The sequence below is a fragment of the Primulina eburnea genome, unplaced genomic scaffold, assembly GCF_022965805.1.
Source record: "Primulina eburnea isolate SZY01 unplaced genomic scaffold, ASM2296580v1 ctg842, whole genome shotgun sequence".
Lineage (NCBI taxonomy): Eukaryota > Viridiplantae > Streptophyta > Magnoliopsida > Lamiales > Gesneriaceae > Primulina > Primulina eburnea.
In genome coordinates this window covers 1-50,539 of record NW_027331609.1, presented here as the reverse complement: position 1 = coordinate 50,539, position 50,539 = coordinate 1, and the positions used below count along the sequence as shown (strand labels likewise).

Genomic DNA, 50,539 nt, shown 5'->3' with positions numbered 1-50,539 from the left:
AACAGTAACCTAAAGCCATAATAGAACCAATATCCCAAGTCACACCAAAATACCATAACACACTAATAATTCCCAAATAAAAATTCCACAATGCGGAGGTAAAATAATTGAGCTTGAGGTTAGAAACGTTACCTGTCAGTAAAGTCGTGTTCTGGATTTCACCTACCTGCGCATGCATGGCGAATACTTTGCCTGTTTGTATGTTGGAGATATAAGCTTTGTGTTGTGCTAACGCATCACAGGAAATATTTTTATTAAGAGATTATCCACAACCGCACTGATAGATTCAGGAGCCACTCACTCCTTCATATCAGAGACTTTTGCTAATCATTTGGACCTCAAATCCATTGACCTAGACGTGAACTTTTCAGTGACAGTCCCATCAGGGGAAGAGCTGTTAGCTACCAGTGTGCTTAGATATATCGATTTAGAACTGCATGGCCACCTGGTATATGCAGATTTAATCCTATTGCCGATGCCAAAATTCAAAATCATATTGGGAATAGACTAGCTGACTAAGAACAGAGTTCTTATCGACTTTCAGAAGAGATCAGTGCTAGTCAGACCATTGGGCATGGAGCAGTTTCTTTTTGAGCCAGCCCGATGGAGGAGTTTCTCACGAGTGATCTCTTGCATGCAGGCACAGAGACTCATTTCGAAGGGGTGTCAGGCCTTCTTGGCCAGTGTCATCTCAGCACCGGACATGCCCACTCCTTCTATATCAGGAGTGAAAGTAGTCAGATATTTCCCAGACGTCTTTCCAGACGACGTCGCAGGCCTTCCACCAGATAGAGGTGGAGTTTGCGATCGATCTCGTGCCAGGCACAGTGCCAATCTCTAAGGCACCGTATAGATTAGCTCCAACAGAAATGTTAGAACTCAAGCAGTAGATTCAGGAGTTCTTAGACAAAGATTTTATCCGCCCGAGTTTCTCACCGTGGGGTGCACCAGTGCTCTTTGTGAAAAAGAAAGACGGAAGCATGAGACTGCGCATCGATTATCGTGAGCTGAACAAGGTAACGATCAAGAATAAGTACCCGTTGCCTAGAATCGAAGACTTGTTTGATCAGTTGCAGGGAGCTACCGTGTTCTCTAAGATAGATCTTCGATCAGGGTATCATCAGCTGAAAGTGAAGGATGCAGATGTCCACAAGACAGCTTTCAGGACCCGATATGGGCATTACGAGTTCTTGGTGATGCCATTTGGATTGACAAATGCTCCAGCAATTTTCATGGATCTCATGAACCGAGTATTTCAGCCGTTTCTCGATCAATTCGTCATAGTATTCATTGACGACATCCTTATATACTCGAAGAGCCATGAGGAGCACAACCAGCACTTGAGGAAAAATTTAAAATTTTTGCAGAGTCGCAAGTTATTTGCGAAGTTCAGTAAGTGCGAGTTTTGGTTGCAGAAGGTAGAGTTTTTGGGGCATATAGTATCTAGCAGTGGCATCGAAGTGGATCCAGCAAAGGTAGCAGCCGTTAAGGAATGGGTTGAACCGAAGAATGCATCAGAGATCCGCAGTTTTCTGGGTTTAGCCGGTTACTACCGTAAGTTGATTAAGGGATTTTCGTCCATAGCAGTGCCACTCACTTAACTGAACAAGAAAAATACTAAGTTTTTGTGGAGTGAAGAATGCCAGAAGAGCTTCGATACCTTGAAGCAAGCTCTTATTTCAGCGCCGGTGCAAGCCATGCCATCAGGGCAAGGAGACTTTGTGTTATATACCGATGCATCTAAGCTCGAGTTAGGCGCAGTATTGATGCAGCAGGGTCGGGTCATAGCTTATGCTTCCAGGCAGTTGAAGGTGCACGAGAAGAACTACCCGACGCATGACCTTGAGTTAGCCGCCGTTGTCTTCGCACTGAAAATTTGGAGACACTACCTATACGACGAGAAATGTCAGATTTTCACCGACCACAAGAGTCTCAAATATTTATTCAGGCAGAAGGAGATGAATATGAGACAGAGACGGTGGTTAGAACTTGTGAAAGATTACGACTGTGAGATTAGCTACCATCCGGGAAAGGCTAATGTTGTTGCAGATGCTTTGAGCAGAAAGGTGGAAGTTGTAGCTCAGTTGTCAGTGCAGAGACCTCTTCAATCTGAGATTCAGAAGTTTGGTCTAGAGATTTATCGTGAGGGCAGAGCTCCTAGGCTGTCTAATCTGACAGTCAAATCTGATTTGCTAGACCGTATCCGGGCAGGTCAGTCTTCAGATGAGCAGCTACAGAAATGGAGACTGAAAGATGAGGCCAAGGGCAGTGTTCTTTATACAGTGTCAGATGGGATTGTGAGATACAGAGGTAGAATGTGGGTGCCTAGGGGTGAATCGATCAGACATGATATTTTGACAGAGGCACACGCATCTCCGTATTCTATCCATCCAGGAGGTACCAAGATGTATAAGGATCTCCAGATTTTGTATTGGTGGCCAGGGATGAATAGAGACATCCGCCAATTTGTGTCAGAATGCCTCATTTGCCAGCAAGTAAAAGCTGAACATCAGAGGCCAGAAGGATTGGTTAAGCCACTCCCCATTCCCGAGTGGAAGTGGGAGAACATTACTATGGATTTTGTGGTTGGGTTGCCGAGGTCAGTCCGAGGATCGAATTCTATTTGGGTTATAGTTGACCGACTCACTAAATCAGCTCATTTTCTACCAGTGAAGATGACTTTCTCCATGACGCAGTATGCAGAGCTCTATATCAAGGAGATAGTCCGATTGCATGGGTTCCCAGTTTCGATTGTGTCCGACAGGGACCCGAGGTTTACGTCGTCCTTCTGGAAGAGCTTACATGCAGCCATGGGGACAAAGTTACTGTTCAGTACAGCTTTTCACCCGCAGACGGATGGCCAGTCTGAGCGGGTGATTCAGATTTTAGAGGATTTGCTGAGAGCCTGTATGATTGATTTTCAGGGGACTTGGGAGTCTAAGATGTCACTAGTGGAGTTTACCTACAACAACAGCTTCCAATCATCTATAGGTATGGCTCCCTATGAGGCGTTGTATGGACGGAAGTGCAGATCACCAGTCCATTGGGATGAAGTTGGTGAAACGGCAGAACTTGGCCCAGAGATAGTTCAACAGACTGCAGATGTGGTGGTCAAAATTCGAGACAGAATGAAGACCGCCCAGAGTCACCAAAAGAGCTATGCCGATAAGAGAAGGAGAGATCTCGAGTTTGCTGTAGGCGATCACATATTCGTCAAGATTGCACCTATGAAGGGTGTAATGAGATTTGGGAAGAGAGGCAAGCTGAGTCCGAGATTTATTGTACCATTCTAGATTCTCGACAGAGTTGGGACACTAGCCTATCGTGTTGCCCTTCCGTCGAACCTGGCCGGGGTACACAATGTGTTCCACGTCTCGATGCTAAGGAAGTATCTAACTAATCCTTCGCATGTTCTGAGTTATGAGCCGTTGCAACTTGCTCCAGATCTGTCCTATGAGGAAAGACCCGTCCAAATTCTAGACAGATAGGAGCGTAGACTTCGGAACAAGGTGACTAAGATAATCAAAGTCCGGTGGCTAAACCAATCAGTGGAAGAAGCCACTTGAGAGTCGGAAGCAGATATGAGACTTCGTTACCCGGAGTTATTCGGTAAGATTTAATTTCGAGGACGAAATTTTTATAAGTGGGGGAGGAACTGTAGTGCCCAAATTCAGTACACGTATAACCCATGCATTTATTTAATTATTGAGGCATGTATTTAATTTTAAAGCGAGTCCTAGTAGTGCATGATTTATGAAAATGCATTATTTTAAATTATTCATGTTTATGTGATGCACGTTAAAATATTTTTTTCGAGTTTCATATTTCAGGCGATTATTCGAGGCGGGATTGAGGAAAAGACTGGTGACGATTTTGACAATTTAGAATGTGGTATTTTATTTTTAAGATTTAGGATGGGACATTTTAAATAAATTATAGAGTTTTAGAATTTTAAAGCCTTATTTATGTATCGAGTTATTTAAGAGTTTAAAACTTTTAAAATTGGTGTGTAATTATTTTATTTGTAAAGTTTGATTAAATTAGTGTGGGTTATCCTTTAATTAGTATCTTTAATGAATTAATTTAGCATTAATTTTTCCTAATTAAAAAAAAAACACACACACACGTTTTCTACCTCACACACACTTACACACTTTTACACACACCTGTACACGACTAAACACACACACTCACTTCACGTTTCAGATTTTTATTATTTTGAAAGAGAGAAAAACTAGGGTTCTCCTTCCCAGCAGCAGCCGCTCCATCCCCTTCACCATTCCATCAATTTTCGAGAGTTTTTATTGCAAGATTTTAGCGCCACGTTCGTCCCGGATCGAGCCTCGCACCGTCTCCGCTTCGGTATCGTCGTATCGGTATTTTTAAATATCAAAAGGCACGTATATTCTGTTCTTGATGCATCGATCATGTCATATTATGTGTGCGTTGTTATTTATGCGTAAAACCATGGGTATGTTGGGTAGAAGTTTGAGCAATCATGTTTAAATCGCTTTTTAAACCCTTTTTAGATCTGAAAATCACGTTTTTACTGTTCTGGTTGAAACTGCGAATTTTCAGTCGAGATTTTGGGAATACTTTCAACTATAAAATTGTTGAACTTTTCGATGCCTTCGATTTGATATAAAATTCGAGATTTTTGTATGAAAATTGAGTGAGTTATGACATTTTTCATGGTCCGTACAATCGAGTCTAGACTGTTAAGCAAAAACCTGGACAGAATTTCCGAAGGTTGACTTGTCCCGCAGGTACACGGACCCACGCACGGACCCTAACACGGTTTCCGTGCCTTTGTTTCCTCCGTAGTGTCAAGAAACCGAGAGTACACGGAACCTTACCCGGACCTCGACACGGGGTCCGTGCCTTTGTTCTTCCGGAGTGCCTTTTTCCAGAGTCTACACGGACCTAAGCACGGGGTCCGTGTCTCCCCTTTTCTGCACATACATTTTACAATACCTACATGGACCCGGAGCCGGACCTGGGCACGGGGTCCGTGTCTTGCATATTTTGGGAAAAATATTTTAGCATGCTTTGAGGTTTGATGTCATGGTTTAGTGCAAGGATTATCAAGGTCGTGTCATGGGGAATTTTAGAATGTCCTAAGTAATGGTTGAACTCTAGAGTAAGTATGATTTCTACGTTAAGTTATGCGAGTTAAGTATGCAAATTCATGTTAGTATGTGCAGCAACGGCCCCAATCGAAGTCCAACGAATCCTCAATGCCAAGTAAGTATGTTGACGTACAAAAAGAAAATATTTTAAGTTTTTGAGGTATGCTAAATGTCTTGTGACCAAATTATGTTTAGGATTGGAAAGCGTTAAATTATGAACGGGGACCAATCCGCCCGTTAAATTATGAACGGGTTAGATCGAGGTTGGAAAGCGTTAAATTATGAACGGGGACCAACCAGCCCGTTAAATTATGAACGGGGATCTCATGTATGTGGCAGTGGATACGTCCCTGTCAGCCCAGTACTGTGGTGTGTCTGATCAGGCGTTCATTATGTATGGGTCACTTGCTTTGAAACATGCCTCTATGCAAAATGATGAAGTTATGTATGTTCAAGTATGCAGTATGTTTATGAAAGTTTATGTTGATGGCACGTCTAGTTATGTATGTACGTATGTTCAAGTTTATTATGCAAGTTCAAGTTTCAAGTTACGTATGTCCTATTTTAAAGTTGTATGCGATTTTATTACGTAGTACTCGTTGTTCCAGTTTATACGTGTTGAGTCTTTAGACTCACTAGGCTTGATCGATGCAGGTGAGTATGCTGATGAGGAGACAGGAGGTGGCGACCCAGGGGCAGGCTTGGACTGAATGGGAGGCTAAACCCGAGGACCGCCATGTTTAATTTTTTTTTTATGCAAATGTTAACTTACTCTGATTTCATGTTTCGAGAGAAACACTTTGAGCAAACCTTTGTGAGCAAATTTTATTGTAGTTATTTTGAACAACCATGTCTTATGGGGGACTTGGTTGAGATATTTTATGGCAAACTTTGAAGGTTATTTTATGTTTAAGAAAATTTTAATTTTTTCCCCAAATTTTGAGTATGAAAAATATGGTACGTTACATGATATCATATTTTAAAAGATTAATTTTGTTTATAAACATAAATAAATATTTATTAGCATATGATAATTATAGACGAACCACAAATTTTATAAAAATAGGCTTTGACGATATTTTTTATTAAACAAAATAAAATATTTTATCATTTGTTTGAGGTGATTTTTGTTACATAAAAATTAGATAATGACATTAAATTTAATTACTTCAGGTCTTTTAATGTTTAATAATACTAATATCATTGTGCATGCAATTATTTGATTAGAGTTTCATTAATTTTTAGATTAAACTATGAAGATTGATATTGAAAATATTAATAATTCTTTTAGTATAGTTTGGAATTATTATTTAGAAAATGAAAAGGGTAAGGCGACGGTTTTAACGACGGTTTCGCGATCCGTCACTGGAGGCTGCGTCGCATTCTAGAAGCGACGGTATTTCAACTCCCGTCGCTTATAGCGACGGTTCTTTGGAAGAAGACCGTCGCTATTTTTGCGATGGTTTTAAGAAAACGTTGTTAATATTAAGCGACGGTTTATACAAAACCGTCGTTAATATTAGCGACGGGTTTTAAAAACCCGTCGCTATATTTTGCGACGATTTCGTAAAATCCGTCGCTATATTTATCGTCGGTTTTTTAAAAAAACCGACGTTTAAGAAGCGACGATGTTTATCAATAAAATCCATAAAAAATAACTACTATGCAAAAATTAAAATTATGTATTAAATTTTCTGAAAAAAAAACTTTAAAACCTGATTTGCGCGAAGATATGCAGCTTCACGTAACATTGGAAGATCGCACCGACGAGGAAATCTACGAAATAAATAAGAAAAAATTTTAGTACAAAATAAAAAAAATCGATACTTCGAAAAATTTGATAGAGTTTCTCTACTACCTGAGATAGATGAAAAATCGTTCAAGGAAATGTTCTGTAGAACCCGAAAATCAGATTACGTATAAGCCATGCATAATTTCTATTATTTAAATTAAAAATGAATTTTTAAGAAAATATGAAGTGTTTTATTTATTTTAAAAGAAGATGTTTGGTTTTATCTTTTCAGGGTAAATACGCGAGGTCGGACCAGAGTTTGGAGATTAGAAATAAGATTAATAATAAGAAAAATATTCCTAAATTTAATTTAAGCTAAGGAATAATTTATTTTAATGAAAAAGAATGTTTTAGGATTTAATAAATTAACTAAGTTATTAAATAAATTCTTTTAGGTTAATATTTAATTAAAGATTAAATTAAAATATGTAAATAAATGGGGATGAATTAATCTAGGTATAATATATATTCAAGAAATTAAACATAGTATTTAAATACTTAAAGTTGAATCCATGCAAAGTCATGCAAGAGTTTAATCTAAATTAATGAGTTAATTCACTAATATGTATAATGAGTATTTAAAATCTTAAGAATTTAAAATACAAGGTTTAAATAATAATATACCATGCAAATGAGTAATAAATTTGGTTAAGACAATTCAAAAGAGTAGTAAATTCATTCTAGTCACCTCATTGGTCTTTAAAATGAATACCATTACTCACCTTTAATTCAATAACTTATTGGTAAATTCAATACTATAATCCACATCATTTTTCCTCGAACCATTACCTAAGCAAATTATCGTGAACATGCAGTAGAGATAATAAGAAACAAACGGCAGCTAGGGAATGGAAGCAATTCAAAATCCATTCAAATTCTTGACTTGTAACCTCCAACTAAATGCACTTCAAGACTCCTTTATCACCCCTTGAACCTTCATCTTCATTACCTACATTTCCTACACACCCTTACCTTCGAAATTAGCAGAAACACAACAGCAAGAATGAGAGAAAATCGGCAGCAAGGAGAGAAGTAGAAACGATTCAAATCCCTTCAACTCCTTCACTTGTAACTCCCAACTTAATGTATATTATGGAACCTTAAACACCTACAATAACACTCATCTTCATTGGCTAGCAAACCTATACTCTTACCTTCGAAAAATAGCAGAAAACCAGCAGATAATAATAGTGAAAATAGCAGCAAAATAGTAGGAGAAAAAGAGGAGAAATCCAACTTGGTTCCGTCGCTCGTACTCGTCGTATTGATTTGTTTTTGTCAAAACAAATTCCAGGCATGTATATATTGTTCCTTTGCTCTGCAATCAAGTTATATTAGCTATTTTAAATCAGTATATGTTCATAAATCAAGTGACAAAATGCATTTTGACAGAAAAACTCTTAAAAAAAATCTGTACAGCTTATCGGCAAATGATATGTGCTTCACGGTTCAGTGTATTGTGTTGTTGACAGGGGGTTGCTCGAATCCAGGCATACATGGCTGCTTCTAGGAATGTTTTAGAGTGTGTTAGGGTGTTATTGGTCCATTGGTTTACATCCATACACGCACAAACAAAGATATGACAGCAACATTTTTATGAGCACAGAATTTTGGGTTCACAGTTTCTGTCATTGGATTGTTCAAAGGGGTGTTCGAATCTTGGTTGTCCTAGGGACTGTAGCCATGGTTAGAGCCCGTCCTTATCATGTCTAGAATGTGTCCAAATCAGTTTTTATAAGCTTGAGTCACAGATCCATTCGAATTTCACAACCACAAACAAGTTACTTTCAGTTTCTTCAAATTCTGGGTGTATGCATTTCGGGTTTTCAGTGTGGTTTGGATTATGGTTGGCTCCTAGCCCATAGCCATGGTTCATACAACACTACATCATGTCTAGATCAAGCCATGGTTGATGAAATGGCCACTGGAACGACACAAGACAATAAAACAATTCAATACATATAACTACACAGAAATTGAGTTCTCGGTTGGGATGTTTCAGTGTCTTAGGTAATGGCTTGGTTTATGTTTGGCTTTTAGCCCTTAGCCATGGTCCAAGCCATGCCTTAGAATGTTGGTAAGAGTCCTTGGGTGGTGGTTCAAGCCCATAGTCAATTATTTTCAGAGTTTACTACAAATACACAAGCTGCCACTGCTGCACTTTTGACAGCAGCTATGAGATTATGTTTTTGGGATTGTTTGAGTTCTTGGTTGGCTTTTAGCCCATGGCCTTGGACATGACAGTACCTCAATGAGTTAGAAAATTTTTGTTTTTGGCCGTTTGTGATTTGGTCGAGTTTAGAGGTCGTACGAGAATTTACGGTGAAAGGTGCCAAAATGACTCTCGAAAGAGTGTTTTATGTTTTTGGATTCCTTTCACCTATTTTCGTGTTTTGCAGTTCTTATGCATATTTTTCAGTATGTTTGGGTATTTTTAATCATGGTTAAACGTCGGTTTAATGTTGGTTCGGGTTGGTATAATACCATGATTGAAAATCAAGGGGTTGGTCCTAATAGTTTCATTGTTGGTCTTATTGTTAGGTTATTTTTTGGTTCTATTGTCGAGTTTAGGTCAAGATAATATTATTTGCATGAGTTTAAGTCACAGCGAGCCTGGGAGCGATCCAAATCATCTGGTAAAATAAGGTTATAATTATATTACGTGCATAAAAATATAAAATGTTTATTTTTGCGATATATGCTATATGTCTTGTGGCCACGTTATGTTTATGGGTTTGGAAGTCGGTAGGCGCAACCGAGGACCTCTCCACCCGGTGACATACGACCGGTTTACGATTATGTATGGGTACGGACATCCAGTCCAAGGGCTGTGATTGATCTCTACCACCTAGTATACTGTGGTTTAGTCTGATCAGGCGCTCACGTTATGTTATGGGCCACTAGCTTAGAAACATTATCTCTACCAGAAAATTATGATACGCTATGACAGAGCTCTACTAAGCAAAGCTTTTACGTTTGATTTTCAGATATGCACGTAGTTATAATTATTCATGATACGATTTTCACCGTACGCTTTACGATACTTTATTTTTACGTTGCATGCGATTTTATGATATATTTACTTGTTATTCACGATATATACATGTTGAGTCTTTAGACTCACTAGACTTGATTGTTGTAGGTATTGATGAGGTCGAGACCGCGGGCGGAGACCAGTGAGCGATCTTGGGATAGCAGTAGTAAACCCGAGGACATCATGTTTTAGCTTATGCATCTTTTATCATTCAAACACTATTTTAATATGTTGGATTATTTTTAAGTTGTTTTTGAAACACAACGTTGACTTCCGCTGTTATCTTTAAAGTTTAAATTATTTACATGTTTATTTTATAAATGAGGCAAGTTAATTATTTAATTAGAAAATTTTTAATAATTCCGCAAAAATACAAATACGAAATACGGGCCTTTACATGTTCGCGAACCTCGGTATATATAGAATCATAGCGACGGTTTGGCATATATCGTCGCCGATCTAGATCGGCGACGGTTTGTTCATAACCGTCGTGGATCTAGATGGGCGACGGTTGATGCATAACCGTCGCTATTATTGCGGCGGTTAGCTTGAACCGTCGCTATATAGCGACGGTTTTATGAAAACCGTAGCTTATCAATTTAAGCGACGGTTTATTTAAAATGTCGCTCTATAGCGACTGTTTTGATAAAACCCGTCGTCTTTAAAATTAAGCGACAGTTGATTGAAAATGCTCGCTAACATAGCGACGGTAGAATACAAGACCGTCGCACATGGGCGACGGTTTGTGGAATTGTCGCAATATTAGCGATGGTTGATGAAAAACCGTCGCTAATATAGCGACGGTTTTAATAAACCCGTCGCTATTATAGCGACGGGTGTTAGTAAATTGTCGCTAAATTCAATAGGCGACGGTTTTAATAAAAACCGCCGTGGTTTAGGAAAAACCGTCGCTATAATAGCGACGGTTTTATTAAAACCGTCGCTACGCCTTCCGTTTTTTTGTAGTGAACCGTGCTATGAATGACAATTGTAATTTTATCCACTCTCAAATCCAAATCACGTCCTAATAACTTCACTACTCTATTCTTCAATTCTAAAGCCATCAATCTTTGTTCCTGAAGTAACAATCAATATCTTATCCAATAATCGGACAGCATAAATCTTCAATGGCTTATAAAAAAACATGGTCCGAATCTCTTTCAGCCGATACAAGATCATTTTCCACGAACTTAGGAATCTCTTTATTCGTGTTTAATAGTAATTCTTGAACTTCCTTATCAAACCCATTAAAGTAAACATTGATCAACATCGAACTCAAGGCAGATTCTTGAGGCAGACCCCTGCCTAAACAAACCCTACCCAATTCAATGTTGATTATCTTATATTCAAACAACCTTTTTATCAAATCTAGAAATGCCTTATCTTCAATTTTCTCACCCAGTATCAAAAACAACTTATCAATATGGCCAGAACTAAATAATTCACGATCAAATTTAACAATAAATCACCAACTTGGGTTCACCACCAAATTCTTTAAATACCAAATCGATGTGTGGCGGCCCAAGTTTGCTCGCTTGTCATAGCAAAAGGTAGCAAACCTAAAAAATTATGCATAAACCATAAAAATTATTTGAACTCTCTCCAAAGTAACTCTTTTATTACACATATATCTAAATAGAACATATTTTTAAATGATAGTTTTCTAAATATATATAAAAAAAACAGTCAAAACAACACTCTATTTTCTCACTTTTTTCTATTATATTTTTATGGAAAAGAATTTCGACAATGAAAATATAAGCTATAAACTTTACACACATTATTGTAGTTCTTCGCAGTGAAATTTGATGGATCTGACTGCTCTAATGGCAGAGTATTTTTTGGAACTTAAAAGCATGAAATATCACTATATCGGTAACTATATCTTTTTCATTATTTATAATATTATATTATTATTTTATATAATATAACAATTTTAAGTCACACCGTAAATTTAACATGTGTTTTTCGATTCGATCACCGGTCCGGTTATGAAGGTGATCCGGTTATGAAAACATTGAAGTATACTTTTGTTTCCAACATCAGTCAAAGAAAAATTATGTTTCAACGTTTACGGTTGTTCCGATTAAAAAATCACGCAGTTTCCACACAGTTACGAAAATTGTGCTTCCCAGATGACTACATGATATTGTTGCACGTCCCCTCCTCAGGTTCTCATTCAAGAAATCTTCGTTATATAAGTATTCTATTCAACGTTTCCTTTCCTGTCGCCATTTATACACGGGTCTTGAAGTGGGACTAACCATTTCATCTTCACGCAGTTTGCGTTTCTTACCCCTTTTCTGCACCAATGATGCATTAAAATGATTACCCTACAGCGAAACAAGGAAAAAATGAAGCGTATAACGTACTCTCTGAAATATTGATACCTGTAACTCTTTTTGCATAGACATATCCGTGTATATTTTCTCTAGATCTTTTAACCGTTTTTTTCTAGCCTCTAGCTCTCGATATGAAGACTCTGTCTTCCTGCATGTTGACCGTGTTTCTATACACGATTAAACTAAACTCCTCAACCACAAATTCTAGTCTAACTTCCTCGATGTAGAAGAGAAACAAAAGTAATATGAAGGCCTAATGCCAAGAAGAGACCGAAAAGAAATTTGGAAATCAACCAAAGCAAAACTCATCAAAAGGAAAAGGATTTGTGCATGGCGGACATATAACCAACCATTTGATTCGATAAAGTTATGTTCTACAAGAAACAGAAAAGTCATTTGGAATAAAACTAAATACCCAAAATCAAAGTAGAAAGATACAACATAGAAAAATGATTAAATTTTAGGAAAATGCAGCAACGATTGCCAACAAGCAAGACCCTTTAGGGAATATGATAGATAGTAGTTCATGATACAAGAAACGTCAGTTGGGTTTAAATGCTCTAGCACTTGTGCATCAATTCGATTTCTTGAACCAAAGTTCGTCAAGTGGCAAGGATAAATGATGGAGAAAAGTATCATCCCCTACTTCCCATAAAATTTATACAAAGATACAGCACTCACAATGACGGGATAGTATTGATCTCTGGGAAGAAATAGAAGCCCAGTAGAAAGTCCAAACAAGACAAAAAAGACACACTGGCCATAAATATTTATCATGCACTGCATAAATGGAATTATAATTAACTCACATAGCATGCGATTGATATTCTCAATTGGTATATATTTGTGACCAACAAATCCAAAAAAATTTTGAAGAGAAAACTCGAACAATAGCAGGGAATACCAAAGAATTAGAAATTGAAAACTAAATTCCATAAGAAAAATAAGATATTATGACAAGGCGCCAAATATCACCATATTCAATCAACAAGTGAGGTATTGATAACTTAAAGAGGGAAAAGTATGGGTAGTGAAGTGACAAATGAAAGAGCTGTGAGGACAGGCAGACTAAAGCAAATTATTTCTGATTTTCAAGGAAATGTGTAGTCCACTTCGTTTTTGCAATATAGCTTATGTGTTGACGGTAATGATATCATTCGGTACTCGGTAGGGATCTTAATTGTGGGGAGGCAAGTAGAAACAGGTTATCAACCTTGCAATCCAATTTCGTAGGAGGCAATTGACTAAAAAAAATAGCTTTCAGTACCTCAAAATAACATTAGGCAAGTCTTTAAAAGCTGATGGGTTCCTTTGTTCTGAAACCTTTTTGGGTACTTCTCTTGCCTCCTCCCTAGAAAGAGAATCAACAGCCAGCCAACATACTTCATGAAACGCAAAAATATCTACTAAGCTCAAAATGCTATACTACTGAGCAATATTTGCCCTGCACCATTTTATGGATTAATACTTTGTGTGACCTGTACATTACCACCAAATCACTGTCTTGGATGAAAAAAAAAATCTGTCATTTGCAGACACACAAGTGTAAACATGGAATTCAAGTGATTCAAACAGAAGTTCCAGAGAAGACAGTCTCATTGCCCATTGGTCATTGAACTTTTGAAATTGTCCTTCGGATAGTTTTATCTTAATTGCCTAGATTACATATTAGACGTTCTTTCTAAAGCAGAAGGGAATAAAATGACTTTGAAGAAATAAATTAATTGAGCTATCAGAAGCGACCATATCTAATAATGAGAAAGGAATAAACTTTGGTGGTGACATAACTGTTATAACATGAAATTTACTACTCTAAAAAATGAGTATGAAAACTATCAAGAATCAGCAGGAAAATGGCTTGATCTCTCACCTGTTGTCGGCATAATAAACATGTTTGGATGATGACTGATTGTCAAGAGAATGCATCATACCATTAAGTCTTTCAATTTTCTGCATCCAAAAAGTTAAATTTCAGAATAAAGAACCTGCATGACAGCTATCTCGAGAATCCGAGACCCTAAAAACCAGTGTTAGGATCGGTTATCGTAATCGTTGAGCTACAATAGCTCGGTTCTTGAAATATTGAACACCCATGAATTAAATCGAGTTTGGTTTTAAACCAAGCGAAAGACACACGAAATAATCCTTCGTAGAAACCGATTCAAGATTTTGTAAAGCATTTAAAATTTGTGCAAGTTGAATGAGTAAAACTATTTTGGTTGAAGCATTTTATCAAACACTTGATATGCAATATTTTGGTATTTGAAGAATACATAAAATGCTTCAACAATGTATCTTTAAAAACAGTGGAAATGATAAGTAAATACAATAAATAAATAGACACGAATTTGTTTATGGATGTTCGGAGATTAACAACTCCTACGTCACCCCTTCTTCCCCTTGGGAAGGATTCACTAGAAGACTTTGATTTATACAACTCATTGTACAAACCCATTCAGCTAGGACTTACCCACTGCCTAAAACTGAACTCTTAGCACTCAAGATTGTAGGCAGCACCTCACAATCAGCATATTTTTTAATGTCTCATATGCAAAGACTACAACACAATCTTTTACGTCTTTGTGTGAAGACTCACTCAACTAAACTTTGATGCTCAACTCTCTTGTATATGTGTGAGTGATTGTGTGTGAGGAATTTATTATTTACAGTGTACATCTCAAATGTATCCTCACGCAAAGGCTTGTGCTCTCAACTAGCTGATATATTCATGCTAACTGCCCATGCTTTGAATCCCCTTGGAAAGCTCTTGTTTGATCTTCAATATGTTGTATTTATAAGCCCCAATAATGATATATACGTTAGACACAAGAATATGACCGTTTGAAAAGTTTCTGTACTGTTTCGGGAAATGCAACGGTCAAATTCGTCTTGCTGAAAAATTTCCCGACTGGTCAACTCAACTGGTCATTCAGTTCAACTAGTCAGCAGCTGGTTCAGTTCAGGTTGTCAACTGCTGGTTCAGTTCAGCTGGTCAGCAGCTGGTTCAGTTCAGTTCAGTTGGTCAGCTGCTGGTTCGGTTCAGTTGGTCTGGTTCAGTTCAACTGGTCTGGTTCAACTGGTTTTCAGCTGGACTGGTTCAACTGGTCTGGTTCAGCTCAACTGGTTCGGTTTAGTTTGTGCAGAATTCAGTTTCAGCTTGCTTAGACATATCCGTGTATATTTTCTCTGAAATATTGATACCTGTAACTCTTTTTGCATAGACATATCCGTGTATATTTTCTCTAGATCTTTTAACCGTTTTTTTCTAGCCTCTAGCTCTCGATATGAAGACTCTGTTTTCCTGCATGTTGACCGTGTTTCTATACACGATTAAACTAAACTCCTCAACCACAAATTCTAGTCTAACTTCCTCGATGTAGAAGAGAAACAAAAGTAATATGAAGGCCTAAAGCCAAGAAGAGACTGAAAAGAAATTTGGAAATCAACCAAAGCAAAACTCATCAAAAGGAAAAGGATTTGTGCACGGCGGACAGATAACCAACCATTTGATTCGATAACGTTATGTTCTACAAGAAACAGAAAAGTCATTTGGAATAAAACTAAATACCCAAAATCAAAGTAGAAAGATACAACATAGAAAAAGGATTAAATTTTAGGAAAATGCAGCAACGATTGCCAACAAGCAAGACCCTTTAGGGAATATGATAGATAGTAGTTCATGATACAAGAAACGTCAGTGGGGTTTAAATGCTCTAGCACTTGTGCATCAATTCGATTTCTTGAACCAAAGTTCGTCAAGTGGCAAGGATAAATTATGGAGAAAAGTATCATCCCCTACTTCCCATAAAATTTATACAAAGATACAGCACTGACAATGACGGGATAGTATTGATCTCTGGGAAGAAATATAAGCCCAGTAGAAAGTCCAAACAAGACAAAAAATACACACGGCCATAAATATTTATCATGCACGCATAAATGGAATTATAATTAACTCACATAGCATGCGATTGATATTCCCAATTGGTATATATTTGTGACAAACAAATCCAAAAAAGTTTTTGAAGAGAAAACTCGAACAATAGCAGGGAATACCAAAGAAGTAGAAATTGAAAACTAAATTCAATAAGAAAAATAAGATATTATGACAAGGCGCCAAATATCACCATATTCAATCAACAAGTGAGGTATTGATAACTTAAAGAGGGTAAAGTATGGGTGGTGAAGTGACAAATGAAAGAGCTGTGAGGACAGGCAGACTAAAGCAAATTATTTCTGATTGTCAAGGAAAATTTATAGTCCACTTCGTTTTTGCAATATAGCTTATGTGTTGACGGTAATGATATCATTCGGTACTCGGTAGGGATCTTAATTGTGGGGAGGCAAGTAGAAACAGGTTATCAACCTGGCAATCCAATTTCGTAGGAGGCAATTGACTAAAAAAAATAGCTTTCAGTACCTCAAAATAACATTAGGCAAGTCTTTAAAAGCTGATGGGTTCCTTTGTTTCGAAACGTTTTTGTGTACTTCTCTTGCCTCCTCCCTAGAAAGAGAATCAACAGCCAGCCAACATACTTCATGAAACGCAAAAATATCTACTAAGCTCAAAATGCTATACTACTGAGCAATATTTGCCCTGCACCATTTTATGCATTAATACTTTGTGTGACCTGTACATTACCACCAAATAACTGTCTTGGATGAAAAAAAAAATCTGTCATTTGCAGACACACAAGTGTAAACATGGAATTCAAGTGATTCAAACAGAAGTTCCAGAGAAGACAGTCTCATTGCCCCTTGGTCATTGAACTTTTGAAATTGGCCTTCGGATAGTTTTATCTTAATTGCCTAGATTACATATTAGACGTTCTTTCTAAAGCAGAAGGGAATAAAATGACTTTGAAGAAATAAATTAATTGAGCTATCAGAAGCGACCATATCTAATAATGAGAAAAGAATAAACTTTGGTGGTGACATAACTGTTATAACATGAAATGTACTACTCTAAAAAATGAGTATGAAAACTATCAAGAATCAGCAGAAAAAGGGCTTGATCTCTCACCTGTTGTCGGCATAATAAACATGTTTGGATGATGACTGATTGTCAAGAGAATGCAGCCTACCATTAAGCTTTCAATTTTCGGCATCCAAAAAGTTAAATTTCAGAATAAAGAACCTGCATGACAGCTATCTCGAGAATCCGAGACCCAAAAAACCAGAAACTCCAAAAAGCAAATTATTTTTGATTGTCAAGGAAAATTTGTAGTCCACTTCGTTTTTGCAATATAGCTTATGTGTTGACGGTAATGATATCATTCGGTACTCGATAGGGATCTTAATTATGGGGAGGCAAGTAGAAACAAGTTATCAACCTGGCAATCCAATTTCGTAGGAGGCAATTGACTAAAAAAAATAGCTTTCAGTACCTCAAAATAACATTAGGCAAGTCTTCAAAAGCTGATGGGTTCCCTTGTTCTGAAACTTTTTTGGGTACTTCTCTTGCCTCCTCCCTAGAAAGAGAATCAACAGCCAGCCAACATACTTCATGAAACGCAAAAATATCTACTAAGCTCAAAATGTTATACTACTGAGCAATATTTGCCCTGCAACATTTTATGCATTAATACTTTGTGTGACCTGTACATTACCACTAAATCACTATCTTGGATGAAAAAAAAAATCTGTCATTTGCAGACACACAAGTGTAAACATGGAATTCAAGTGATTCAAACAGAAGTTCCAGAGAAGACAGTCTCATTGCCCCTTGGTCATTGAACTTTTGAAATTGGCCTTCGGATAGTTTTATCTTAATTGCCTAGATTACATATTAGACGTTCTTTCTAAACCAGAAGGGAATAAAATGACTTTGAAAAAATAAATTAATTGAGCTATCAGAAGCGACCATATCTAATAATGAGAAAAGAATAAACTTTGGTGGTGATATAACTGTTATAACATGAAATTGACTACTCTAAAAAATGGGTATGAAAACTATCAAGAATCAGCAGAAAAAATGCTTGATCACTCACCTGTTGTCGGCATAATAAACATGTTTGGATGATGACTGATTGTCAAGAGAATGCAGCATACCATTAATTCTTTCAATTTTCTACATCCAAAAAGTTAAATTTCAGAATAAAGAACCTGCATGACAGCTATCTCGAGAATCCGAGACCCTAAAAACCAGTGTTAGGATCGGTTATCGTAATCGTTGAGCTACAATAGCTCGGTTCTTGAAATATTGGACACCGATGAATTAAATCGAGTTTGGTTTTAAACCAAGCGGAAGACACACGAAATAATTCTTCGTAGAAACCGATTCAAGATTTTGTAAAGCATTTAAAATTTGTGCAAGTTGAATGAGTAAAACTATTTTGGTTGAAGCATTTTATCAAACACTTGATATGCAATATTTTGGTATTTGAAGAACACATAAAATGCTTCAACAATGCATATTTAAAAACAGTGGAAATGATAAGTAAATACAATAAATAAATAGACACGAATTTGTTTATGGATGTTCGGAGATTAACAACTCCTACGTCACCCCTTCTTCCCTTTGGGAAGGATTCACTAGAAGACTTTGATTTATACAACTCATTGTACAAACCCATTCTGCTAGGACTTACCCACTGCCTAAAACTGAACTCCTAGCACTCAAGATTGTAGGCAGCACCTCACAATCAGCATATTGTTTAATGTCTCATATGCAAAGACTACAACACAATCTTTTACGTCTTTGTGTGAAGACTCACTCAACTAAACTTTGATGCTCAACTCTCTTGTATATGTGTGAGTGATTGTGTGTGAGGAATTTATTCTTTACAGTGTACATCTCAAATGTATCCTCACGCAAGGGCTTGTACTCTCAACTAGCTGATATATTCATGCTAACTGCCCATGCTTTGAATCCCCTTGGAAAGCTCTTGTTTGATCTTCAATATGTTGTATTTATAAGCCCCAACAATGATATATACGTTAGACACAAGAATATGACCGTTTGAAAAGTTTCTGTACTGTTTCGGGAAATGCAACGGTCAAATTCGTCTTGCTGGAAAATTTCCCGACTGGTCAACTCAACTGGTCATTCAGTTCAACTGGTCAGTTGTAGTTCTGTTTGGCCCCCATTGGTGGGTATAAAACCATGTTCTGTCTGGCCTCCATTGGTGGGTATAAAACCATGTTCTGGCCTCACCCCTTAGAGGACTAACATATTGGGGACAATTTGACCATGGAAATGAGATGAGTAACATTGTTCTGTTTGTTCCGATCTGTTATGTTCTGTATATGATCTGATCTGTTTCTGAACCATTCTGTAAAATCTGATCTGTTATAATCGTTCGTTTCGACATGATAAGTTAATTGTTATAAGTTTTGAAAGTTTGATAAAGAAATGTTTTAAGGATTAAAATCTATATGTATCATTGAAAATCGATCGACCCCCACTTGCTGAGTGTTTCCCAAAACACTCACCCCTTACAAATTTCAGATAAGAATGAGGAGCAACTGAATGAGGAAGAGCAAGATGCTTTCTGGGGATGGTGATCGAAAGACAAGCTCAAGAATTTAGACTTTATTTCTCTTTTGTTTAGTTTCCGCATTTGCAACTCTGATGTAATTTTCAGTTCATTGTCGTTGTAAAGACAATATTGTTTTATGAAAAAGACTGGTTTTTGGCATTTCGATACGAGGCTCAATTGTTTTCAAGTAATTGTTAAACAATGCCGGATGTCACCGATGCTTCGGACTCGGGGCGTGACATTTAAGTGGTATCAGCTCGAAGAAGCTCAACCAAGCTTGTCCTAACAAGACCATAAATGGAGCTAAAAGGTGAACTAAGGGTTTGGACAAATTAAATATGCAGGAAATGACTTTTGAGTTAATCTATGAAGGAGCTAAGGGATTAAGCTAAGGGTTAAGAAAAATTTAATATACATGGGAGTTTGGGAAATTATTCTAGAACTTGGAGTTTTGCATGGGAGTTTGAGAAATCATTCTAGAATTTGAGAGATGCATGAGATTTTGGGATTTTGAGCATGGAACTTTGGACCAAAATAAAGATCATATTCAAGCCTTTTCTTGGAGCCCAAGTGGTCGATCAAGGCTAGTGGAAGGGACAAGAGAATTGATATAAATAGCACCTCAATTCTCATGACAAATGCACTTCAAAAATTCTCTCAAAAAGCCTACTAGATTTCGGCCCTCTCCCTTCACCCTCCAAAGAATTTTCGGTCCTCTTCCCCACTCCACAAACTTTCGGCCGAACTCAAGCAAGTTGAAGAAGGAGATTTCGTGTGATCCGGAGTTATAATATTGCGTCGAAGTGTTGCTCGATCGAAGACTGCAATTGCCAAAGACACGTCGAAGTGCTGCCGGAAATTTTGAAAGGAAGCTTTGTACAACAAAAAAGGTAAGTGGGCTTTTGTTATGTACTTCATTTGTATTTTTAAACCTTGATATCAATAACATGACATACATGATTGTGTGTCTCCATTTTCGAAAATATCAGTCTGTTTCATTTAAAATTCGATCGATTATGTGTTCTCTTTTGTACTTCGATTCTTTGATTCCGCTGTGTCAGTATGAAAACTCTGAAATCTGAAAATTTCTGTCTGATAAGTCTGAAATCTGTGTTGCACTGTTACGATTCGAATTTGAAATGGGACGGGAATTGTAGTTCTGTCTGGCCCCCATTGGTGGGTATAAAACCATGTTCTGTCTGGCCCCCATTGGTGGGTATAAAACCATGTTCTGGCCTCACCCCTTAGAGGACTAACATATTGGGGACAATTTGACCATGGAAATGAAATGAGTAACAGTGTTCTGTTTGTTCCGATCTGTTATGTTCTGTATATGATCTGATCTGTTTCTGAACCATTCTGTAAAATCTGATCTGTTATAATCGTTCGTTTCGACATGATAAGTTAATTGTTATAAGTTTTGAAAGTTTGATAAAGAAATGTTTTAAGGATTAAAATCTATATGTATCATTGAAAATCGATCGACCCCCACTTGCTGAGTGTTTCCCAAAACACTCACCCCTTACAAATTCAGATAAGAATGAGGAGCAACAGAATGAGGAAGAGCAAGATGCTTTCTGGGGATGGTGATCGAAAGACAAGCTCAAGAATTTAGACTTTATTTCTCTTTTGTTTAGTTTCCGCATTTGTAACTCTGATGTAATTTTCAGTTCATTGTCGTTGTAAAGACAATATTGTTTTATGTAAAAGACTGGTTTTTGGCATTTCGATACGAGGCTCAATTGTTTTCAAGTAATTGTTAAACAATGCCGGATGTCACCGATGCTTCGGACTCGGTGCGTGACATTTAAGTGGTATCAGAGTCAGGTTCATAATCCCGCTGGGATTTTGAGAGACAAAATTTGACAAAGTCAAATTTTGGCAAAAGCCTAGTGCATCCCAATCTGAACCCAACTTTCATCTGTTCCCTAAATTTTCGAACAGCTCCAAAAATCTATCCTTTCAGTCAGTCATTCCGAAAATCCTTATTATTGAAAATTCCACGACAACTTTGTTTCTACTATTTGTGCTTTGTGCCTTTCTATCCTTTATATGATTCTGATGATTTATTTCCATTTCATCCTAGGATATAGCCGCTCCACGTACACGCGCTTAGGCTGCCCTTCGTATGCGCCAACTTACGATAGATAACCAAGGTAGGGAGATTGCAACTTTGAAAGCCCAATTGGCCAAGGAAATACTGGAGAAACAAGAGATTGTTGAGAGTAGACACATGATGTACAGCGACTGTCCCATCATCTGAACTTGGCTGAGAGCCAACTACAGCAGATACCGACCGACTCCGCACGCATTACGCGCTTGGCTGCACTGAACAGGGATTTATTGGAGAGAGTAGAGACAGAACGAGGACGTGCTGCTCAGGCCCGTCAGCGCCAGGAGGAGTATATCGCCAGGCAGGATCGGTATATTTCGAAGCTCCACGGCACTATGGATCGACTCCAAGACCAGAATAACTACCTGCATTCAGTGATAGAAAACATGGAGGATGAGGAGATAGCACCCATGGAGGTAGATGGAGTCGAGAGCGACAGTGATAGCGACGGTGGAGATATGTTCGATTAAATTAGCAAATTTTTATAATAGAATATCTGGATTGTAATAAAATTGTGACCGAGAAAAATATTATGTGTACCAAATTATTTTGAAACTTTCTATTATTGCATATTTGAAATTTGACAAATATCTTATGAAAATGTTTTTTTTTTCTTATTCTTGATAGGAACACTACATGGATCACCAAAACATTATAAATGAACTCCAAAGTCAACTTCAAAAGCAAGAGATGGAAATTAAAATACTGAAAGAAAGAAATGAGAAACTAGAAAGAGATAACTACCAATTGGATGGAAATAATATATGTATAGGGGAAGACCTTCGGGAAGCCAGAGTTGAGGAAAAGAAATTACGCGATGACGTCAGACGTTACGCTGCTTATCATCTAGAGTCGGAACGACAGCATGAGATCACCAAACAAGAACTGAAGAAAGCGCAAGATAGGATTCTTACGCTCCAAATCCGAAGTGATGGCCTTCTCAGTATTCAACATCGTCTTGAGGAAAAGATTGGAGAACAAGAAATCGAGGAGAAAGTAAGCCAATCAACAATACAAGAACTGCAAGACCAAGTGAACAACCTTGATCACCACAACACACAACTGCAAAATTACATCGAGCACCTACAAAATGAGATGGTCAACATGGAAGAACTCATGGAGCAATTGGAAGAAAACCCAATGGAAGAAGAAGAAATTAACGAGGCTGTAGGAGACGGCGAAGTAGTAGATGAATAGGGAGAAAAGAACTCTAGAACAAATTTTGATTGTATCTGGGATTATTTGATTTAGTCATTGGTTGTATGCAAAAATTTTCAATATTAATGAAAATATTTCTTTGATTAAATTTTTGTGGCAAGCAAATTAATAAAAAAAAATACGTGTTTATAGGAAATAGCAAGCAGACCACCCCGAAACAATCGTAACGCTCGGGACGCCAACCAAAACAATAATCCACCACCACCGCCACCACCCAGAGTGAACCTTAGTCAAGAGGATATGATGGCAATAGCAACTATCGACGCTGCAACATTACAAGGATTTGTGAATCCACTGGCCAACGCCATCCAACCACCCCAAGAACCTCAACCACGTGGGATTAAGTATCACTACGAATCTCTGAGGAGGAATCGAGTTCCAACTTTTGATGGGAACCCAGACCCTGAAGTCAGTCACAACTGGCTCAAGAATGTTGAAACACAACTACATCTACTGGAGGTACCGGAAGAATTAAGAGTAGAAGTAGTAACCCCGTTTTTGGAGGATCGAGCTAGGAAATGGTGGGAAACTGTGTCGCTACCTTTAGCAGAAGTAGAAGATATCACGTGGCAAATTTTCAAGAGGGCATTCCTGAAACAATACTATCCGGCCGAGTTTCGTCTACAAAAGCTGAATGAGTTTGAGAATTTCAGACAGTCACCAGATATGACGGTAATGGAGTACACGTCAAAATTCAACGATTTGGGAACTTACGTTCCGACAATCATGTCAGATGAGACATTAAAAATGCACCGTTTCAAGAAGGGACTCAACAGCCGAATTCAGTCGGCACTTGCAGTGTACAAACCAAGTAACTTTTCGGACTTGATGGGCGCTGCAATGAGCGCAGAAACCGATATCAAGCGACGTGAAGAAGAAAACAAGAACAAGAGACCGATGAACAATCAATCCACACCGAATAATCTCAAGTTCAAGAAACCAAATTATTTAGGAGGGTCTTTCAAAGGAAGTTCTGGCAGTACTGGTAACACCGAAGGAAAATGGTGTGATACATGTCGACAAAAACATATTGGGGAATGTTATCGAAAGACAGGCGCTTGTTTCAAGTGCGAAAAGGTGGGCCATAGAATTAAAGACTGTCCGGACAACAAGGACAAGGGGTCGGGGCCCAACAAACCACATGAAAACAAGACAAATGCTCGGGTTTATGCCATAACCCAAGAGGAAGCCGATAATAGCAACGAAGTTGTGGCAGGTACCATCTTACTCAATAAAATGCCTGCATATGCTTTGTTTGATTGTGGCGCCACACATTCGTTTGTGTCTAGAAGATATGCTAAGAAGCTTAAACTTGAGCATGATATTCTTAGCGAACCGTTAAGAGTAGCAACACCGGCTAGTAAAATAATCGAAACTCACAAAGAATATCGAAACTGTAAAATTTGTATCGGCAAACAAATTTTTGAAGTAGAATTGATTCAACTCAATATGGTGGAGTTTGACATCATTCTTGGAATGGACTGGTTAGATAAAAACCATGCCATAGTAGACTGTCAGAAGAAAGAAATTAGACTTCAGACTCCAGCAAAGAGAGAAGTCGTATATCAAGGGAAATCCAAGGAAAGAAAATCTCTGCTATCTGCCTCGCAAGCCTGGAAGGCCATAAAAGGAGGAGAAGAGATTTATCTGGCAGTAGTTAATGAAGTCAAAGAGGAAGAAGTCCCAAAGTCGGAAGATATTTCAATTGTTCAAGAATTTCCAGACGTTTTTCCCGAAGAATTACCAGGAGAGATACCCGATAGAGAAGTAGAATTTGAAATCAACTTGGTCCCTGGTGCTGTACCAATCTCTAAAGCACCATACCGAATGGCTCCAGCTGAATTAAAAGAGCTGAAGGAACAACTGCAAGAGCTACTGGACAAGAAGCAGGTTCGCCCCAGTGCATCACCGTGGGGAGCCCCAGTGCTTTTCGTAAAGAAAAAGGACAGGAGCATGAGGCTATGTATTGACTACAGGGAGTTGAACAAGATCACTATAAAAAATAAGTACCCACTCCCGAGAATAGATGACCTTTTCGACCAGCTGAAAGGAGCCAAAGTTTTCTCAAAACTTGATCTCAGATCAGGTTACCATCAGTTAAAAGTCAAAACAGAAGATATCCCTAAGACTGCTTTTAGGACAAGGTATGGGCACTACGAATTCACGGTAATGCCGTTTGGTCTAACCAATGCTCCTGCAGCATTCATGGATCTTATGAACCGAGTATTCAAACCGTATCTCGACAAGTTCGTGGTAGTGTTCATAGATGACATCTTGGTGTACTCACCAAGTGAGGAAGAACATAGTGAACATCTACGTCTCACTTTGCAAACATTACGAGAGAAAGAACTCTATGCCAAATTCAAGAAGTGTGAATTCTGGCTAAAAAGTGTGGCGTTCCTAGGCCATATAATCTCAGAACAAGGGGTGTCAGTAGACCCTAAGAAGGTAGAAGCAATCAAGGATTGGCCGCAACCAAAGACAGTGACTGAAATAAGGAGTTTTCTGGGTTTACCAGGCTACTATAGAAAATTTGTGGAAGGATTTTCTTCGATAGCCATTCCACTCACTAAACTTACTCAGAAAAATTCGAAATTCATTTGGAATGAAGCTTGTGAAAAGAGTTTTGAAACCCTGAAGACAAAACTCTCATCCACACCAGTACTGATTCTTCCCGAGGATGGTAAGAATTTTACCATATACAGGGATGCTTCAAAGGGAGGATTAGCTAGGTGTGTGCTTATGCAAGAGAGTCAGGTAATCGCTTATGCCTCACGGCAATTGAAGCCGTATGAGCAGAATTACCCCACTCATGATTTAGAGTTAGCTGCGGTAGTTTTCGCTCTTAAAATCTGGAGGCATTACATCTATGGAGTAAAATGCGAAGTTTTTACTGATCACCAGAGCCTCAAGTATATTTTCACTCAGAAAGAATTGAATATGAGACAAAGAAGGTGGATGGAACTTCTCAAGGACTATGACCTGTCAATCAATTACCACCCGGGAAAGGCAAATAAGGTGGCAGATGCATTAAGTCGAAGGAACCCTGGAAAGGTGAACTTATCTTCACTATCAGTACAACCAGGCCTTCGAGAGGCTATTAAATTGAAGCAGAGTCAAGACATTTCCATCCTTAAAATTAAAGAACAAATTCGAGAAGGAAAAGCTCCAGAATTTGAAATTGACGAAAATGGTGTACTCTGGATGAAAGGACGTTTATATGTGCCAGACCTCGATGGAGTTCGAGAGGAGGTAATGGCCGAGGTACATAAATCAAAATTTTCAGTGCATCCAGGAAGCACCAAGATGTACAGGGATTTGAAAAATAACTACTGGTGGAATGGAATGAAAAAAGACGTAGCGGTCTTTGTTGCAAAGTGTTTAGTCTGTCAACAAGTCAAGGCGGAGCATCAGCGGCCTGGAGGACTTCTACAGCCATTAGAAATACCCGAGTGGAAGTTGGATAACATCTCCATGGACTTTGTAGTCGGATTACCAAAATCGAGGCAGGGTCATGACGGAATCTGGGTAATCATTGACAGATTAACCAAGTCTACTCATTTCTTGCCAGTACGGATGAATTATAACTTGGATAAGTTAGCTACCCTGTATATGGATAATATAGTAAAACTGCATGGAGTACCGGCAAGTATATTGTCTGATAGAGATCCAAGATTCGTGTCAAGATTTTGGAAAAGTTTTCAAAAGGCCATGGGAACCAAAGTTACACTCAGCACAGCCTATCATCCTCAGACTGATGGCCAAACTGAGAGGACAATTCAGACCCTTGAAGACATGTTGAGGGCATGTGCATTGGATTTTCATGGAAATTGGAGTGAGCAGTTACCGTTGATAGAGTTTGCCTACAATAATAGCTACCACAGTAGCATCGAAATGGCTCCGTACGAGGCACTGTATGGTCGAAAATGTAGATCGCCCTTATACTGGGATGAAGTCGGAGAAAAAGCTATCACCGAGCCAGAGCTCATTCAAATAACTGTTGATAAAGTAGCCATAATCAAAGAAAGACTCAAGGCAGCTCAGGACAGGCAAAAGAGTTGGGCTGATTTGAAAAGAAGGCCTTTGGAACTAGAGATCGGAGAAAAAGCTTATGTCAAGGTCTCTCCTATGAAAGGAGTAGTTCGATTCAGTAAATCTGGAAAGTTAAACCCAAGGTATGTGGGACCATTCGAGATACTGGATAAGGTTGGAACTTTAGCTTATCGACTGGCTTTACCACCTGAAATGTCCAGAGTACATAATGTTTTCCACATCTCACAACTACGAAAATATGTCCCGGACCCGAACCATGTACTTAAAGTTACACCTCTAATGATCGAAGGTAATCTGAACGAGGAACTCAAATATGAAGAAGTCCCTATCCGAATAGTGGACACTAAAGACCAAGTGTTGAGACACCGGACCATCCCATATGTCAAAGTACAGTGGTCAAACCATACCGAAAGGGAGGCAACTTGGGAACTCGAAGAGAAAATGCGATCACAATACCCTCATCTGTTCGAAGGACCAAGCTAATGCAAGTTTCGAGGACGAAACTTTTAATAAGGAGGGAGGGATGTGAGAACCCGGAAATTTCGACCGAAGCAAATCAAGTAAGTAATAAAAAAAATTACTTAAAATAAGTTCAGTAATTCTTGTTTCAACTAAACAACTTGAATAATAACTTGAATTTTATCAAATGTAACTCGAAAAGGTAGATTCTAAGCTCAAGGAATAGTTCACTGGCATGCTAAGCTGCAACTAACCGCATTCATCGAAGAGTTTTCACGAGAGGGGTAAAACCCCAGCTCAAGGACGCAAACTTCCAGCTCGAAGAAGCTCAACCAAGCTTGTCCTAACAAGACCATAAATGGAGCTAAAAGGTGAACTAAGGGTTTGGACAAATTAAATATGCAGGAAATGACTTTTGAGTTAATCTATGAAGGAGCTAAGGGATTAAGCTAAGGGTTGAGACAAATTTAATATACATGGGAGTTTGGGAAATTATTCTAGAACTTGGAGTTTTGCATGGGAGTTTGAGAAATCATTCTAGAATTTGAGAGATGCATGAGATTTTGGGATTTTGAGCATGGAACTTTGGACCAAAATAAAGATCATATTCAAGCCTTTTCTTGGAGCCCAAGTGGTCGATCAAGGCTAGTGGAAGGGACAAGAGAATTGCTATAAATAGCACCTCAATTCTCATGACAAATGCACTTCAAAAATTCTCTCAAAAAGCCTACTAGATTTCGGCCCTCTCCCTTCACCCTCCAAAGAATTTTCGGTCCTCTTCCCCACTTCACAAACTTTCGGCCGAACTCAAGCAAGATGAAGAAGGAGATTTCGTGTGATCCGGAGTTATAATATTGCGTCGAAGTGTTGCTCGATCGAAGACTGCAATTGCCAAAGACACGTCGAAGTGCTGCCGGAAATTTTGAAAGGAAGCTTTGTACAACAAAAAAGGTAAGTGGGCTTTTGTTATGTACTTCGTTTGTATTTTTAAACCTTGATATAAATAACATGACATACATGATTGTGTGTCTCCATTTTCGAAAATATCAGTCTGTTTCATTTAAAATTTCGATCGATTATGTGTTCTCTTTTGTACTTCGAATTTTCTTTGATTCCGCTGTGTCAGTATGAAAACTCTGAAATCTGAAAAGTTCTGTCTGATAAGTCTGAAATCTGTGTTGCACTGTTACGATTCGAATTTGAAATGGGACGAGAATTGTAGTTCTGTCTGGCCCCCATTGGTGGGTATAAAACCATGTTCTGTCTGGCCCCCATTGGTGGGTATAAAACCATGTTCTGGCCTCACCCCTTAGAGGACTAACATATTGGGGACAATTTGACCATGGAAATGAGATGAGTAACAGTGTTCTGTTTGTTCCGATCTGTTATGTTCTGTTTATGATCTGATCTGTTTCTGAACCATTCTGTAAAATCTGATCTGTTATAATCGTTCGTTTCGACATGATAAGTTAATTGTTATAAGTTTTGAAAGTTTGATAAAGAAATGTTTTAAGGATTAAAATCTATATGTATCATTGAAAATCGATCGACCCCCACTTGTTGAGTGTTTCCCAAAACACTCACCCCTTACAAATTTCAGATAAGAATGAGGAGCAACTGAATGAGGAAGAGCAAGATGCTTTCTTGGGATGGTGATCGAAAGACAAGCTCAAGAATTTAGACTTTATTTCTCTTTTGTTTAGTTTCCGCATTTGCAACTCTGATGTAATTTTCAGTTCATTGTCGTTGTAAAGACAATATTGTTTTATGAAAAAGACTGGTTTTTGGCATTTCGATACGAGGCTCAATTGTTTTCAAGTAATTGTTAAACAATGCCGGATGTCACCGATGCTTCGGACTCGGGGCGTGACAATTCAGTTCAACTGGTCAGCAGCTGGTTCAGTTCAGTTTGTCAACTGCTGGTTCAGTTCAGTTCAGCTCAGCTAGTCAGCAGCTGGTTCAGTTCAGTTCAGTTGGTCAGCTGCTGGTTCGGTTCAGTTGGTCTGGTTCAGTTCAACTGGTCTGGTTCAACTGGTTTTCAGCTGGACTGGTTCAACTGGTCTTCAGCTGGTCTGGTTCAGCTCAACTGGTTCGGTTCAGTTCAGTTTCAGCTGGTGTGCTGAAATCAGCAACCAGTAGTTTCATTGCCATTTATCAGCATCTTAAGCTTCTATTCAGACTTTGACTTCTGAAGATGATTTGTAGATCATCGTCTTATATTTCCAACGCATACAAAATCGCTTCGTTTCAATAACCGAGCTGAGAGATATGACCAAAATACCACAGCTGCTCAAACCCAACTGATTGCTGTTTTCGTGTCATCAGTTTGGTCATTCAGTGATCAGTTAGACCATGATAACATCCGATTTTGCCCAACTGATGTGAAATATGACTTGTCCCAAATTGAGTTTTCTAATCATTTCAATTGGCGGATTGTCATTTGGATCATCCAGCTGAGAGATATTATCATAACACCGAAGCTCGCCAAAAATTCAGTTTGTGCAGAATTCAGTTTCAGCTTGCTTCTTGTGTTTGCAACTTCACACTTGAGTAAATATGTTAGAAACACAATAAAAAGTTTTGTTAACATCAAAATCAAGATTGCGAACATGAAATGTTCCAACAATCTCCCCCTTTTTGATGATCACAAAACATGGATAAACAATCAATTCAACTAACATATTTCTCCCCCTTTTTGTGTGAATCAAAAAATCATATTTTCAAAATATTTTGAGCACAAAATTTTCTCCCCCTCAATATTTAAAAATAACAACTCCATTAAAATTTTAATGAGTTCTCCCCCTATATTTTTGAAATTTTGAAAAATATAAAAGAAGAGGGATAACTAAACAATTTTTTCATGGCTCATTTTTTGCCGCAGCACATATGCTCTGCCTTCAACGAATAAACTGTATTTTTTCGTGCATAATTAGGCTGCAAATTTTATATTGCTCCAAACCTCTATGAGTCTAGTTTGCAACGCAAAACGCGGTTCATCATTTGGACACTCGAGCAAGGAGATGTGCTATTTTTCCCATGGTCGCTACAAGCTGCGCGAAAATTCAGTTTTGCATATATATGTTTAAAAAATCTGAAATTTTTGAATTTTAAACATCAAAATCAGTTTCAATGTTCTTTCAAGAACAACCCGCTCTGATACCACTGATCGGTTATCGTAATCGTTGAGCTACAATAGTTCGGTTCTTTAAATATTGAACACCGATGAATTAAATCAAATTTGGTTTTTAAACAAAGCGGAAGACACACAAAATAATCCTTCGTAGAAACTGATTCAAGATTTTGTAAAGCATTTAAAATATATGCAAGTTGAATCAGTAAAACTATTTTGGTTGAAGCATTTTATCAAACACTTGATATGCAATATTTTGGTATTTGAAGAACACATAAAATGCTTCAACAATGCATATTTAAAAATAGTGGAAATGATAAGTAAATGCAATAAAGAAATAGACACGAATTTGTTTATGGATGCTCGGAGATTAACAACTCCTACGTCGCCCCTTCTTCCCCTTGGGAAGAATTCACTAGAAGACTTTGATTTATACAACTCATTGTACAAATTCATTCAGCTAGGACTTACCCACCGCCTAAAACTGAACTCCTAGCACTCAAGATTGTAGGCAGCACCTCACAATCAGCATATTGTTTAATGTCTCATATGCAAAGACTACAACACAATCTTTTACGTCTTTGTGTGAAGACTCACTCAACTAAACTTTGATGCTCAACTCTCTTGTATATGTGTGAGTGATTGTGTGTGAGGAATTTATCCTTTACAGTGTACATCTCAAATGTATGCTCACACAAGGGCTTGTGCTCTCAACTAGCTGATATATTCATGCTAACTGCCCATGCTTTGAATCCCTTTGGAAAGCTCTTGTTTGATCTTCAATATGTTGTATTTATAAGCCCCAACAATGATATATACGTTAAACACAAGAATATGACCGTTTGAAAAGTTTATGTACTGTTTCGGGAAGTGCAACAGTCACATTTATCTTGCTGGAAAATTTCCCGACTGGTCAACTCAACTGGTCATTCAGTTCAACTGGTCAGCAGCTGGTTCAGTTCAGTTGGTCAACTGCTGGTTCAGTTCAGTTCAGCTGGTCAGCAGCTTGTTCAGTTCAGTTCAGTTGGTCAGCTTCTGGTTCGGTTCAGTTGGTCTGGTTCAGTTCAACTGGTCTGGTACAACTGGTTTTCAGCTGGTCTGGTTCAACTGGTCTGGTTCAGATCAACTGGTTCGCTTCAGTTCAGTTTCAGCTGTTTCGGTTCAGTTCAGTTTCAGCTTTTGCAGAACCAGTAGCTTCATTTCCATTTATCAGCATCTTAAGCTTCTATTCAGACTTTGACTTCTGAAGATGATTTGTAGATCATCGTCTTATATTTCCAAAGCACACTGAATCGCTTCGTTTCAATAACCGAGCTGAGAGATATGACCAAAATACCACAACATTGTTGTTTTCGTGTCATCAGTTCGGTCATTCAGCGATCAGTTAGACCATGATAACATCCGATTTTGCCCAACTGATGTGAAATACGACTTGTCCCAAATTGAGTTTTCTAATCAGTCCATTTGGCGGATTGTCATTTGGATCATACAACTGAGAGATATCATCAAATCACCGAAGCTCGCCAGAAATTCAGTTTGTGCAGAATTCAGTTTCAGCTTGCTTATTGTGTTTGCAACTTCACACTTGATTAAATATGTTAGAAACACAATGACAAGTTTTGTTAACATCAAAATCAAGATTGCGAACATGAAATGTTCCAACAAACCATAAACTCTAAAATAAAACCTTTTTTTCAGTTTGAAGCTTCTGCAAAATATATCCAATGTCTTGGGTCTTCATCAACATCAGCTCTTCGTTAGTGTACTTATTAGCCTGGCTCCTTTACAAAATCCACATTCAACAGCTAATATTCAAATTACACTCAAATAAATATCCTCAAAAGAGAACAGATAACCTCATAAAAATAAAATTTTCCAGCTTACTCAGGTTTATGGACTCCGCCAACAATTTTTGTTTTAATCTTCTTGAAGTAAAATTCATCTGGGTTCTCAATGCTGCTTTTTCCTTAAGTTTCTATTATAAACACGCAGAAGCGACTTACCATAAAATAAGAACTCGCCAAATTTCGTTCATAAAATGCTACCAAAACCAACAAGACGAAGGGTAGTAGAAATTACCAGTAAAGTCTGCTCCTTCTGGTGATAGGCTCGTGCACGAATGACATAATCTTTATGTTATTCGAGCAGCCCAAATTTCCTTCTCAAATGCCTGGTACACACAACAAATCATCAATTGAGTGAACCGGAAATATACGTCAAAATATTTCAAAACGGGCAATAAAGAAATTAATGGCCCCAAAAAATAATCACACTTACGGCTGAGCGCGCTCCTTGTGAGCTTTTCTTGGAATAGCATTCCTTAAAGACAACATCTTTATGCTAGCAAAAAAAATTCACAGAACTTTAAAATCAATTTACGCACTTCAGAAAGGCAAAAACCACTACAAAAAACATAAAGGGCTAACAAAAATCTTGAGTTGAAATAATTTAACCGTGAAACAACGAAGATTATCGGTACAGAAAAAAAACAACGGATTTCTTTCGTATTTACACCAAATTCAAAATAATTATTAAGCACAGAAGACTCGCCTGTGGAAAGCGGTGAAGGCTTAGGGTTTAAAGGAGACACCAATGCAGAGAATCTTGATTTGATGAAAAGTATTTTATATTGTGGCAAAAAAATTATTCTAAATTAACTAAAATTCTATCATGCAAATTGGCTTCCGGATTGAGTGCAAAAACTCATGTGGGACTATATCACGAATCGTATTTTGTGAGATGGATCTCTTATTTGGATCTTCCATGAAAAATATTACTTTTTATGCTAAGAGTATTATTTTTTATTGTTAATATCGGTAGGGTTGACCCATCTGACAGATAAAGATTCGTAAGACCATCTCACAAGAGACCTACTCCTGATTGAGTATACAAATTCACACACAACACACAAAATTATGATATCACATAAATAAAAAAACAAAATCTTGATATTATATTAAAAAAATTAGAAATAATTTTTATATGATTTTCTTATAATTAACTAGAATTATTACTTAAATATGATAGCATTTTATTATTTCAAATTTATGAAATTGTTAGAGATGATATCATATTTTAGAAGATTAATTTGGTTTATAAACATAAAGAAATATTTATTAGCATATGATAATTATAGACGAACCACAAATTTTATAAAAATAGGCTTTGGCGATATTTTTTATTAAACAAAATAAAATATTTTATCATTTGTTTGTGCTGATTTTTGTTACATAAAATTAGATAATGACATTAAATTTAATTACTTCAGGTCTCTTAATGTTTAATAATACTAATATCATTGTGCATGCAATTATATGATTAGAGTTGCATTAATTTTTAGATTAAACTATGAAGATTGATATTGAAAATATTAAGGATTCTTTTGTTATAGTTTGGAATTATTATTTAGATAATGAAAAGGGTAAGGCGACGGTTTTAACGACGGTTTCGTGATCCGTCACCGGAGGCTGCGTCGCATTCTAGAAGCGACGGGTTTTCAACTCCTGTCGCTTATAGCGACGGTTTTTTGGAAGAAGACCGTCGCTATTTTTGCGACAGTTTTAAGAAACCGTCGTTAATATTAAGCGACGGTTTTGTATAAAACCGTCGCTTAATATTAACGACGGTTTTAAAAACCCGTCGCTATATTTAGCGACGGTTTCGTAAAATCAGTTGCTATATTTAGCTTGAACCGTCGCTATATAGCGACGGTTTATTTAAACTGTCGCTCTATAGCGACTGTTTTGATAAAACCCGTCGTCTTTAAAATTAAGCAACGGTTGATTGAAAATGGTCGCTAACATAGCGACGGTAGAATAGAAGACCGTCGCACATGGGCGACGATTTGTGGAATTGTCGCAATATTATCGACGGTTGATGAAAAACCGTCGCTATATTAGCGACGGTTTTAATAAACCAGTCGCTAAGTAAATTGTCGCTAAATTTAATACACGACGGTTTTAATAAAAACCGTCGCAATATAGCGACGGTTTAGGAAAACAGTCGCTATAATAGCGACGGTTTTATTAAAACCGTCGCTACGCCTTCCATTTTTTTGTAGTGAACAGCGCTATGAATGACAGTTGTGAGTTTATCCACTCTCAAATCCAAATCACGTTCAAATAACTTCACTACTGTATTCTTCAATTCTAAAGCCATCAATCTTTGTTCCTGAAGTAACAATCAATATCTCATCCAATAATCGGACAGCATAAATCTTCAATGGCTTATAAAAAAAACATGGTCTGAATATCTTTCAGCCGATACAAGATCATTTTCCACGAACTTAGGAATCTCTTTATTCGTGTTTAATAGAAATTCTTGAACTTCCTTATCAAACCCATTAAAGTAAACATTGATCAACATCGAACTCAAGGCAGATTCTTGAGGCAGACCCCTGCCTAAACAAACCCCACCCAATTCAATGTTGACTATCTTACATTCAAACAACCTTTTTATCAAATCTAGAAATGTCTTATCTTCAATTTTCTCACCCAGTATCAAAAACAACTTATCAATATGGCCAGAACAAAATAATCCACGAAAAATTTAACAATAAATCACCAACTTGGGTTCACCACCGAATTCTTTAATTACCAAATCGATGTGTGGCGGCCCAAGTTTTCTCGCTTGTCATAGCAAAAGGTAGCAAACCAAAAAATTATGCATAAACCATAAAACTTGTTTGAACTCTCTCCAAAGTAACTCTTTTATTACACATATATCTAAATAGAACATATTTTTAAATTTTAGTTTTCAAAATATATATATATATATATATATATATAAAACATTCAAAACAACACTCTATTTTCCCACTTTTTCTATTATATTTTTATGGAAAAGAATTTCGACAATGAAAATATAAGTTATAAACTTTACACACATTATTGTAGTTCTTCGCAGTGAAATTTGACGGATCTGACTGCTCTAATGGCAGATTATTTTTGGGAACTTAAAAGCATGAAATATCACTATATCGGTAACTATATCTTTTTCATTATTTATAATATTATATTATTATTTTATATAATATAACAATTTTCATTCACACCATAAATTCAACATGTGTTTTTCGATTCGATCACCGGTCCGGTTATGAAGGTGATCCGATTATGAAAACATTGAAGTATACTTTTGTTTCCAACATCAGTCACAGAAAAATTATGTTTCAACGTTTACGGTTGTTCCGATTAAAAAATCACGCAGTTTTCACAGAGTTACGAAAATTGTGCTTCCCAGATGACTACATGATATTGTTGCACGTCCCCTCCTCAGGTTCTCATTCAAGAAATCTTCGTTATATAAGTATTCTATTCAACGTTTCCTTTCCTGTCGCCATTTATACACAGGTCTTGAAGTGGGACTAACCATTTCATCTTCACGCAGTTTGCGTTTCTTACCCCTTTTCTGCACCAATGATGCATTAAAATGATTACCCTACAGCGAAACAAGAAAAAATGAAGCGTATAACGTACTCTCTGAAATATTGATACCTGTAACTCTTTCTGCATAGACATATCCGTGTATATTTTCTCTAGATCTTTTAACCGTTTTTTTCTAGCATCTAGCTCTCGATATGAAGAATCTGTCTTCCTGCATGTTGATCGTGTTTCTATACACGATTAAACTAAACTCCTCAACAACAAATTCTAGTCTAACTTCCTCGATGTAGAAGAGAAACAAAAGTAATATGAAGGCCTAAAGCCAAGGAGAGACTGAAAAGAAATTTGGAAATCAACCAAAGCAAAACTCATCAAAAGGAAAAGGATTTGTGCACGGCGGACAGATAACCAACCATTTGATTCGATAAAGTTATGTTCTACAAGAAACAGAAAACTCATTTGGAATAAAACTAAATACCCAAAATCAAAGTAGAAAGATACAGCATAGAAAAAGGATTAAATATTAGGAAAATGAAGCAACGATTGCCAACAAGCAAGATCCTTTAGGGAATATGATAGATAGTAGTTCATGATACAAGAAACGTCAGTTGGGTTTAAATGCTCTAGCACTTGTGCATCAATTCAATTTCTTGAACCAAAGTTCGTCAAGTGGCAAGGATAAATGATGGAGAAAAGTATCATCCCCTAATTCCCATAAAATTTATACAAAGATACAGCACTCACAATGAAGGGATAGTATTGATCTCTGGGAAGAAATAGAAGCCAAGTAGAAAATCCAGACAAGACAAAAAGGACACACGGCCATAAATATATATCATGCACGCGTAAATGGAATTATAATTAACTCACATAGCATGCGATTGATATTCCCAATTGGTATATATTTGTGACCAACAAATCAAAAAAGTTTTTGAAGAGAAAACTCGAACAATAGCAGGGAATACCAAAGAAGTAGAAATTGAAAACTAAATTCAATAAGAAAAATAAGATATTATGACAAGGCGCCAAATATCACTATATTCAATCAACAAGTGAGGTATTGATAACTTAAAGGGGGTAAAGTATGGGTGGTGAAGAGACAAATGAAAGAGCTGTGAGGACATGCAGACTAAAGCAAATTATTTCTGATTGTCAAGGAAAATTTGTAGTCCACTTCGTTTTTGCAATATAGCTTATGGATTGACGGTAATGATATCATTCGGTACTCGGTAGGGATCTTAATTGTGGGGAGGCAAGTAGAGACAGGTTATCAACCTGGCAATCCAATTTTGTAGGAGGCAATTGACTAAAAAAAATAGCTTTCAGTACCTCAAAATAACTTTAGGCAAGTCTTTAAAAGCTGATAGGTTCCCTTGTTCTGAAACTTTTTTGATTACTTCTCTTGCCTCCTCCCTATAAAGAGAATCAACAGCCAGCCAACATACTTCATGAATCACAAAAATATCTACTAAAATCAAAATGCTATACTACTGAGCAATATTTGCCCTGCACCATTTTATGCATTAATACTTTGTGTGACCAGTACATTACCACCAAATCACTGTCCTGGATGAAAAAAAAATCTGGCATTTGCAGACACACAAGTGTAAACATGGAATTCAAGTGATTCAAACAAAAGTTCCAGAGATGACATTCTCATTGCCCCTTGGTCATTGAACTTTTGAAATTGGCCTTCGGATAGTTTTATCTTAATTGCCTAGATTACATATTAGACGTTCTTTCTAAAGCAGAAGGGAATAAAATGACTTTGAAGAAATAAATTAATTGAGCTATCAGAAGCGACCATATCTAATAATGAGAAAAGAATAAACTTTGGTGGTGACATAACTGTTATAACATGAAATTGACTACTCTAAAAAATGGGTATGAAAACTATCAAGAATCAGCAGAAAAAGGGCTTGATCACTCACCTGTTGTCGGCATAATAAACATGTTTGGATGATGACTGATTGTCAAGAGAATGCAGCATACCATTAAGTCTTTCAATTTTTTTCATCCAAAAAGTTAAATTTCAGAATAAAGATCCTGCATGACAGCTATCTTGAGAATCCGAGACCAAAAAAACCAGAAACTCTAAAATAAAACCTTTTTTTTCAGTTTGAAGCTTCTGCAAAATATATCCAATGTCTTGGGTCTTCATCAACATCAGCTCTTCGTTAATGTACTTATTAGCCTGGCTCCTTTACAAAATCCACACTCAACAGCTAATATTCAAATTACACTCAAATAAATATCCTCAAAAGAGAACATATAACCTCATAAAAATAAAATTTTCCAGCTTACTCAGGTTTATGGACTCCGCCAACAGTTTTTGTTTTAATCATCTTGAAGTAAAATTCATCTGGTGTAATTCACATGGGTTGTTCCCGATTGTGCTTAAGTCCCCTCTCGGTTATCCTATTACCCATTACTCATAGAACTTCTCCAGCCCAGGCACTGGAGCTTTTACCTCCCTAGGATTAGAACCCAAGACCTCCTGGACTTATATAGATCTTGGCAGCAATCCTGGTACCAGTTGAACTAAGGGGCTGAACCAGAACTAGGTGCTGTACATGAGGGTCCAGTCGAGGTCTAGGAGAGGTGGGTTAAGGGCTGGAACAGCTGGTCTCGGTCCAGGAGCAGATCGAATGGGGTTTAGTTGAAGGGGAATCAGGTAACTTGTTTTGGAGAGGTTCATCTAGTGCTTTGCGTGGGCAGGTTTCTAGGTCAGTAAGGCAGCTAGGGCTGGTCCAGGAGGTCTTGGTGAGTTCGGTCTTGAGCCCAGCAAGGGTGTTTATAAGGTGCTTCACTTGTCGGCTCGGTAGTTGGGACCAATATACTCAAGCTTAGTTGCCTAGGAGTTCCAATGAGGATTGCGGAATTTTTTCCAGCCACTGTCCAAAGTCATGCTCGAAGGTTTAGAGGGTTGGTTTGGATGATTTTAAGGCTGTAAATGAGTGTATTAGGTGTGGTAAAAGTTGGGGAAAAATTCGGTTAAGTTTCGAGTCAATTCGGGTTAAAACCGGGACCCCGATTCAAGTTTTAAAACAATTCGTTTAAGTTACGAAATGGGCTCCAGTTTACATCTAGGAATGCTTTTAATAATGTTTTGGGACATTTTAAGGAGTTTGGTAAGTTTCGGATCAAAATAATGAGTTTTGGATTAATCCGAGATTTAGTCACCGCACGAAACATTAATTAAAGAATTAATTGAAACGCCTAGATTTAAGTTTAGTAAAATTATGGAAAATTATATTTAAGCTCAGATAATTATTAGAAGTTCATGTTTTTAATTTGGGAACTTTATGCTAAGGTTTGATTTAATTCGGGATTAAAGCGCATTATTATGTTGTATTTAAGGATTAATTTAAAAATCATCGATTTAAACCAAATAAAATTATGGTAAAATTCTTATAGGCTTAAATAATTATTTGGGACATGTCAGAGTCAATGGAATTAAGAAAAGGTCAAAATCATGGAATTTTACGTCTAGGGGCAAAATGGTAATTTTTGGGTTTCCAGGGGCAAAATGGTCATTTTTCACCTGGGGTGAGATTTTGGTCCTAGCAGCGCCCTGAGCACAAATCATGATATTTTTAAATGTTCATGCATCACGTTTACGATTTTTACGCTATTATAATAATTATGGTGCATGCTTGGTTTAAAGGAATTAAGAGAGAAAAAGTGAGAAAGTGAAGAGCACTCCGTCTCCGCCATGCCGCGTCGTTATTTCGTTTGTTTTTTGTCAAAAAAAACCAAGGCATGTTTATATCCTCTTTCACTCTTCAATCAAGCCATATAGATATTTTTAAATATCACAAGTACATGATTTTAATGCAAGAAGATCAAAATTGTTCATATTTAATGATGTTATTTAATTATATCACGTGCAAAATATTCATTTTGAAATTTATGCAATATTGCTTGTGGCCACTTTACTATCATGGGATTATTACTTCACCCGGTCACCAGTTACCGGTCATGGGAGCATTACTAAATCCGATCGCCAGTTACCGGTCCGGTCGCCAGTTACCGGTCAGTTCAGTTCAGTTTCACCCAGTATACTGTGGCATTAGTCTGACCAGAGAAACATTACTAAACCCGATCGCCAGTTACCGGTCAGTTCAGTTCAGGGGTCACTTGCGTAGACCATAATCTCAACAGAAAACTTTTACATGTTATTTCAGTACAGGGCTCCAAGGAGCAAACATTTTCACTACGATTTTCAGTTCAGTTATGCACGTATTATAATTGTTCATGATAAGTTATTTTCACATTATGCCTCATGACATGATATTTTATAATTGCTCATGATAAGTTATTTTCACATTATGCCTCATGACATGATATTTTTACTCCCATGCAAATTTTACTATATTATTTACTCGTTATTTACAATATATGCATGCTGAGTCTTTAGGCTCACTAGACTTGATTGTTTTAGGTACTGATGATGTCGGGGCCGAGGGCGGGGGACCAGTGAGCTAGCTTGGGTCGGCAGTAGTGGCACCCGAGGACCTCATTTACAGCACTTGCCATTTTTTTATGCTCAAAATTTTATCAGTTGTTGAATACTTTAACTGGTTATTTTGGCGAGTAATAATTTCTTCTGCTACTATTTTGAACATTTAAATTTAATTTATCAGTTGTGAATGAGGCAATTTTGATTATTTTAAAAATAAACATTTTAATTTTTCCGTAAATTTTCAAGTAAGGATTTCTAGGCCGTTATAGTTGGTATCAGAGCCTATGTTCTTGTAAAGGGTTACACTACTACTGACCACGAGAAGCTCACGAAGCCACGTCTTCGGTCTGTAAGTTTTACATTTCAGCATTTTATTTAAAGCATGAATTATTTTGACAGCATGCTTCCATGAAATGTTTTACATTGAGATTCTTTAATTATTTCAGTGTTTATTTAAAGTAAATTATGGAATTATGCATGTTGGTTACGTTTGGGTTATGTATGGAACAGTATGCCTCCTAGACGCATCCTTGAGCGCACGAGAAATGATGAGCACCGTCATGAGGACGGTGAGAATCAGAGGCAGGAGGGAAATGCACCTCCACCCCCATCGGACATAAATAAGAATTTCGCTATTGGGCATTAGGAGAGGTCGTAAATTATTTGACTATATTAATTTTTGGGTTAGTAGTACTGATGTTCTACTTATGGGTCATAAGTTAAACTTAAAAATTATGAATGCTTTTGAGACTTGTAGAATTTCTAAGAAATTATTAATGGTTCTTGGTTGCTAGTCGAGTAAATTTTTGAGGATTTCATATAAGCAATAGCGATTCGAAGACTACGACAATCTGTAAGATTATAAATGTACAATTTGAGGATTTTAAGTATCTATGGAAATGTAAGATTAATTATGAGAATTTATTTAGGATGCATGCTCGACATAGTTGGATTTGAGGATTGAATTGCAGGAGTTGAGAATTTTAAGGACCTAATTGTAATAACCAATGATTTGAGGACCTAAGTTCAAAAAAATAAAATTCTAAGTGACTATTTTTGAATTTACCAAATTTTGGGATTGAATTTCGAGTTCGAGAATCTAAAAGTTTAATGAGGTAAAGATGGAAAATTTTATGGGGACAATGATGCAAATTTCGAAGAGTTGTAGGGCCAAAATGTAAATTTGGAGAACTGTAAGGGTCAGATTGCAATTTTGAAAAATTTTAAGGATTAAATGCGAACTTTTGATGAATTGGAATTTTAAGTATTTATAGAAATGTAAGACGTGTTATGGGAATTAATTTTGGGTTTAATAAACTTAAGACTATTGAACCTTATGATACGGGAAATCTATAAAATGAAATTGAGAATACTGAGGACTCATGGGTAATTATGGAATTTTCGAGATTTAGGGAAAAATTTGATGATATTCGAGGAAAGTAAGAATTAATTTTTACAATTTTTTTTTAAAAAAATTTGAGAACTTATTTAGTAGTAAGTGAGAATTGAACGGTTTAAATGGTAGGAATTTTCGGGTATTTAGGCTCGAAGGAAATATAGAATATTTAGATATTTGGGTTATAATGTTATAATGAATGGTAACCAAGGACATTGTAAGATGAATCAATCTTAGGCGTGAAAGTTTAAACGTTAGTGAAATAATGTTGTGGCAAATCAAGAATTTAAAGTGATGACGATTTAAGGTAAATTTGATCGGTTAGTTAAGTTATAAGGATAAACATTGAGTTATTTTTGGGAACATAAGTTTGATGTGTCGTAAGTTTTAGTCATGATCTTAACAGTTAAGATTATACCTTGTGAGAATTTAAAATTTTTAGGAAAGTTGGGTACGATGATGGTTAGTTTAATTGATAGACGCATGTAAGGGGTGAGGTAGACACCTTGTCTTGAGAAATTTTGGAAGTCATTAACAAATTTGGGACTAAACGGATATGTGTATTGGAATTATTCAAAGCTATTTGGATTAGGTAAATTTTAATTTCAAATTTATGGGATATTTGCTCATACGGAAATTTTGGGTGAAATAAAAACAAAAGAGAATTAGTTGTGTTCAATATAAGTTATCAATTGATTACTATTAAGATTTTTTTTATCAAGTAAGAAATCTAAAAGCTTGATATAGGGATTCTAGAATTCTATGGGTTATAAGTGAAATTGATTTAGTAAAGTTAGTCTATTGCTACCATGTGCTAACTTATTAAGTTTATATGCTAGAATTAAGTAAGCATTAAGGACATATAAGAATGCGACACTTGTTCCAATAAGGAAGTCCAGAGTTCTAGGCCTCAACTATATTGTAATTGGGAAGAGGATAGTTTGAGCAGGTAATTGTTGCTAGAAGTGTTATTATTAAGGTAATAGGTCGATGTTGTATAATTGAGCTCTTATGGATTAACGTTATTCGAAGTTTAAGATTTACGACAATTTCACATCCGGGATGCTCTTGTAAATAATAAGTTACGTAAGTTTGGTGCCGTAAGATAAATATTCGGTTCAAAGATTCTAGGCTAGTACTACTATGAGGGTGACATAAGGTTTAACCTTTAAGCGTTCTACTGAGAATAGAAGTCGATCAATAAATTTTAGTACAAAGATTTCTTAAGTCAAACTGCATAAATGCTAATATAATAGGTCGATGAATATTACGAGTATAGTATAAGAAAAGTAAGGTGCGATAAGTTCGGACATCCATTTCTAGAAGGAGGAATCGTGAGATAAGTTAAAATTTGGGGCTATAGTTGAATAGAACTAAGTCACCATAAGTTGTTTTAAGTTGCGATTCACAAACAAGGATTTTGGTAGACAAATTTATTTATGATTGAGGAGACGTAAGGACAGCTTAATATTTATCTTATCAGATTAGCGCATCGGAAGCGTGGATTATTAGGATTCTAGAATTGAGAGTCTAAACTTTTTTGTTTATCAAGGATAAGCGAATTTCGGGGACGAAATTTCTTTTAAGGGGTAAAGGGTTGTAGAACCCGTAAATTAGGCTACGTATAAGCCATGCACAATTCTAGTATTTAAATTAAAATGATTTTTATTGTATGAGTATTTAAATTCTTTTCTATAAATTTATTTATTTTACGCAGTAGTTTAATTGTTATCTTTTCAGTTAAATAAGTGAGGTTGGACTGGAGATGGAGTATTGAGATACATTAATAAAGAATTATTTAAGAAGGGGTAATTTAGCACGTTAGTAAATATATTTTAAAAAGTTGGCATACATGCAAATTATTAAATTCTTTGGTATTTTATTATATTTTTTTAAAAGCATAAATGTATGTGTATTTTATTAAATTGTGTTTATTATTTTTATGTATTTTATGCATTATTATTTCATGATAGGATTTAATTCAAGAAATTTTAAAAGTTCTTGCACTATGATATTTATGTTTAATTTTGTGCACGAACGAGGAGCGGAGGCCGGGAAATTTTAAAGAAAATTATTTTAATTACATTATTAATTTTTATTAATTAATATAAGATGTTTTAAAAGTATTTTTCAAGAATTGGGATTTATTGGATATTTTTACCCGCAGGATTTTAATTTTTAACGGTACGTAAAATTTATCGAATCGGGGGACTTTTTGAGGGTTCGACTAATATTTTCAAAAACTTTCCAACACGAAATATTTTTCAGGAGTGTGTTTGTTTTTAATGAGCCAACTTTTAAGCTCGTTGGACTTAAAACTCTTTTAAGCTTTTAATTAAACCAATTTAGGGCCCATAAGTATTATTGATTATTATTTTACTACTACTCTAAGTATTCCTAAACCTATTAATTGTGTACCAACCGACACTTCCCTCCAATCAGTGGTCCTTCTAGTGAGTGCAGCAGAAAATTAAAGAATTGTCGGTTCCTTCTTTTCCTCCAAACTCAAGCTCTTCCCACACCTCGGGCGTGCATTTCCTTCGAGCTTTTTGGCACAAATCATCAGGCATGCCATGTACTTTCATTTCTGCTTCATACATGCTAAATACTTTTTAATTTATGTGTTATTTGCATAGATATTTCGATCCAACACATAGCATGGTAAGGCTTCGGTTTTGTTCAAATCTTTGCGTTTCTCTTCACCAACTCATTTTTCTTCGTATGTTGTGCAAGGGGCTGCGGGTTTTGGTTGTTAAGGGGCTGAACATGGTGTCATGATGTTGTTTTGGAGATTAAATTTGTTGCTGATTGTTATAGAATGAAGGGCCGAGAGGTGGTGTTCTTGGGTGGTAAGGGTTTCGAGAGGTATGGTGCAAGGCAGAGTAGACTCCGCTGAAAAAGGGGCTGAACCAGAACTAGGTGCTGTCCATGAGGGTCCAGTCGAGGTCTAGGAGAGGTGGGTTAAGGGCTGGAACAGCTTGTATCGGTCCATGAGCAGATCGAATGGGGTTTAGTTGAAGGGGAATCGGGTAACTTGTTTTGGAGAGGTTCATCTAGTGCTTTGCGTGGGCAGGTTTCTAGGTCAGTAAGGCAGCTAGGGCTGGTCCAGGAGGTCTTGGTGAGTTCGGTCTTGAGCCTAGCAAGGGTGTTTATAAGGAATTTTACGCCTAGGGGCAAAATGGTCATTTGCACCTGGGATGAGATGTTGGTCCTGACAGCGCCCTGAGCACAAATCATGATATTTTTAAATGTTCATGCATCACGTTTACGATTTTTACGCTATTATAATAATTATGGTGCATGTTTGGTTTAAAGGAATTAAGAGAGAAAAAGTGAGAAAGTGAAGACCACTCCGTCTCCGCCACGCCGCGTCGTTATTTCGTTTGTTTTCTGTCAAAACAAACCAAGGCATGTTTATATCCTCTTTCACTCTTCAATCAAGCCATATAGATATTTTTAAATATCGCAAGTACATGATTTTAATGCAAGAAGATCGAAATTGTTCATATTTAATGATGTTATTTAATTATATCACGTGCAAAATATTCATTTTGAGATTTATGCGATATTGCTTGTGGCCACTTTACTATCATGGGATTATTACTTCACACGGTCGCCAGTTACCGGTCATGGGAGCATTACTAAATCCGGTCGCCAGTTACCGGTCCGGTCGCCAGTTACCGGTCAGTTCAGTTCAGTTTCACCCAGTATACTGTGGCATTAGTCTGATCAGAGAAACATTACTAAACCCGGTCGCAAGTTACCGGTCCGGTCGCCAGTTATCGGTCAGTTCAGTTCAGGGGCCACTTGCGTAGACCATAATCTCAACAGAACTTTTACATGCTATTTCAGTACAGGGCTCCAAGGAGCAAACATTTTCACTACGATTTTCAGTTCAGTTATGCACGTATTATAATTGCTCATGATAAGTTATTTTCACATTATGCCTCATGACATGATATTTTATAATTGCTCATGATAAGTTATTTTCACATTATGCCTCAGGACATGATATTTTTACTCCCATGCAAATTTTACTATATTATTTACTCGTTATTTACAATATATGCATGCTGAGTCTTTAGGCTCACTAGACTTGATTGTTGTAGGTACTGATGATGTCGGGGCCGAGGGCGGGGGACCAGTGAGCTAGCTTGGGTCGGCAGTAGTGGCACCCGAGGACCTCATTTACAGCACTTGCCATTTTTTTATGCTCAAAATTTAATCAGTTGTTGAATACTTTAACTGGTTATTTTGGCGAGTAATAATTTCTTCTGCTGCTATTTTGAACATTTAAATTTGATTTATCAGTTGACTTTGTGAATGAGGCAATTTTGATTATTTTAAAAAGAAAAATTTTAATTTTTCCGCAAATTTTCAAGTAAGGATTTCTAGGCCGTTATATCTGGGTTCCTCAATGCTGCTTTTTCCTTAAGTTTCTTTTATAAACACGCAGAAGCGACTTACCATAAAATAAGAACTCGCCAAATTTCGTTCATAAAATGCTACCAAAACCAACAAGACGCAGGGTAGTAGAAATTAACAGTAAAGTCTGCTCTTTCTGGTGATAGGCTCGTGCACGAATGACATAATCTTTATGTTTTTCGAGCAGCCCAAATTTCCTTCTCAAATACCTGGTACACACAACAAATCATCAATTGAGTGAACCAGAAATATACGTCAAAATATTTCAAAACGGGCAATAAATAAATTAATGGCCCCAAAAAATAATCACACTTACGGCTGAGCGCGCTCCTTGTGAGCTTTTCTTGGAATAGCATTCCTTAAAGACGACATCTTTATGCTAGCAAAAAAAAATTCACAGAACTTTAAAATCAATTTACGCACTTCAGAAAGGCAAAAACCACTACAGAAAACATAAAGGGCTAACAAAAATCTTGAGTTGAAATAATTTAACGGTGAAACAGCGAAGATTATCGGTACAGGAAAAAACAACGGATTTTTTTCGTATTTACACCAAATTCAAAATAATTATTAAGCACAGAAGACTCGCCTGTGGAAAGCGGTGAAGGCTTAGGGTTTAAAGGAGACACCAATGCAAAGAATCTTGATTTGATGAAAAGTATTTTATATTGTGGCAAAAAAATTATTCTAAATTAACTAAAATTCAATCATGCAAATTGGCTTCCGGATTGAGTGTAAAAACTTATGTGAGACGATATCACGAATCGTATTTTGTGAGATGGATCTCTTATTTGGATCTTCCATGAAAAATATTACTTCTTATGCTAAGAGTATTATTTTTTATTGTTAATATCGGTAAGGTTGACCCGTCTCACAGATAAAGATTCGTGAGATCGTCTCACAAGAGACCTACTCCTGATTGAGTATACAAATTCACACACAACACACAAAATTATGATATCACATAAATAAAAAAAAACAAAATCTTGATATTATATTAAAAAATTTAGAAATAATTTTTATATGATTTTCTTATAATTAACTAGAATAATTACTTAAATATGATAGTATTTTATTATTTCAAATTTAAGAAATTGTTAGAAATGATATCATATTTTAAAAGATTAATTTGGTTTATAAACATAATGAAATATTTATTAGCATATGATAATTATAGACGAACGACAAATTTTATAAAAATAGGCTTTGGCGATATTTTTTATTAAACAAAATAAAATATTTTATCATTTGTTTGAGCTGATTTTTGTTACATAAAAATTAGATAATGACATTAAATTTAATTACTTCAGGTCTCTTAATGTTTAATAATACTAATATCATTGTGCATGCAATTATTTGATTAGAGTTTCATTAATTTCTAGATTAAACTATGAAGATTGATATTGAAAATATTAATGATTCTTTTGTTATAGTTTGGAATTATTATTTAGATAATGAAAAGGGTAAGGCGACGGTTTTAACGATGGTTTCGCGATCCGTCACCGGAGGCTACGTCGTATTCTAGAACCGACGGTTTTTCAACTCCCGTCGCTTATAGCGACGGTTTTTGGAAGAAGACGTCGCCTATTTTTGCGACGGTTTTAAGAAAACCGTTTAATATTAAGCGACGGTTTTATACAAAAACGTCGTTATATTAGCGACGGTTTTAAAAACCCGTCGCTATATTTAGCGACGGGTAGTAGAATAGAATACAAGACCGTCGCAATAGGCGACGGTTTGTGGAATGCCGCATATTAGAGACGGTTGATGAAAAAAACGTCGCTATAATAGCGACGGTTTTAATAAAACGTCGCTTAGCGACGGTGTTAGTAAAATGTCGCTAAATTTAATAGCGATGATTTTAAAACCGTCGCTCTATAGCGACGGTTTAGGAAAAAAACGTCGCTATAATAGCGACGGTTTTATTAAAAACCGTCGCACCCTTCCTTTTTTTGTAGTGACCGCGCTATGAATGACCGTTGTAGTTTATCCACTCTCAAATCCAAATCACGTTCAATACTTCACTACTGTACTTTCAATTCTAAAGCCATCAATCTTTGTTCCTGAAGTAACAATCAATATCTCATCCAATAATCGGACATCATAAATCTTCAATGGCTTATAATAAAAACATGGTCTGAATCTCTTTCAGCCGATACAAGATCATTTTCCACGAACTTAGGAATCTCTTTATTCGTGTTTAATAGTAATTCTTGAACTTCCTTATCAAACCAATTAAATTAAACATTGATCAACATCGAACTCAAGGCAGATTCTTGAGGCAGACCCCTGCCTAAACAAACCCCACCCAATTCAATGTTGACTATCTTACATTCAAACAACCTTTTTATCAAATCTAGAATGCTTTATCTTCAATTTTCTCACCCAGTATCAAAACAACTTATCAATATGGCAAGAACTAAATAATTCACGATTAAAATTTAACAATAAATCACCAACTTGGGTTCACCAGCGAATTCTTTAAATACCAAATCGATGTGTGGCAGCCCAAGTTTGCTCGCTTGTCATAGCAAAGGTAGCAAACCTAAAAACTTATGCATAAACCATAAAACTTTTTTGAACTCTCTCCAAAGTAACTCTTTTATTACACATATATCTAAATAGAACATATTTTTAAATGTTAGTTATCTAAATATATATATATATATATAAAACATTCAAAACAACACTCTATTTTCCCACTTTTTTCTATTATATTTTTATGGAAAAGAATTTTGACAATGAAAATATAAGCTATAAACTTCACACACATTATTGTAGTTCTTCGCAGTGAAATTTGATGGATCTGACTGCGCTAATGGCAGAATATTTTTGGGAACTTAAAAGCATGAAATATCACTATATCGGTAACTATATCTTTTCATTATTTATAATATTTTATTATTGTTTTATATAATATAACAATTTTCAGTCACACCATAAATTCAACATGTGTTTTTCGATTTGATCACCGGTCCGGTTATGAAGGTGATCCGGTTATGAAAACATTGAAGTATACTTTTGTTTCCAACATCAGTCACAGAAAAATTATGTTTCAACGTTTACGGTTGTTCCGATTAAAAAATCACGCAGTTTCCACACAGTTACGAAAATTGTGCTTCCTAGATGACTACAGGATATTAATGCACGTCCCCTCCTCAGGTTCTCATTCAAGAAATCTTCGTTATATAAGTATTCTATTCACGTTTCCTTTCCTGTCGCCATTTATACACGGGTCTTGAAGTGGGACTAACCATTTCATCTTCACGCAGTTTGCGTTTCTTACCCCTTTTTCTGCACCAATGATGCATTAAAATGATTACCCTACAGCGAAATAAGGGAAACAATGAAGCGTATACGTACTCTCTGAAATATTGATACCTGTAACTCTTCTGCATAGACATATCCGTGTATATTTTCTCTAGATCTTTTAACCGTTTTTTCTAGCCTCTAGCTCTCGATATGAAGAATCTGTCTTCCTGCATGTTGACCGTGTTTGTAGAACCCGAAAATCAAATTACGTATAAGCCATGCATAATTATATTATTTAAATTAAAATGAATTTTTATGAAAATATGAGGTGTTTTATTTATTTTAAAAGTAGATGTTTAGTTTCACCTTTCAGGATAAATACGCGAGGTCGGACCGGAGTTTGGAAATTTGAGATAAGATTAATAATATGACAAATATTCATAAATTTAATTTAAGTCAAGAAATAATTTAATTTGAAGAAAAAGAATGTTTTAGGATTTATTAAATTAATGGGAGTCAAATTAGTAAATAAATTCTATTAGGTTCAATATTTATTTAAAGTTTAAGTAAAATGTGTAAACAAATGGGGATGAACTAATATAGGGTAAATATATTCAAGAAATTAAACATAGCATTTAAACATTTAAATTGAGGTCGTGTATGCCATGCAAAAGTTCTAAGCAAGATGCTAAACTAAATTAATTTGTTAATGCATTAAAATAAATATATTGAAGGTTTAAAATCTTAAACAATTAAAATGCAAGGTTAAATAAAATATACAATGCAAATTAATAATAATGACCAAATTTAAAATATTTCAAAGGTTGATAACTCTCCATTCAAACTATCTCTATTTACAATTCTTG

General features: G+C 36.5%; 1 protein-coding gene, 1 long non-coding RNA gene and 1 pseudogene across 2 annotated transcripts; all 3 read right to left on the bottom strand.

Annotated features, from left to right (window-relative positions):
• Positions 1–12,030: 12,030 nt before the first annotated feature.
• Positions 12,031–13,648, bottom strand: LOC140822459 (uncharacterized). The gene is made up of 3 exons (XR_012115962.1): positions 13,565–13,648; positions 12,346–12,445; positions 12,031–12,258 (listed from the first exon to the last, which is right to left on the bottom strand). It is a non-coding gene; the product is annotated as an uncharacterized lncRNA (long non-coding RNA).
• Positions 13,649–14,029: 381 nt separating this feature from the next.
• On the bottom strand, positions 14,030–33,084 carry LOC140822457 (probable U3 small nucleolar RNA-associated protein 11; annotated as a pseudogene).
• Positions 33,085–36,022: 2,938 nt separating this feature from the next.
• Positions 36,023–46,908, bottom strand: LOC140822458 (probable U3 small nucleolar RNA-associated protein 11). The gene is made up of 9 exons (XM_073183233.1): positions 46,738–46,908; positions 46,542–46,630; positions 46,406–46,437; positions 38,440–38,501; positions 38,247–38,336; positions 38,067–38,150; positions 37,465–37,548; positions 36,247–36,346; positions 36,023–36,160 (listed from the first exon to the last, which is right to left on the bottom strand). Exons 1-9 carry the CDS (start codon positions 46,791–46,793, stop codon positions 36,068–36,070), a joined length of 690 nt encoding a protein of 229 aa, XP_073039334.1. The 5' UTR covers positions 46,794–46,908; the 3' UTR covers positions 36,023–36,067.
• Positions 46,909–50,539: the final 3,631 nt, after the last annotated feature.

What these genes read in the sequence shown, in the direction of transcription:
- LOC140822458 (XM_073183233.1), bottom strand. Translation starts at nt 46,793, where the DNA reads ATGTCGTCTTTAAGGAATGCTATTCCAAGAAAAGCTCACAAGGAGCGC. An exon ending in CAGAAGCTTCAAACTGAAAA is followed by an intron (nt 38,151 to 38,246) that starts AAAAGGTTTTAT and finishes AACTTTTTGGAT; the next exon opens with GAAAAAAATTGAAAGACTTA. An exon ending in TTGCCTAAAGTTATTTTGAG is followed by an intron (nt 36,347 to 37,464) that starts GTACTGAAAGCT and finishes ATCAACATGCAG; the next exon opens with GAAGACAGATTCTTCATATC.